The sequence below is a fragment of the Bos indicus x Bos taurus genome, chromosome X (assembly GCF_003369695.1).
Source record: "Bos indicus x Bos taurus breed Angus x Brahman F1 hybrid chromosome X, Bos_hybrid_MaternalHap_v2.0, whole genome shotgun sequence".
In the NCBI taxonomy this organism is placed as follows: Eukaryota; Metazoa; Chordata; class Mammalia; order Artiodactyla; family Bovidae; genus Bos; species Bos indicus x Bos taurus.
In genome coordinates, this window is record NC_040105.1 from 105,850,754 (window position 1) to 105,922,842 (window position 72,089).

The 72,089-nt window shown below is 36.4% G+C and overlaps 1 protein-coding gene and 1 long non-coding RNA gene across 2 annotated transcripts; one reads left to right on the forward strand and one right to left on the reverse strand.

Annotated features, from left to right (window-relative positions):
- Positions 1 to 18,427: 18,427 nt before the first annotated feature.
- Positions 18,428 to 23,068, reverse strand: PABPC5 (poly(A) binding protein cytoplasmic 5). Its single transcript, XM_027534440.1, has 2 exons — positions 22,821 to 23,068; positions 18,428 to 22,271 (listed from the first exon to the last, which is right to left on the reverse strand). Exon 2 carries the CDS (start codon positions 22,129 to 22,131, stop codon positions 20,983 to 20,985), a length of 1,149 nt encoding a protein of 382 aa, XP_027390241.1. The 5' UTR covers positions 22,132 to 22,271; positions 22,821 to 23,068; the 3' UTR covers positions 18,428 to 20,982.
- Positions 23,007 to 26,112, forward strand: LOC113887347. The gene is made up of 2 exons (XR_003509713.1): positions 23,007 to 23,094; positions 25,860 to 26,112. It is a non-coding gene; the product is annotated as an uncharacterized LOC113887347 (long non-coding RNA).
- Positions 26,113 to 72,089: the final 45,977 nt, after the last annotated feature.

Genomic DNA, 72,089 nt, shown 5'->3' on the forward strand with positions numbered 1-72,089 from the left:
CTTGCTTTAGCAGAGCTCAGCTTTTGCCACCAGCTTTGTCCTTGCAGTGTCTGGGTGAGAACAAAGCTTGACTTTTACTCCACTTGACAAACCAGGTGTTCAGCCCAGAGGTCCACTTTTACCTCAGTAGCAATATTCTTGACTTCTGTTGCTGCTGAGAAATTTGACTCCAGTTTAAAAAAAAAAAAAAAAAAGGAACAATGAAAGCCTTCCCTACAACTACTGAGTCCACATGCCACAACTACTGAAGCCTGCACCCTACAGACCATGTGCACCACAACTAGAGAGTAGCCCCTGCTTGCTGCAACTAGAGACAGCCCATGTACATGCAACAAAGACCCAGCACAGCCAAAAAATAAATAAATAAAATTATTAAAAAGAAATAAAAAATAATGAAGACATCTTTAAAAACATTAATACTGACTTGGAATGCAGTGAGTCCCAAAATAATTGTTAATGAAACAGTCTATACTTGAAATCATAAAGTAAATACTTCATTATTTATGGACTCTACTAATTCAGAAGTGTTTTTACCAGTAGTTTTATTTTTACTGTTTTGAATTAGCCTTTTCTCAGTTATACTGTGTATGCCAAATTTGTTTAATTTTATATAGCTGAACCTTTTCAGAAAGAATTGGGCTTCTTCGTATTTGTACATTTCCAGAGATTACACTTATATCCTCATGTAGATATCTTTGGAGGCAAACAGGAGTATAGCCACAGAGTAAACTCAGGCTTCCCTGGGCATCCTTAGTCACACAGAATGATTCAGTATTACTGGGGAAGCTAGAAGTCTGTAGCCACTAAGAACAGGGTTTGGAAACTTTCAGGTTAAATGGTGGTAATCACAAATGGTTTTCTGATCTGGGCATAAATCCAATACCTATAGGTGTAGGAAAAGAAAATATTACTGTATAAACATTAAATTTCAGGGAGGATGATATCATTTTTAGAAGGGCATATATATTTTAAAATTGATTTGAAAATATATGAAATTATTTACATAGTTGCTCATGGTTTCCCTATCAGAACAATTTCAAAGCAGTGGTGCTTTCTAACCCACACCTAATGTTGGGAAACTGAAGATTATTTAACATGTACCTGAAGGTGAAGGAGGAGAGTGAAAAAGTTGGCTTAAAACTTAACATTCAGAAAATGAAGATCATAGCATCTGGTCCCATCACTTCATGGGAACTAGATGGGGAAACAGTGTCAGACTTTATTTTTGGGGGCTCCAAAATCACTGCAGATGGTGACTGAAGCCATGAAATTAAAAGACGCTTACTCCTTGGAAGGAAAGTTATGACCAACCTAGATAGCATATTCAAAAGCAGAGACATTACTTTGCCAACAATGGTCCGTCTAGTCAAGGCTATGGTTTTTCCAGTGGTCACGTATGGATGTGAGAGTTGGACTGTGAAGAAAGCTGAGCACCGAAGAATCAATGCTTTTGAACTGTGGTGTTGGAGAAGACTCTTGAGAGTCCCTTGGACTGCAAGGAGATCCAACCACTCCATTCTAAAAGAGATCAGCCCTGGGATTTCTTTGGAAGGAATGATTCTAAAGCTGAAACTGCAGTACTTTGGCCACCTAATGCGAAGAGTTGACTCATTGGAAAAGACTCTGATGCTGGGAGGGATTGGGGGCAGGAGGAGAAGGGGATGACAGAGGATGAGATGGCCGGATGGCATCACTGACTCGATGGATGTGAGTCTGAGTGAACTCGGGGAGTTGGTGATGGACAGGGAGGCCTGGCATGCTGCCATTCATGGGGTCGCAAAGAGTCAGACATGACTGAGCAACTGAACTGAACTGAACTGAACTGAAAGACGTATAGATTTATATTCACAGATGTAGACTTAATTTTGGAGAAGAAATATACATATATTATTGGTCATCCTCACATTTTTATAAATACTGTTTCCCAGTTGCTAAAAGATGGTAATTATGTCCTCATTCCCTAAATGACTCAAATCTTTTATTCATAGATAAGAGAAAGTGTAACATTTTAGAGTTGTTCAAGGAGTTAAAAGCACTGTGACTGACACCTCAGGTTACAACTTAACACAAAATCTGAGTTTAATTATACACTGTGTTTGTTGTCAATCATACTGGCAGATAAGAGAGAATGAATGGCCTAAAGGGCAAGATTGTACATGTATGGTTGGTGGTAAGAACAACAACCATTATAACCATATTATAACCATTATAACTAAGAGTCTTTTTCTTCTTCTTTTTTTAATATAAAGGGAAACTTGGAGATGTGTTATTCAAAATTAAAAGAAGAAAAAATTGCCAATACTATACAGTTTAGGAATAGACATATACAAAGTAAAAGAAACACCAGATTCCATTTTAACTAACTACTAAACCTTTATTTAAATAGATGAAAAAATTGTCAAATAGTTTTCTTACTTTGCAGCAAATCTAACCATTTGTCTCAGTTCTTTTCATTCCTGAAATTAGATTAATGACATGATTGTTTTATCTATCAATAATTGTTCTGTTGGTTAAGTCATTCATTTTACAAGTGACTACAGATACCTATTGAGGCTTACATCTACAGCATCTGCATTCCCAAGTATCCCTATACTATTTGCCTTTCTGGGGGAATTATATGGAATATTATGTTCCCTTTTGTTACCTGTGAAAAAAATATTTCTTTCAATAATGGTCTTTTCTTAACACTTTTATTCTGTTTCAAATACACATCAAATTTGGTAAACCTTTACATTTTTGTTTCTATACCCTTGCAGTTATGAGTTATTAAATGCTGAAATTATATCAAAAATTCAAAAAATATTGAAGCCCATCTCTACTCCTGTAATGGTTCAATTATTTTAATTACTTTAACTGGACAACTCTGACAATTCTCCATCTACCCAAACATACAAACACACACACACACACACACATATATATATATATATATACACACACACACATGCTCACAGACACACAGGTGTGGGAAAGCTTGCTTCTTTTGTCTAAATGATCAACTGGATATATGTGTAATTTGGTGTTGGATTGCATCCTGCAAGATGCAATCCCTTTACTTTCCCAGCCTCAAGAACTAAGAAGAGCCCAGAGTCAGCCAAGAGACATTAATGGTTTAATAGATAGGGGGATCTTACACATCTGAAGCAAGGTCCTGGAGCAACACCACTGCCATCATGTATGGCAGACAGCAGGCAGGACATGGAGTGGATGGGTGAGGGTGAATTTACCAGTTATAGTGGGTTATAGGTGGGTTCAATGGTTACCAGGGAAACCAGCAAAGGAATAGGTGCCTGACCACTCTTTGATAAGCTATCATAATGGAAATGTTCTTGCCTAAAAGTTAAAAGAATCACTACCTGGGGATAGTATGTAGGTATTCACTGATTAGTCTCTGTGACTGAGAGGGAATGAGAGTCTTGTGAGTAAGGTGTAGGTGAAGAAGGCACTGGTAGAGCAAGGGACATACAGAACACAAGAGAACAGCCATGTTGGGTGGCCTGAGCATGCTTTGGGGCACCACCATAAAAGATAGCAAGATCAAGGTAAATTCGTGAGTTTCAGTTTGACCGGTGCTAATTTCTTTTGAGTCTCTCCCTTCTTTGTGGATGTGCTTCCCAGGTGGCACTAGTGTTAAAGAACCTGCCTTCCAATGCAGGAAACATAAGAGATGAGGGCTGGGTCCCTGGATTGGGAAGATCCCCTGGAGAAGGAAATGGCTGCCCACTCCAGCATTCTTGCCTGAAGAATTCCCAGGAACAGAGGAGCCTAATGTGCTACAGTCCATGGGGTGGCAAAGAGTTAGACACGACTGAAGGAACTTAGCACACACACACTTGTTTCTGGATGTTACCCTACATTTAAAACAATAGAAAACCAACCATTTCATGGTCAGAATAGAATGACATTGAAACATGTAAAATATCATGTAAGAAACGAGTTGCCAGTCCAGGTTCGATGCACGATACTGGATGCTTGAGGCTAGTGCACTGGGATGACCCAGAGGGATGGTATGGGGAGGGAGGAGGGAGGAGGGTTCAGGATGGGGAACACATGTATACCTGTGGTGGATTCATTTTGATATTTGGCAAAACTAATACAATTATGTAAAGTTTAAAAATAAAATAAAATTTAAAAAAAGAATAGAATAGAATGAGTGCTTTCTACTTCAAATTACTAATAGGTACTGCACACCTTCTATGATCTCAGCTTTGTGGTAGCTATAGCTACTTGAAAAAAGCAGATAGAAAAGAGGGGGCCATATTCAAACAAAAGTGAGTTTTTCTAGCATATAGTAGGTAATTTTGCCAATATAATGCCATTCTTTTTTTCTTGCAGATTATGTTTTGGTGTGAGGGTAGGGTGTTGTTACAGCTGTGGTAGAATGAAGATGTGTGAAGCTTATTAAAGAGATATTTAATGAAAATTTTAAAATGGAATTTACTACATATCTATAAGTTTTAAAATAGTAATCACTTGTTCAAAAGCTATGAATGACTTTAAAGACACTAAAGCAAATTGTCAAAATAATTTCAAAAGAATTCTAAAAATTGAACTTAGATTAGCAATTATTGAGACTGCATGTTTTATGAAAAACTTTATTAATTTATTAAAGTTCACTAACATGAATACTTTTTTAAACATTACAGTTTGATAGGTGAAAATGTTATCTCATTAAAATTGCATTTCTTAGCTAGTTGCCATAGCTCTAGTGCCTCAGATGGTAAAGAATCTGCCTGCAATGCAGGAAACTGGAGTTTGATCCCTGGGTTGAGAAGATCCCCTGGAGAAGGAAATACCAATCCACTACAATATTCTTTCCTGGAGAATCCCATGGACAAAGGAGCCTGGTTGCTCCAGTCCATGGGGTTGTGAAGAGTTGGACATGACTGAGTGACTAGCACTAGCTAGTTACCTAGGTCATTATCATGTTTGTTATCCAGTTGTTATTTCTTTAAAAAAAAAAAAAAAAACAAACTTTTTTTCTGCTGACATATTTCCCCTGAAAACTACTTTTGCCCATGTGCTCTTGTGTTGATTTGTGTGATCTCTTTATATAAAAATAAAAATTGTAACTTCTCATCTGGCACAATTGGTGTGAATATTTTCCTGTTTCTAGTTGCCATTTGATTATCACTTGGTTAAAAGGAATATAGGAATAAAACATTAACCTAGACAAAGTTACTGAGCCTTAATTATTATTTATTCCATTATATTTTAAGAATTTTTAAAGTTCATCAATTTTATCCATTATAAAATCACAATTGTCATTAGGTAAAATCTGGAATATTAAAAAATACAAAACAAGAAAAATTACACACTGTCTCAATTTTCAGACAGCTTCATATCCGGTATAAATATTTTGATGAATTTCATTTCAGTATCCTTTTTGTCTTCCATGGGAAAGTTTTTTGTTGCTGCTGTTTCCTTATTAGCAAAATAAATTCTGGTTCACTATAAGATATGACATCATAATATTATATATTGATAATACTCCCTCTCCTGTCATTACTTTCCATCATCATACAATTTATTTATTAAATAAATATTTATTTACTGTGGATGTGTCTGGCAATGAAAGTAAAATCTGATGCTTCAAAGAACAGTATTTTAAAGGAAGCTGAAATGTTAGGTCCATGAATCAAGGAAAATTGGATGTGGTCAAGTTGGAGATGGTAAGAATAAACATTGACATCCTAGGAATCAGCAAACTAAAATGTATGAGAATGGGCAAATTTAATTCACATGACCATTACATCTAATACTGTGGGCAACAATCCCATAGAAGAAACAGAATAGCCCTCATAATCAACCAAAAAAATCCAAAATACAGTACTTGGATACAACCTCAAAAATGACAGAATGATCTTGGTTTGTTTATAAGGAAAGCCATTCAACATCAGAGTAATCCAAGTATATGCCCCTATCACTGATTCTGAAGAAGTTGAAGTTGATCAGTTCTATGAAAACCTTGTGAAGACCTCCTAGTACTAACACCTAATAAAGATGTTCTGTTCATCAGGGACTGGAATGCAAAAGAAGGAAGTCAAGATATGCCTGGAGTAACAGGCAAGTTTGGCCTTGGAGAACAAAAAGAAGCAGGGCAAACATTAACTGATTCTGCCAAAAGAATGTACTAGTCATAGCAAATGCCCTTTTCAAAAACACAAAAGATTACTTTACACATGCTGCTGCTGCTGCTAAGTCGCTTCAGTCATGTCTGACTCTGTGCGACCCAAGAAACAGCAGCCCACCAGGCTCCCCCGTCCCTGGGATTCTCCACGCGAGAACACTGGAGTGGGTTGCCATTTCCTTCCCCAGTACATGAAAGTCAAAAGTGAAAATGAAGTCGCTCAGTCGTGTCCAACTCCTAGCGACCCCATGGACTGCAGCCTACCAGACTCCTCCATCCATGGGATTTGCCAGGCAAGAGTACTGGAGTGGGTGACCATTGCCTTCTCCGGACTTTACACATGGACATCACCAAATGATCAATACTGAAATCAACTGATTCTCTGTAGCCAAAGATGAAGAAACTATACAGTCAGCAAAAACAAGACCTGAAGGTGACTGTGGCTCAGATCATCAGCTTCTCATAGAAAAATTCAGGCTTAAACTAATGAAAACTAGGAAAAACATTAGGCCAGCCAGTTAAATCAAATTAATTTGAGTTAAATCAAATTGATTTGAGTTAAATCAAATTCTCTATGAATTCACAGAAGAGGTAACAAATAAATTCAAGGGACTAGACCTATTCAACAGTGTGCCTGAAGAACTATGGACAGAGGTCTGTAATATTATACAGGAGGTGGCAAACAGAACCATCCCAAAGAAAAAGGAAAGCAAGAAGATAAAGCCTCTGAGGAGGCTTTACAAATAGTGGAAGAACAAAGAGAAGTGAAAAACCAGGAAGAAAGGGAAAGATACATTCAATTAAACACAGAGTTCCAAAAAATAACTAGAAGAGACAGGAATAAATGAACAATGCTTCTTCAATGAACAATGCTTAATAATTGAAAACAACAACAGAAGGAGAAAGATTAGTGATCTCTTCAGGAAAATTAGAAACACCAAGGGAGAATTCTGCCCAAAGATGGGCACAATAAAGGGTAAAAGTGGTAGAGATCTAGTAGACGTTGAAGAAATCAACAAGAAATGGAAAGAATACATTGAAGAACTGTAGAAAAAAGATCTTAATGAACTGGATTACTACAATGGTGGTTAGACACCGAGAGTCAGACATTCTGGAGTGTGAAGTCAAGTGGGCCTTAAGAAGCACTGCTTTTAATAAAGCTAGTGGATGCTATGATTTCAGCAGACCTATTCAAATCCCTAAGGGATGGTGTCATCAAGGTTTTGCATTCATTATGTCAGCAAATCTGGAAGACACAGCAGTGGCCACAGGACTGGAAAAGGTCAATCCTCATGCCAATTCCCAAGAGGGACAGTACCAAAGAATGTGCTAACCATGAAACACGTACACTCATCTCTCATGCTAGTAAGGCCAGGCTTAAAATTTTGCATGCTGTTCTTGAACATTATGCAAACCAAGAACTCCCAGATGTCTAAGCTATATATAGCTTAGAAAAGGAAGAGGAACTAGAGGTCAAATTGGAAACATTTGCTGGATTACAGAGGAAGCAGGGGAATTTCAGAAAAACATCTATATCTTTTCATCAACTACACTAGTCTTTAACTGTGTCGATCATGACAAACTGTGGAAAGCTCTTAGAGAGATGGGAATACCAGACTTTCCTACCTGTCTCCTGAGAAACCTGTATGCAGGTCAAGAAGGAACAGTTAGAACCCTGTATTGGAACAACTGATTGGTTCAAGATCCAGAAAAGAGTATGACAAGGATATATGCTGTCACCCTGTTTGTTTAACCTATATGCTGAGTACATCATGAGAAATGCCAGGCTGGATATGTTACAAGCTGGAATCAAGATAGGTGGGAGAAACATCAACAACCTCAGATATGTGGATGATACCTCTGTACTGGCAGAAAGAGAAGAGGAACTAAAGAGACTTGTGATGAGGGTGAAGGAGGAGAGTGAAAGAACTGGCTAAAACCTAAATATTAAAAAAAAAAAAAAAAAAAAACTAAGATCATGGTATCTGGCCCCATTACTGCATGGCAAATAGAAGGGGAAAAGGTGGAAGCAGTGACAGATTTCCTCTTCTTGGGCTCCAAAATCACTGTGGATGGTGATTGCAGTTGTGAAATCAGAAGATGATTGCTTCTTGGCAGGAAAGCAATGACAAACCTAGAAAGTTTGTTGAAAAGCAGAGACATTACTCTGCTAGCTATGGTCTTCCCAGTGGTCACATATTGGTTTTATGAGCTGGACTGTAAAGAAGACTGAGTGCAGAAGAATTGATGCCTTTTAACTGGTGCTGGAGAAGACTCCTGAAAGTCCCTTGGGCAGCAAGGAGATCAAACCAGTCAATCTTAAGGGAGATCAACCTTGAATATTCACTGAAAGGACTGATGCTAAAGTGGAAGCTCCAGAATTTTGGTCATCTGATGTGAACAGATGACTCATTGAAAAAGTCCCTGATGCTGGGAAAGATTGAGGGCAGAAGAAGAGGGTGCCAGAGTTTGAGATGACTGTATGGCCTCACCAATGCAATGATCATGAACTTGGGCAAACTTCAGGACATGGTGAGGGATAGGGAGGCCAGGCGTGCTACTGTCCGTAAGGTTGCAAAGAGTTGCACACAACTGGGCAATTGAACAATGACAACCCTTTTGTCTTCCATGGGAAAGTTTTATGTTGCTATTGTTTCCTTATTAGCAAAATGAATTATGCTTCATTGTAAGATATGATATCATAATGTTTATATTGATAATACTCTCTTTCCTATCATTACATTCCATTGTCATACAACTTATTTATTAAATAAATATTTATTTACCATTGTTATGTATCAGTCACTCTTCTAGGCACTGGGATACAGCAATGAGCAAAATCCTTGCTAACATGGAGAATATATTGCCGTGGTAGTAGGGTGAAGGACAATGATGCAAATAAGCATAAAGTATGTCAGGTATTTTTAAATGGACTTCCCTAGTGGCTCAATGGTAAAGAATCTGCCTGCAATGCAAGAGATGTGGGTTCAATTTCTGGGTTGGGAAGATGCCCCAGAAGGAGGAAATGGCAACCCACTCCAGTATTCTTGCCTGGGAATCCCATAGACAGGAACCTGGCAAGCTACAGTCCATGGTATCACAAAAGAGTTGGACACAACTAAAAAACAACAGCAAATTTTAAATACTTTGAAGAAAAATAAGATCTTGTAAGTAAGAGGAACAAACAGTTCTATAAGGGAGTAGGGTTTGAAGTTTTATAGAGATGGGTGGGGATAAGTCTTTTTATTTGATGGTATTTTAACTGAGAACTGATTGAGTGGGTAGAATGGACCATGAATATATCTAGGTAAAGACAGTTCCAGACAAAGGGACAAAGCAGGAACAGAGGAATTGAGATGGGAATGTGATTGATATTTCTGAGAATATTGAAGTGATAGTGGAGTGGGATTGACATGAGCGATGGGAAGAGAAGTAAGAGAGACAATCAGTGCGGTAAGGTCTTGGTAAAGACTTTTGTGCTTCAGTGAGTGTGAGATGGACATTGAGAGCAGGGAAATTACATTATCTGACTTATATTTGTCAGGAATCATCCTACCAGTTGTGTGAAAAATAGAGGGTAGAAAAAGAAAGGTAAGAGCAGGGAGCTCTATTAGGAGTCTGTTGAAGTAATCTGAGTGAGAGATGATGGTGGTTTGGACTAAGTTGTTAGCAATAGAAGTGATAATAAGTCATAGATTTTACAGATGTTTTCAAGGCTTATCTATCACAGTCTTCTTGACTGACTGGAGGTTATATGTGAGAAAAATAAGAGAGTCAAGAACAATTCCAAGGCTTTTAGCCTAAAAACTGCAAGAAAGGAGATGTCATTTACGGAGATGGAAAAGATACAAGGAGATGGAAAGGATAAAAGTTCAGCTATAGTGAAATCTTTGTGATTATATTTTTTTAAAACAGTTTTTCTTTATTAAAGACAATCTACATTTTGGTTGTCTGTTTAGGAAAAAATAATAAAAAAGAGGAAAACAAAAATCACCTATAATTTTATAACCAAAGAAAATTATTCAATGTTTTGATGTAATTGTATAGACTTTATATAAATACACACTCACACATATATACATAGTATAAATACATACATGAGCAAATACTGTACATACTGTATATAACATTTTTCCTACTCAAATGGGATGCATTTTTATAACTAGATTTTTTGTATAGTTTCATCTTCCATTTGTTAAGAAATTTTTCCCTATCCAGAAATGTGGAGGGGAAAAAATAACTTCTACTGTGTTCTAGTACTTTTACGGATTATTATTTTGGTTTTGTTTCTAACTTTATTTCATCTTTAACTTATTGAATGATATCAGTTAATAAGGTGCTGTTTTTTCTTTTTCCTTCAGTTATCTTAAGTTGCTGATTTTGAGAAATACTCTCTAGGTTAAAGTCTCTGGTTGTGGTTGTGGTTTAGCTGTCAAGTTGTGTTCAACTCTTGCAACTCCGTGGACTGTGGGATCCTCTGTCCATGGGATTCTCCAGGCAAGACTACTGGAGTGCGTTGCCATTTCCATCTCCAGGGGAACTTCCAGACACAGGGACTGAACTTGGGTCTCCTGTGCTGCAAGCAGTCTCCTTGCATTGCAGGTGGATTCTTTACCAACTGAGACACTAGGAAAGCCCAAAGGCTAAAGTCTCTGGACCAGTGTTTCTAGAACAGGTGTTGGGAAACCTCAATTTTCAGGCCAAATTTGTGCTGCCACTTGTTTTTGTATGGCCTAAAAGGGTTTTTACAGATGAGCACATTTGTAATTGATTTGATGATTGAGAAAATCAACTTTGAACCATAATTTAGCAAAATATAATCCTCCAAATTCTTCTCATTAGGATTGTATTACAAAAAATATTATCATCATGAACACTACATTTTGAATTTTGTCCATTTAAAAATTTGTAGAAATGTGCTTTTTCTTGTTGTATAGGTGCCTAGATAATATCCTTGATGTTACTTATCCTACAAAGGATAAAATATTATCTGGTCCTTTACAGAAAAAGTTTGCTGACTCTTGTTCTAGATCTACAAAATCTTGTTCTTTGTAAGTATGCATAAGGATCACCTGGGAGCTGTGAGATAAATGTATATTTCTGTTGTCTACTACACCTTCATCACTGCTAGCCTCAGTAAGCCAAGGGCAAGTCTCAATCTCTGTTTTAATAAACATTCCAAGTGATTCTTATATGCTCTGGAGCAAAGTTTGAGAAATACAGGGTGCTGACTTGGACCAAGTAAGTTTCAGTGCTGAGCTTTTAACTACATGTGGCCCAGTAACTTACCACTAGCATTCTGGTAAATATCTACTCATTGCAAAGATCTCACTGGAGTGAATTGCTATAGAGATCAAATCTGCCTATGGCTCTCTCCACCTGTCATAATTTGTCCTATCACCTTTCCTTGGAAGACAGCCTTGCTTGGGAACCAAAGGACTGTTTTTGGTGTAAGAGTTTTGTAGTTCTTAATTTGAACCCATATATTAGACAATACATTATTATTCCTGGGTTCCATGCATTTGTTCTTATCTCCCTTTTTATTCCCTCTTTATTATTGTTTATACATATATTTATGTATGTATGCACATATTCATCCATCCATCCACCTATCCATCAATTGATCCAATTTCCCTATGAACACAAGATTTTCACTTTACTAGAACTAGTACTGCCTCCCTCCCCCGTCACCAAGCAAATTTTGAATTTTTGACAGGAATGATCAACCATGTGTGTCATGGTGGTGGTTTAGTCACTAAGTTGTGTTCGGCTCTTGCCACCCCCATGGACTGTATCCTACCAGGCTCCTCTGTCCATCGGATTTCCCAGGCAAGAATACTGGAGTGGGTTGTCATTTGCTTCTCCAAGAGATCTTCCGGACCCAGGGATCAAACCAGAGTCTCTTGCATTGTAGGTGGTCTCCTGCATTGCAGGCAGATTCTTTCCCAACTGAGCCACCAGGGAAGCCCATATTTATGTAATAGTAAATTTATAAATTTACCAATACGCATTGGAAAGAATAAATATTGGGACAGCTGAGCTCAAACACTGAAACATAGGGAGCTTAAAAAAAAAATCAAAACACTATAGCACATTTCAGAGTCATTGTAGTTGGAAGTCAGCAATTATTGCTGGAATATCTTAATAAGAATTCCAGGAAGTCCTGAGCTTTTAGGTACTGTATATGAAATTGACAAAAAGAAGAAATAATTTATCTTCTGAGAGAACTTTAAGCATTTAAATCTGACTATTCTTAATGAAGTTTCCATGGGGCATCACAAGTTTGTATTTTAAAGGCTAAATCTTTCCTCTTTTCTCCACTTTCTTTATATTTCTGGTGCTTCTTTGGGTCTCCACTGATGAGGAACCAGAGAAATGTTTCCTCGCTCTGAGTACTTGTGAAAGATATCCTTGATTTTTTTGCCCTTTTGTATTCAATCTTTCAGAGAAGGCAATGGCATCCCACTCCAGTACTCTTGCCTGGAAAATCCCATGGATGGAGGAGCCTGGAAGGCTGCAGTCCATGGGGTCATTGAGGGTCGGACACAACTGAGCAACTTCACTTTCACTTTTCACTTTCATGCATTGGAGAAGGAAATGGCAACCCACTCCAGTGTTTTTGCCTGGAGAATCCCAGGGACGGGGGAGCCTGGTGGGCTGGCGTCTATGGGGTCATTGAGGGTCGGACACAACTGAGCGACTTCACTTTCACTTTTCACTTTCATGCATTGGAGAAGGAAATGGCAACCCACTCCAGTGTTTTTGCCTGGAGAATCCCAGGGACGGGGGAGCCTGGTGGGCTGCCGTCTATGGGGTCGCACAGAGTCGAACACGACTGAAGCGACTTAGCAGCAGCAGCAGCATCCAATCTACTTTCAAATATTTTTGTGAGAACTCTCTCCCTGAGCACAGTGTGTTTACTAGTATTAATTCAATTTTTTTTCTTTGCATTTCAAAATGTGTGCATGCTAAGTCACTTCAGTCACGTTTGACTCTTCGAGACCCCATGGACTTCCAGGCTCCTCTATCCATGGGGATTCTCCAGGCAAGAATACTGGAGTGAGTTGCCATGCCCTCCTTCAGTGATCTTCCCAATCCAGGGATTCAACCCATGTCTCTTATGTCTCCTGAATTGGCAGGTGGGTTCTTTACCACTAGCACCACTTGAGAAGCCCAGAATACACATTCTCGATTTATCTGAAATTCTTTTTACTGATGAATTCCTAATACTGATCAAAATCATTTAATATAATTTTCTTAATTATTCAATTATCTCTAATTTTTATTTTAGAGATAGATTCCATATTGTTTCAAGTACTAGTAACATTTTCAATTTCATCCAGAAACCTGAAAGATAGCTTTTGTACATTAGGCAAGATAAACAGTTCTATCAAACAGTACTCTAAAAATGTATGATCCAAGAGTAATTAAAATACATTTCTCACAGCCCTAAATTCTTGACCCCGAATTAGAGAAAAAATTTTAAGCATGTTTTCTTGTATTAGAAATCCAGCTTAAATGATCTGTATGGTGAAACTTGCTGTTGAGGAAAGGTTGTGACACTTTTCTGGCTTATATATTATCTTAAAAATAGATTGTATTGAGGTTACACATTTACCTTTGAGCAATAAATTAGATTACATAAGTGCATCTTTCACAATCTAAAGATAAAAATTAGTGAAAATGACCCAATGGTCGAAGAAAATCATTCTGCCTAAAGTGAAACTGTTTTTTTTTTTTTTTTTCCTTGGAGGCTAAAGTAAGAAACATACTTAGTTCATACTTGCTTTTCTTTCCTTCACAGTTTGTTTCACTTATATAAATATGTAATAGAAGTTTCAGAAAATTGTATCTTTCTATATGTTTTTACTCTTTGCTTGAGGTAGTTCACATTATTTTGATGTTGTGGTGTGTCTCCACATAACAACTAGCGGCTGCATACAGATTATGTTCATTGCCTATATTGCCTGTTCAGAGAAGTTGGACAGTTTCTTTTAGCATTATCTCTTGTTATGCTTGGAATGTTGCTTTCATATCTCAAAATTTGTCTTACATTATCAATATATATTTCTAGTTACATTACTCAGTCTTTGGTCATCAGATGCTCTAGCTCATGTATACATTGTCATTATTTAGTTGCTAAGTTGTGTCCAACTCTTTTGCAACCCCATGGACTGTAGAATGGCAGGCTCCTCTCCGTCCATGGGATTCTCCAGGCAAGAATACTGGAGTGCATTGTCATTTTATTCTCCAGGGGATCTTCCCAACCCAGGGATCAAACCCACTTCTCCTGCATTGGCAGGAGGATTCTTTACCATTGAGCCATCAGGGAAGCCCCATATATACATTATGAAACCACAATTCCAAAAAGACCCCACAGCTTCAATATCAGAATCAGCATCATTCTGATATTTACACTTTGTAAAATAACATCTTCAGCTAGATGCATTAATCCATATAAACAATAGATACTTTCCACTATCTACTGTGGCTTGACATGTAAGTCATGAAACTTTATGTCAACAAAACGCTACATTACATATGAGCACATCTAATAGAAGTTTCTGAGGTAATGTTTTGACAAACTATGTAAACCAGAAATATCTTACATAAACTTGAGTGTTCTAACAAGGATGGAGTCGAGATTAGGAAATGAGAGTAAGAGAGTAAAGACAACCAGTATAGCACCAGTAATTAATAAATTCACTTAGAAATGAGATATTCCTGAGGTATAGTATTACTGTAGTTATCAAATCAGTGTTAAGACTAACCATATATAGTGAATGAAAATAATTTATGATGTTTCATGCTAAAGTAGATATCAAACTAGGTAGAATTTTACTTTCTTTACAGTATTCATTTAGATTTATAACATTTAAATTCCTCTGTATCTCTGATACTTCTTTTAATTATTCTTGAGTTAATTCACAAATCTTCCTTTCTAAAAATTCTTCCATGAACAAAGAAATGCATTCTTCATCTTGACTTGCATTGTTTTGTCACTATCCTTGCCATAATGTAATAAAGCTGCCATTTATCCCTTTATTTAGGACCATGAACACATAATATATTTTTGTACAATGAAACCAATAAGGGATATATGCTGAGTTCTTGAAACACTGCAAAATAAAAGCTTGCAAATTCCTCATTGCATTTTTTTTTCTTTTCAGGGATTTAGTCTGTCACAAATCCTGAGAGGTAAGTTAAGAGGTAAGAGGTAAGTTGCTTGCCATTCTATGTAAATTAGTCTTAAATTACTTTTTAAATGCCCTAAATATTGATTTTTCAGAAGCATAATTTACCCTTTTGGAAGTTTCAAATAAACCTCAAAAAGATATTAAATTATTTACTCTACACTATAGAAATCTTCGGAGAAGGCAATGACACCCCATTCCAGTACTCTTGCCTGGAAAATCCCATGGATGGAGGAGCCTGGTGGGCTGCAGTCCATGGAGTCACTAAGAGTCGGACATGACTGAGCGACTTCATTTTCACTTTTCACTTTGATGCATTGGAGAAGGAAATGGCAACCCACTCCAGTGTTCTTGCCTGGAGAATCCCAGGGACAGGGGAGCCTGGTGGGCTGCCGTCTATGGGGTCACACAGAGTCGGACACAACTGAAGTGACTTAGCAGCAGCATAGAAGGCTTACTTATTACACAAAAGGTGCCAACATCTGGTGTTTTTCTTACAATTAGTACTAAAACAAAGAAATTCATTTACTCTGATGACTGAGAGAGTCATGCTATACAGTATCAGCACTCATCCCTTTTTCTTCTAGTCTCTCTAAAGCATTCAATATTTTTTCCACTGAAATAAATTATGTAGGCCTCCAATTTTGATGAGAAATTTAGTGTGAACATTGATCTGCTTTTGTACTAAATGAAAGATCTTTAAAATCAACTTTGATTTTTGAGAGTAAATGTACTTGGATTTGGTTTTTAAGTTTCATAGGAATTACATACTCAGTGTTTCTATGTTGAATTATTTAGGCCTTTCTCATCTCAGATTTCCAGTGGTAGCTAGTTTACTTCAAACTACTGACCATGATCCCCCAGAACAAGTGGAATATATTAACTTTCTTAAAGCTGCAAGAAACCATTGGTTAGGTTAAAATTCATGGGAAGTAATAACACCATAGGCTTCCCTGGTGACCCAGTGGTAAAGAACCCACCACCAATGCAGAAGATGTAGGTGATGTGGGTTCAATCTTGCGTCAGGAAGATACTCTGGAGAGGGAAATAGTAACCCACTCCAGTATTCTTGCCTGGAGAATCCCATGGACAGTGGAACTTGGCAGGCTATGGTCTATAGGGATGCAAAGAGTTGGATACAACTAAAGTGACTTAGCACACATTCATGCACGTGTTATCAGTAGCATTATGTTACAAGTACCAATCTATGTAAGCAATTTGTTCTTAATTATTTCTTCATAGGATAAGATTTTTTTTAAATGGCTTATTCTCTAATAACATTTCTCTTGCCAAATACTGAGAAGAGAATTGGAAGGCAAACAAGTGGAGAGACATAATCCATAGATTATGAACTCAGTAATTCAACAAGTAATCATGGAATGCTAACTATAGTCCAAATATTGTCACAGGTGCTGGGAACACCTTTATCATCTATAATCAGTCATTTATTGATAAATTCCTAACTATTCCCTTACATTAGGCCATTTATTCACAAATAAGATGGTATTCACTCCACTCCTAAATATTCCCTTAAAAAGTATTCTTATTCAACATTTTTTTTCCCTATGGGCTAAAAATATCACTTACACATGTAACATCTTATTTTTCTTCTTAACTATGGATTCAACCAGAAAAGCACCAGGATGCTTGAAACTTCCTGTACAGAAAATCCTTCCCTGGGCTTCCCTGGTGTCTCAATGGTAAAGAATCTGTCTGCCAATTCAGGAGACACGGGTTTGATCCCTGGTCTGGGAAGATCCCACCTGCCACAGAGCAACTAAGCATGTGCACTGCAACTACTGTGCTTGTACTCTAGAGCCTGGGAACCACAACTACTGAGCCCACATCCCCTAGAGCCCAGTGCTTCCCAACAAGAGAAGCTACCACAATAAGAAGCCCAAGCACCACAACTAGAGAGTAGCCCCTGCTTGCTGCAACTAGAGAAAAGCCCCCACAGCAATGAAGACCCAGCAGAGCCAAAAATAAATAAAAACAAACCTTTTAAAAAGCTGGAAGAAAAATATGTGTAATAAGTCATCGGAAAAAAAGAAATCCTCCCCCAAATAACCTCTAATAATGATGCTTGCAATCACAAAAAATATTCTGAATTTCCTTCTCCCTAGGCACATTTGACGGAGAAGGCAATAGCACCCCACTCCAGTACTCTTGCCTGGAAAATCCCATGGACAGAGGAACCTGGTGGGCTGCAGTCCATGGGGTCACTAAGAGTCGGACACGACTGAGCGACTTCACTTTCACTACTCACTTTCATGCATTGGAGAAGGAAATGGCAACCCACTCCAGTGTTCTTGCCTGGAGAATCCCAGGGATGGGGGAGCCTGGTGGGCTGCCATCTCTGGGGTCGCACAGAGTCAGACACGACTGAAGGGACTTAGCAGCAGCAGCAGCAGCAGCAGGCACATTTGAAACCTGTACAAGTGACTATTTTGAAAAGCTAAAAAAAAAATAAAAATAAAAACAAAACAAAACAAAAAACACATTGCATTAAATAGTTCAGTATTAAGTTGATCATTGATAATACAGTTTTATTAATTTTTACTAATTATCTCGGGCTAGAAAATAAATAATAACCTATTTTTTAATGCTTTGTTACTGATTTAAGCTGTTCCGTTCTTTGGCACCTCCTTGGAAGCCTAAACTATTAGAAATGTATTGAATGTAGCTAAAAATGAAAAATACAAAATTGAAAAATTTACCCAGCTGTTTGTGTTTAAATAAAGATTACCTTTCCTTTATATTTTTCAACCCTGCTTTTTATGTCCTGAATTTACAGAGTACTTTTGACTGATCTGCAGAGTCCTAACATGTATGTTTTATCTGTACCTAGCCACAATTACTGCTTTTCTTTATACTGACTAGCTTTTTCAAAACATTAATAATTTAAATACTTAAATATTTTTCCAAAGTGTATAAAATGCTTATATTTGAAGTTTTTAGCTTCTATATATATTTCATGATTCATTCTGAATCAAAGTATTTGCGAAGGTCTTAACACTGACACTTCAGGTTTACAAATTCAAATGAAAACTGGCAATAGGGGAAAGGAATAGAGAGCACATATGGTAAAATAATTATCAATGTATTGATAAGTACTTTAAATTTTATTTGAAGTTTCTTCCTTTTCATATATTTTATGATCACATTGATGTAAACAAGTAGGCTCATAAAATATGAAAAATTATATTCCGTTAGTTTTTTTCTTTTGTCAATTTAAATGAAGAATATATCATTAACACTTTACAAATTTTAGGTACATATATATCAATACGATGTGCATTTTTGTTTTTCTAGTAGATTTATGCTTTTACATGCTATAGATAATTTTTGTCAAGCTCATATAACTCATACTGTTTTTAACCAAGGATTTTCATTACAGCATTGTTTACAAACATAGAAAATATTGAAAAACATATAAATCTCATTTAATAATGAAGTACTTAGATAAGATATAGTACATCCACACAATGGAATACTATGTAGTCACTAATTGATGATACAGATAGATTGGTATTTATTGACATGAACAGATGATTATGTTTTGGCTTAAAATTAAAAGCAAAACAAAACAAAACCATACATATATTTGCTTTTTTTTTTAAAACAGAGTGTGTATACATAGGGGAAAAGGCATGAAAGGATAAGCACACACTTAAAAAGTTAATAGTGGTTGTCTTGGAACTATGGGAATTTTACTTTCTTCTTTGTAAGTTTCTGCATCATTGTACTTTTTTTTTACAAGGAGCATGTATTATGTTTATAATCAATAAAAACCATAATTTCCATTTGAAAATGTTTGATAATGAATATACAAGTAGTCTGTAGATAAACAATTACATGAAAACAAGTTATTCTGATTATTTTATGGGCAAAGAGTTAACAGAAGTGTTAAAAAATTATATATTTATATTGTTTTATGTATGCAAGATTTCTACATACAGAAATAAAAATCAACTGACAATAGAGATAAAATATTTTCTTATGATTGGATTTGTGGTATGAGTCAATGCTATTTTTAAAAAGTAATAATTTAAGTTTTACATAAATTAAGTATTTATTTCTCTAACTCAAAATGGATTTGAACTGGCATATATTAACAGAAAGGCAATTCCAAAGAAAAGGGCTTCCCAGGTGGTGCAGTGGTAAAGAATCTGCTTGCCATTGCAGGAGACACAAGAGACATGGGTTCAATCCCTGGGTCAGGAAGACCCCCTGGAGTAGAAAATGGTGACCCACTCCAGTATCCTTGCCCAGAAAATTCCATGGACAGAGGAGCCTGGTGGGTTACGGTCCACGGGGTCTCAAAGAGTTGAAGATGACTGAGTGACTAAACAGAGCAGCAGCACAATCCAAAGAAAATAAGAAAGTAAGTGTAATACAGATTGAAAGGTAGATGGGTGTGGACAAGAGGGAACTACAAGTGAAACACAGAAAATCCATCATATAGAAGTCACAGGGCAAATAACATAACTGCAACATAGAACAGAATATTTTTTCATAACTTGCAAGTAGCCAGACAAAAAAGAGAATCATACTGGATTAAGAGATCTCATATGATGGAGGTATGCTACTTAATCAAGAGAGAGGACCTTTTCCTTAATTTTGAAACATCTGTGAATATTATCTTGTGAATATATTCAACAGTTTACAAGCGGTAATAACAAGTTTAATAGAAGTTATTCTTCAAAGTAGTTTTCAACATCATTACATGGAGTATTTACCTTTTATACTGATACGACAAAGGCTGAAGGTAATCCTAAAATTAACTATAGACAAAGGCAATTTAGTGTTGTTATTCACCTTTTTTGTTAATTAAACACAATCCAAATATACATACTAAAGAGTTTAGCAAAACGAGCGATAAGAATGCTCCTTAGCCTGTCTTCAAATATTAAATCTCTGAGGAAAGGTTTCTAAGATGAAACTTAGAATTAAAAAAATCAATCTTTAAAGTGTTAATCTTCTAATGTACTGATTGGTAAAGTACCAATATTCTTATTGAAGTTATAAAGTTAATAGTGGAAACTCTCAAAACTTATTCAAATCCACTATGAAGTCTGTGGTATGCCCTCAGTATAATAAAGAAGGGAAAATATAAATAAATAAAAAAAGGAAAAAGCTCACATCTTTAAAAGGGAATATTCATTTTAAATAATAATTTAAAGTCAAATTATGCATAAACATTAACTGGATCACATACACTTTCCCCTGCTCTACTGATTTCTCAAAAAGCAAGTTAGAAGTTTTCACTGTGATAGACTCAGATGTAAGGACCTAATGAAATTTTATTTCATTAGGAGAAATGAAATTTAGTAGTATTAGCGAAATAAGGAAGGACATATGCTCAATTAACTCATGTTGATTAGTTTAGGACAAGTTTGTGGAGGAATAAACTTTATTCTATATACTCCTAAGGATATTATATCGAAAAATAGTACAAAATGACAGTTTTACAATTAGAAATTATGTTCTTCACTAAAATGAACAAGGCTTTCTGGTTTCACTTTTTTTTTTTTTTCCAAAAGAAAGTATTCACTTAAAAAAAACCTGTTAATTGACATAAAATAACCTCTTATCACAAAGTAGCCCAAACTAAGTAGGCACCAGCTTAAGGCTGAAATAAATTGAGCATTCTTATCCTCACCACCTGCGCCTGGCCTGGCCCAGAGTGACTTGCAGAGGCTTGGAGCCCACTATGCGACCATTCATCTCATCTACTGCTTTGGTAGCCTCTTCAAAAGAGGAGAAGCAGATAACACCAAACCCTTTGCCTTGCCCCACCTCCACCATCACTTTGGCCCGACTAATTGACCCAAAGGAAGAAAATTCCTCCTTCAGTTTTTCATCATCAATGGTCTCGTCCAGGTTCTTAATATAGATAGGCACCCCTGGAGGCCGACTTTTTTCTTTTAATCTCAGCCGCTCAAATCTTCTCCTTAACTCAGCAAGACGTTCAATTTTCTTCTGTGCTCGCCCTACATAGAGCACTTTCCCATCGATGGACTTTCCATGCAGATCTAACACAGCCTTTTGGGCAGCCTCATGTGTCTCATATCTCACAAATCCAAAGCCTTTCGATTTCCCACTGGAATCTCTTATTACCTTAACGCTTTCAGTTGGCCCATACTCGCTGAAAAGTTCCTTCAGTTTGTCGTCATCCATGTCATCTCCAAAGTTTTTAACGAAAACATTAGTGAAAGTCGCTTTATCCCTAGTTCTAACTTCAGCAGCCCTCTCTTCCGGAAATTTGAATCGGCCAACATACACCTGGCGGTTGTTGAGCCGCACTCCATTCATGTGCCAGATGGCCCTATTGGCAGCGGCCAGGCTGTCAAAGTGCACATAGGCATAACCCTTAGAGCCATTGTCATCGCATACGACTTTGCAGGAGAGAATGCTCCCAAAAGCTGAAAACAGATAAAAAAGGGCCCTGTTGTCAATGGATTTGTCCAGGTTTTTGATGAATATATTTCCAATTCCAGACTTTCTTAAGCGATCATCTGGCTGAGACCACATTAGACGGAATGGTTTGCCATTAATCAAATCAAAATTCATGGTGTTCAGTGCCCACTCAGCATCCGCAGGAAAGCGGAAGTTAACGTAGCCATAGCCCAGGGGGCTGCGGGTCACCGGGTCACGGCAGATTCGAGTGAAGCGCAGAGGTCCAGCAGGCCTGAACTTTTTATATAACATGTCCTCAGTAACATCTGGGTCCAAGTCACCCACATACAGGGCAGCCTTGAGGTACTTCTTTTTCTTGCCAGCAGGATTAGGCTCCCCACTCCCCATCTCTCTGAGCACAAGGAGAAGGCTCTCTTGGGAGAGAAAAAAAGGCTGCTTTCTCTAAGCTATGGGCCAAACAGCTGTTCACAAACAGAAAAAAGCCAAGGCGAAGAAAGCTAAAAGCAGACTCAGAATCACTGTTGAGGCTGAGAAAAGGAAGTTCAGAAACAGCTGGTCAGCAGGCTCAGAACAAACGCATCAGAGAAAAAAGCACCCCAATAACGAATCTATTCTCCCTAAGGGGGCTTAGAATTTCCACCCATTCAGATCTAAAATCAGTTTCAAAAGCCAGTAGTAGGAAAGAAATGTCCCTTCCCCCGATAAATAGTAAGAAATCACTAAGCAGCAGGCTGGCTTCCCACATCTAGCCTTGTCGACAGAGGCCTCACGACCGATTTTCTGCATAAAAATAGGCCTCAAGCTCCCGTGGGTTTAAAATGATAGCAACAAGGGCAGGGGCCGAACGTGTATTCCTCCGCCGGCTGCCTGGCCGGTCGGTCTCAGGCGGGCTCGCAGCTCACTAAGGCCGCGCTATAGACACTCAGCGTCAGCGAAAGGGCAAACTGGACACTTGGTGCCCTGCGGCCAGGCAGGAAGGCTGCAAGCAGCGAATCGCGCAGAGAAACAGACAGACAGACACACGCGCCGGGGACCGGAGACCGCCCAGATACCCAAGATGCCCACTGGGTACGGACCGAGTGATGCGCGGTGATTTCGGCAGCCTGAGACTCGCGGCGGGTCCGGAGGGACTGACTGGCGGACGCGCACTGGGTCAGCTCAGACGCGAAGCGGTTCCGGACAGATGCGGGGCGGAGTCAGGAGAGAAGGGCAGATGCCCGGCGGGCGGGCAGAGCGCAGACGGATGGACAGGGATTGTTCCCCGCAGGACAGACTGAACCAGGGACTAAAAAGCCTGTAGCTGTGGTGGGGCGAGCCGACGGGCGGGGCGCAAGGAAACCCGGAACCGTGGTAAGGAACTTCCCGCTTCTTCCCGCTTGCTCTCTGCCAAGATGTTAAAAGATAGAGAAATTGAAAAGGTTTCTAGATTTTTTTTCTTAGTTTTGAAAATATATTTATTAATTTAAAATATTACGTTTAGGCTGCTGACCCCAAATTCAAGTCAAAGGAGGTGACGACCTAGGTGGAGAGAACTGTCAAGTTGTTTTATTTATTTATTTATTTTTAACGAGTTCCCTAAATCGTTTCTTCTTAGGAAATAAGATATAGGTTGCCTACTTTCCTGAGTGCATTGGAAAGTCAATTGACAGCTGTTCTGGACTCCCAGTCCAGTGCTAAATGATCACAGGGTCAAATAAAACACATGCCCATTTTGTAATTGGCTTTTATTCTTACTCCATTAAACTTCAGCATAATGGTAGCATTATCCCGAGGTAATAGTCAAAGTTCCTTTTTGCTGCTCCAGTAATACTGCTGCTGCTGCTAAATCGCTTCAGTCGTGTCCGACTCTGTGCGACCCCACAGACGGCAGCCCACGAGGCTCCACCGTCCCTGGGATTCTCCAGGCAAGAACACTGGAGTGGGTTGCCATTTCCTTCTCCAATGCATGAAAGTGAAAAGTGAAAGTGAAGTCACACAGTAAGTGTCCGACTCTTCGTGACCCCATGGAGTAGAGCCTACCAGGCTCCTCCGTCCATGGGATTTTCCAGGCCAGAGTACTGGAGTGGGTTGCCATTGCCTTCTCCGTCCAGTAATACTAAGGTTTTAATAATTGGAAAGCCATAAAATGACTTTTAATGGTACTTAGTGAGCGGCTCAGCTGGTAAAAAATCCGCCTGCAATGAGGGAGACCTGGGTTTGATCCCTGGGTTGGGAAGATCCTCTGAATAAAGGAAAGGTTACTCACTCCTGTATTCTGGCCTGGAGAATTCCATGGACTATCCATGGGATCACAAAGAGTCTGACACGACTGAGCAGACTTTCACTTTCAGTGCCAGAAAACGTTGAGGATGTGCTGCCTCCATAATCATGAATTACAAAATCTTAAAGAGATAAAAGCTGTAATAATTAATGTTCACAGGTGAAATAAACACATAAATATATAATCACTTTACATAATTTGTAATTTCAACTTGAATTGTCAACTTTAAACCATTGTAGGGAACAATGCTATAAGATTAGACTCAACTCAGAGCTTTCCCAAGATCTTTCTTTAGAGTTTGCAGCAAACTGTTTTGGGAGAAGACTGTTACCTTATCTTCAGAAAATCGCCAATGTCTGTAATGCACAACTCAACCAGCCCATTCCTTAAGACTTCCCCTCAAAAAGAAAATCCAAACAAAACATGTCACTACAGTTAGACTGGAAAGGATCCTGGGAAAAAATTATGCAAGAGAAGGTGTGTGTATGTGCTCAGTGGTTAAGTCCTGGCTGACTCTTTGCGACCCCATGGACTGTAGCCCTCCAGGATCCTCTGTCCATAGGATTTTCCAGGCAAGAATATTGCAGTCAGTTGCCATTTCCTCCTCTAGGGGATCTTCACCCCAAACGGTGTTGTAGTAAGAAGACATTCCTAGAATAAAAGGCTAAATTCATGTGTTGTTTCATTTTTTACAGTTTCTATTAGACAGTATAGTTGACGGAAGATGACAGTTTTCCCTTATTATTTACTCAAATATTTTGTAATTTTCTTTACTGAGCTCTTGCTTGCTTTCTAGGATTCTTGCTTAGCTAAGACATGGAGACTGTGAGAGAAAAACAAATACAAATTAAAAAAAGTTATAGAGATCAGATCAGATCAGTTGCTCAGTCATGTCCGACTCTTTGCGACCCCATGAATCACAGCACTCCAGGCCTCCCTGTCCATCACCAACTCCCGGAGTTCACTGAGACTCACGTCCATCAAATCAGTGATGCCATCCAGCCATCTCATCCTCTGTCGTCCCCGTCCCGTCCTGCCCCCAATCCTTCCCAGAATCAGAGTATTTTCCAATGAGTCAACTTTTCGCATGAGATGGCCAAAGTACTGGAGTTTCAGCTTTAGCATCATTCCTTCCAAAGAAATCCCAGAGCTGATCTCCTTCAGAATGGACTGGTTGGATCTCCTTGCAGTCCAAGGGACTCTCAAGAGTCTTCTCCAACACCACAGTTCAAAAGCATCAAATCTTTGGCACTCAGCCTTCTTCACAGTCCAACTCTCACATCCATACATGACCACAGAAAAAACCATAGCCCTGATTAGACGGACCTTTGTTGGGAAAGTAATGTCTCTGCTTTTGAATATACTATCTAGGTTGGTCATAACTTTCCTTCCAAGGAGTAAGCGTCTTTTAATTTCATGGCTGCAGTCACCATCTGTAGTGATTTTGGAGCCCAGAAAAATAAAGTCTGACACTGTTTCCACTGTTTCCCCATCTATTTCCCATGAAGTGGTGGGACCGGCTGCCATGATCTTCGTTTTCTGAATGTTGATCTTTAAGCCAACTTTTTCACTCTCCAAGAGATAGACTAATATAAAAACTGGTCTTAAAATAGTACCACATTGACCAACACGCAGAAACACTTGTGAACACGTGCTTACTTTATTGTCCTTAGAACATAAACTTTATAAACATCTTTCCTCATAATCTTAATTAACAATGGGCTAGAATTTGTTTTTATTTTTCGGATTTAAAGCTATTACTTTAAAACATGTAAAAATGTAAAAAATTTTAACTGTAAAAAATGTAAAAACTGTAAAAAATGAAACAACACATGAATTTACCCTTTTATTCTAGGAATGTCTTCTTACTACAACACGCTTTGGGGTGAAGATCCCCTGGAGGAGGAAATGGCAACTGACTGCAATATTCTTGCCTGGAAAATCCTATGGACAGAGGATCCTGGAGGGCTACAGTCCATGGGATCTCAAAGAGTCAGCCAGGACTTAACCACTGAGCACATTAAAACAACAACATAAAGCCAAGAGAATAATTCCCAAAGTATTATCACTAAAATAAAATCAATATTTTATTTATGTAATGATCTAAATGCTGTCCCTATTCCAATTCATTTGTATGTATTTTCTCTAATATTATAGATGAAATGGAGTTGTTGAAAATAATTATTTTCAAAATCACCTCTTCTCTATACTTAACAGCCATTTGGGGGTCATTACAATATAAACATTTTAAACTAGGGCTTCCCAGGTGGCACTAGTAGTAAAGAACCTGCTTGCCAGTGCAGGAGATATAAGAGATGGTCGGTTTGATCCCTAGGTTGGGAAGGAAATGGCTAACCCACTCCAGTATTCTTATCTGGAGAATCCCATGGACAAAGGAGCCTGGCGGGCTCCAGTGCATAGGGTCGCAGAGTCAGACATGACTGAAGTGACTTAGCACAAAATAAAAAACTATATTGAACATTTTGTCAGATCAAAAATCGGAAATTTAGAACTGTTGTGAAATAAATGAATTTTAATAGAGTTCCCTCTGCAAAGCAGAGGTTTATGGGGGAAAGGGAATAATTTTCATCTATAATGTATTTAATCATTTTAATATTTATATTGAAAACTGTCTCTGGAATAACAATCAGATGTAGGGCGTTTCTCTGACATTTTTATTATATGTGAAAGGCGAGTTTATAGTCTACATAAACCTGATCTGTATGTTAAATCCATTAAAAATCCCTGCCCAGATTCCTAAGGCAGTTGATTGAGTATATCTGAGTCTTTCTAAATCTGAGAAATATTTTTCATGAGGAAGGACTCCTGGACAACTGGCATTCTAAATACATCCCACCACATTGTTATGTACAGTTGGTAGTAATGTGTCAGCATGAGTGGAAAAAGAGAGTTGGAAATTTATATTTTTCAGCCTTATCTTAGCAGGCACTTGATCCTGTGTTTCCCATTAAAAGTCTGACTTGTGCAAGTTGCTGGGATTTCACAATGAAAATAAACTACCTGCTCTCTTGAATGAAGTCTGGGATGACTGAAAAAATATGATAAAGTAAAACCTTTTTTAAATAGAACTTCTCATTTTTTTAGACAAAGAAAGGAAAATTGCAAAAAAAAAAAAAAAAGGCATTAAGAATGCAGTATCAGCAGGCATTTCTACAATAAGTTTTAGAGCCAGTAGTAGTTCTTTTACTCTATTTCCAAATATTTTATCCTGATCCATGAATATTTATGCTCTGGATGATAATCCTGAAGGCCCTTTGATAATACTTTTTATCATAGAAAGATTAAACTGTGTTTATTAGAATGTACTTATTAAAGTGAGAAAGTAAATAAAACTGGCAAAGTTTCAACAGAATTTACAATGAGACAGGATTTATGCTAAATTGTAAATAAATCAGAATATCACATTCCTCAATATTTAACCAAAACTTCAGTATTTTAAATTATAGTGCTATAGTTTAGATATTTATTCAAATGCTGTGGCTATAATTCATACATTTATGACTCTAGGTAGTTTATTGGAAATTAAGATCCTTCTAAATAAAATAATTGTATATAAAACTCTGAATAGACTGGATTTTGAATGAATGCCTAGTAATTGCATAAATTTACATTGTAGTATCCCATGGGTTCATTTTAAACTAATAGGATCCAATTAAAAGAGCACTGTAAGTAGACACCTAACTAAACCTAAATATATGTTAAGTTGTTTAAGTTGTTAAATAAGCAAAGTGATAAAATATAGCCTTGTCATACTTCTTTCTTAATTTTGAACCAGTCTCTTGTTCCATGACTGGTTCTAACTGTTGCTTCTTGACACACATACAGGTTTCTCAGGAGACAGGATTTTGTTTAATGTTTTTTAAAAATATATTGAACATATATTTATTTAATCTGTTATTAAATAAACATTTTAGTATGCTTTTAATACTCAGATTTATTCACAGTTGAATGCATGATTTTTTAAAATTCAACAGGGATTTATTTAATGAGAGAAATGGAAAAAAAAAAAACTGTTAAACTTTCAGATGTATAAGCTGGGTTTTGAAGAGGCAAAGGAATCAGAGATCAAGTTGCCAACTTTGTTGGATCATGCAGAAAGGAAGGGAGTTTGAGAAAAACATCTGTTATACTCCTGCTTCATTGACTACACTAAAGCTTTTGACTGTGTGGATCACAACAAACTGTGGAAAATTCTTAAAGAGATGGGAATATCAGACCACCTGACCTGTCTCCTGAGAAACCTGTATGCATGTCAAGAAGCAACAGTTAGAACCAGATATGGAACAAGTGACTGGTTCAAAATTGGGAAAGGAGCATGACAAGGCTATATTTTGTCACTTTGCTTATTTAAATTCTGTGCAGAGATGGGCTTTCCCAGTAGTGCTAGTGGTTAAGAACCCGCCTGCCAATGAGGGAGACATAAAAGATGTGGGTTTGACCCCTGGGTCAGGAAGATTGCCTGGAGGAGGACATGGCAACACGCTCCAGTATTCATGCCTAGAGAACCCATGGACAGAGGAGCCTGAGGGACAGAGGACATTCCACAGTGTTGCACAGAGTTGGACACGACTGAAGTGACTTAGCATGCACACATGCACAGTACATCATGTGAAGTGATGCGCTGGATGAATCACAAACTGGAATCAAAATTGCTGAGTGAAATAACAACCTCAGATATGCAGATAACACTACTCTAATGGCAGAAAGTGAAGAGGAACTAAAGAGCCTCTTGATGAAAGTGAAAGAGGAGAGTGATAAAGTTGGCTTGAAACTCAACATTCAGAAAACTAAGATCACGGCATCTGGTCCCATCACTTCATGGCACATAGAAGGGGGAAGAGTGGAGGCAGTGACAGGTTTTATTTTCTAGAGCTCCAAAATCACTGCAGATGGTGACTGCAGCCATGAAATTAAAAGATGATTGCTCCTTTTAAGGAAAACTATGACAATTCTAGACGGTGTATTAAAAAGCAGAGGCATCACTTTGCTGACAAAGGTGTGTAGAGTCAAAGCTATGGTTTTTCCAGTAGTCATGTACGGATGTGAAAGTTGGACCAGAAGGCTGTTCACCGAAGTATTGATGCTTTTGAATTGTGTTCTGGAGAAGAAGACTACTGAGAGTCCCTTGGACTTAAAGAAAAACAAACGTCAATCCTAAAGGAAATCAACCCTGAATATTCATTGGAAGGACTGTTGGTAAAGCTGGATCTCCAATATTTTTGCCACCTGATTGGAAGAATTGACTCATTGGAAAAGATCCTGATGCTGGGAAAGATTGAAGGCAAAGGGAGAAGGAAGTGGTAGAGCATGAGATGGCTAGATAGCATCACTGACTCAATAGACATAAATTTGAGTAAACTCCAGGAGATAGTGGAGGACAGAGGAGGCTGCCAAGTTATAGTCCACACACAAATCCCACATTCTTTGATTAAAATCTTGAGATACAGTTATTTCACTTGACCTAGAACAATCAATAAAATAATTTTTAAAATGTAAATTTTAAGCTTTATTTTTATTTTCCTTATTAATTGTGGGAAAATACACATCAAATTTGTTATCCTAATGATTTTTAAGTGAATAATTCAGTGGCCTTACATTCACATTGCCATGCAAACTACATCACTATCGACCTCCAGAACACTTCACCATGCCAGACTGAAACACTGTACCCATTAATCCATACTTTTGGATGACACAAAATATGTTAAGCTATTTTTGGATCTTGGGCATTAAAGCTGCTTTTAGTTATTTTATTGTTTCAGCACAGTGCTATAATAAACATCCTTATTCACCTATTTTCATATATTATTACTCATTTCGATTAACTAGATTCTCAGCAGTGGGGATCATACAGTTAAATGGTATGCATATTATTAAATATATACTGTCAGACTTATGTAAAAAATCTTGATGCAATTTACTTATTTTACCAATAACATAGAAATTTAGAAGAAATGGATAATTCCTAGCAAAATGTACTCAATAGCTCAGTCGTGTCTGACTCTTTGTGACCCCATGGGCTGTAGGCCACCAGGCTCCTCTGTCCATGGGGTTATCCCATCAAGAATCCTGGAGTGGGTTGCCATTTCCTCCTCCAGGTGGTCTTCCCAATCCAGGGATCAAACCTGCTTTTCCTGCAGTTCCTGCATTGGCAGATGGATTGTTTACCACTGAACCTTCTGGGAAGCCCTCTAACAAAATAGGAATTACCAAATTTGATTCAAAGGAAAAGTGGTAGAACAATTGCCATAGAACAGATTAGAGAATGATTATACATATGCTATGAAAAAACAAACAAACAAACAAAAAACAGGCACCGGCGATTTTATAGTCAAGTACTATTATAAAATCTTTAAAAAAAATACATGTAGTGCTAATGCTATTCAAACTATTCTCAACTGTTAAATCTTGCTAATTCACTTTAATAAAATTGTCTCCAAGAGAGACATTTCATAAACCTAGCTCATGTTTTCAAACCAGAATAAAGGTATAAATTGATGCTCAGTCTATTTGCTGATAAGACTTGGATATATATTGTCTCAGATGTGTGTATGTGTGGGTGTGGGAGTACGCAAATTACAGGAGCTGGGTTAAGTGTTACATAATAAGGATTCAGAAGGGGATACATGATGGGAAGAAAATTAAAGACTGGTTTCAAATATCAAAACAAGATAAAACTTATTTCAGATACTGACCATCATATCTTGCATTTTTTTCCTTTCCTTTAGGACAATCTGTTCAGAAATGTGAAACATGGAGAACAGCTCTTCACAGATAACATAAACTGAACGTTTATATAAGCAGATGATTAAGGAAAATTCTCTGCTTGCTTTTCCTGGCATAATAGTTCAAATGTAAAACAATACCTTATTGTTTAATGTTTATCAATGAGAGGATCATAGCACTTCTATCTTTTAAAACATTTCCTGTCCAAATCCCTGTCTTGTGGATACAGACACACTAAGTACTCAGATTATTTCTGTGAAAGTTGTTGTATCCTGTTTGTTCATCCATATTTATCATCATAATAAGTAACAGAAACTGTATGCCCATTTTGTTCTGAAATCAATCATTATCTTCATGCTTTGATACATATAACAGAGTTATATTAAGTAGAGATTAGATTTATAAGGTGAAGTACCTTTATTTTCCATTTGGTTTTTAATTCCTTAGTACTTCTTCACCACAATTTCAAATTTCAAATACACTCTTAAAGATAAACTTCTTTCATTATAGAATTTCTTTCTATGTAATTCTTCTTTTGGAGTGAAATGGTATAACAGAAATATTAATGCATTCATTAAAAATTTGTGACTATTTCCATAATTTTTAAATTAAAATTATACATTTAATTCTTTACTGTGTCCTTTACATTTAATTCCTGTGCAATATCAGAGAGCCTAAATGACAAGACTAGTATCTGATGGTGTAAAAACTTGCAGAAACTCACAAGGATTAAAGTAAACTAATTCTTCTGATCTGGAGAGAAGATACACTTTCTAATTACTTTGATTTTCCTCAATAAAGAGTCATCAGTAATGCTCACTTTTTGATTGCAGTGTAATCAAAATAATTATTCACTGACTTAGAGCAGCACCTAAGCTCTAGCACATTTCCTTTAGAAATACAGACCTCTTTTGAATATTTAAATTTGGATTAAAGGGATAAACCTACCACAAAATTTCAAAGGATATAAGGGGTCCTGGGATTGTAACTGTTAACTAAAGAATCCTGCTTGTGACCCCAATTATTATCTGTTGTTTATTTTTGTAATATATTTAAGTCTTAATACTAGACTTTGACTGCTGAAACATTCTTAAAACTGATTTACTAATTTGACTGAAAAATCATTCATTAATAATGAGAGGAAATTTGTCTTGGTTAATTTATTTACCTATTTGTGGCTCCAGTAACATTGAAATGACCTTTAGAATGTTTGGATACATTATTCATCAATTTAAATGAGCTCTCTGTTTCACTTTGACTGCTAGACATTTTGTGTTTGCTTCAACTCTCTCCATTCCCCACTCACCAAGACATTTATTTTTCTTCACATAACTGTTTCAAGAAGTTATCCAATTTTCAAGACATTTGATATATGATGGTATCAAGATACATTTTAAGGTTTATTTGTGGTATATCCATTTGCTTAAATAAAATGTAATTTTTGAGGGTCCCTATGTGCCAGACACTTTGGCACTGGTAATAGAATGTTGAATAAGATACAGGTGGTCTTTGTTATACATTAGAATTCTTACATTCCAGAGGGGAAATATCATAGACAAATAAAAAAGAAACAATTTATGACAAGATCCATATGGGAAATGCTCAATTGAGTGTTGTGATAGTAGTTAATAGTGGGACACAGACTAGCACAGACTATTTTAAAATAAAAGGGACCTTCATAAGCTTTTTCAAATGAGCATCTATTTAACAAACATAAAAGATTTAAGTGAAAATTATGTTGATAGATATAACGAGAAATTATTACACTGAATGAGGTCTGTAGGTCCTAGATAAGAAATCATTTCGCCTTTCCAGAATAGCAGTTGAGTGAGAAAGGATGTAGCTATATTGAAAACAGTATATGTTTGGAATTAATTTTTGTTCTTAGTATAGTTTACTAGCCATGGAAAGTATAGGTCAAGCATTAAATAAGCCACCTCTATTAGACTTTTCCACAACTGAGTTCTTATAAAGGTTGCAGACAAGATAGAAGAAAACAATAATTATATGAATAATTGCCACAAGGAAATAGGAATGAAAATCTTTAAAATTACTTTATGATATCTATTTATTCATTTTCATAGATGGTGTTTTTGAAATTTTTCTTCTGTAAATTTTGTATGACTCTTCCTCCCTCTTTCCCTCCTCCTTTCTCTTTTTCCTTCATTGCATTAATCATGCTAGACTGGTGATTCCTGATTTAGGACATAAAGATAAAGGTATTAAGTATGTGTCTTTGCATTACTGCATTATTACATCTAGTCTAATTGTAAGTATTGTATTGTATGTAAGTTACTACATGCGGAAAGATAAATGGAGGTGTAAAAACAAAAAGCAAAACAAAACAAAAGAAGAGGCCTAGAGAATAACCACTTTTGAACTTAATTGCTTCTACTTGGGCAGCCTCACAAAGATCTAAAAAGAAAATAGCATCTACCACTTATTCATTTTCCATTTCTTTCCATTTCTTATTCTCTTTTTCTCTCTGCCTTTAAAAACACTTCTTCAAGACCTAGCTTAATTAGTCTTTCAAGATTGTATATTCCATTTTTGTCCCATTTAAATACTTTCCTATACTAATATATGGGTCCTTAGACTTCTTTTCTGGATGAAGTATATGATCCTGGGGAATAACTTCTAAATTTTATACTGAAAAAAATCACTTTTCTCTTCTTGTTCAGTTGAATTGAATTGAAATGACCTAGACCGAAGTGAACTGAAAAGATTTATACAGGGTCAATACATATTAAGGTGTGTGCCCTCTTACAGACAAGAGAGACAAAACGAATGCATTATGCAACTGAGCCTGGACCTGGTTTCATCATATTTGTAAACAAAGTATTATAGGCAGCTACTACTAATCACTAGATTTGGCATGTAAGATAAGCCTATATGGGATCCCAGATACCTTAAATATATTATTAATTATTTTTTCCTTTAGAAAGTTCATAGTTTACATTAGGGTTTACCCTTGGTGGTGTACATGTAGTGGGTTTGGCAAATATGTAATTCTACTTATCTACCATTACAATTTCATTCAAAATAGTTTCATTGTCTTAAAAATCTTCTGTGCTTTGCCTGTATATCCTGTTGCCTTCCATAAACCCTGAAAATCACTGGTTTTACTACTATCTTCATATTTTTGCATTTATCAGAATGCCATATAGACTAAATCATATAGAATGTAGCCTTTTCAGACAGTCTTCTTTAACTTAGTAATATATGTATACACTGAAGGTTCTTCCACATCTTTCTATGTCTTGAAAGCTCATTTCTTTCTATAGTGCTGACAATAATAGTCCATTGTCCAGACGTACCACAGTTTACTTATCCAAATACTGATGGACATCTTGGTTGTTCCAAGTTTTGAAAATAATGAATAAAGCAAATATAAACATCTGTGTGCAAGTTTTTGTGTGGATGTAAATTTTCATTTTGTTTGGATATATGTCAAGGAATACAGTTGCTGAATCCTATGCTAACAATATGTTTCATTTTGTAAGAAACTGCCAAACTGTCTTCCAAAGCTGCTTTGCCATTTTTCATTCCCATCAAAAGTGAATGATAGTTCCTGTTGCTCCACATCCTTGTCATCATTTGAATTTTCACCATTCTAATTGGTGTATAGTGGTATCCCAATGTTATTTTAAATTGCAATTCTCAAATGATATTTTATGTTGAGCATATTTTTATGCATATTTGTTATCTGTATGTCATCTTTGGTGAAGCATCTGTTCAGTTTTTGCCCATTTTTTCCTTAAAACAATTTTACTGTGAAAGTACACTTAGTATGACATCTACTCTTTTAACACACTTTTAAGCTTACAATATTTTATAATTGACCACAATGTTATACAGCAGATCTCTAGAGCTTATTCTTGCTAAACTGAAATTTTATGCTTGTTGATAAGTAACTATCCATTTCTCTCTCTTTCTGACCTGTGGAAACCATTATTCTATTCTTGAATTTTAGGAATTGGGTTATTTTTAGCTACTTCATATAAATGGAATAATTAAATATTTATCTTTCCACGATTGTCTTATTTCACTTAGCATAATGTCCTCAAGATTCATTCATGTTGCCATATATTGCAAATTTCCTTCTTTTTCTTAAAGGCTGTATAGTATGCCATTCTATGTATCTACAACATTTTTTTTAAATCTACTTATCTGTTGATGGACTAGGTTTTTATACATATTGGTTATTGTGAATAATATAAGTCCCTTGGACAGAAAAGAGATCAAACCAGTCAATCCTAAAGAAAATCAACCCTGATTATTCATTGGAAGGACTGATGAATGAATAAGCTGAAGCTGCAATACTTTGGCCACCTGATGCAAAAAGCCAAATCATTGAAAAAGACCCTGATGCTGGGAAAGATTGAAGGCAGGGAGAGAAGGGATTTAACAGAGGATGAGATGGTTGGATAGCATCACTGATTTCAATGGACATGAGTTTGAGCAAACTCTGGGAGATTATGAAGGATAGGGAAGACGGTGTGCTGCAATTCATGGGGTCGCAAAGAGTCAGACATGACTGAGTGACTGAACAACAATAATTTCCTCACACAGTTCACAACCACCATTGTCCAAAAGTGAGCAAACAATAAATGCTGGAGAAAGCGTGGGAAAAAAGGAACCCTTCTATGCTGTCAGTGTAAAGGTCAATCAGTAACAGACACTATGGAGAGCAATGTTCAGGTTTTTTTAAGAAATGATAGTGAGTGCAATTAGAACACTCCCTAACAACATACACAGAAACAAACTCCAAATAGATTAAATTCTAAATAAAAGTATATGAACAAGCTTTGACATAAAATAAAGCAAGTTCTTTTTTGACCCACCTCTTAGAATAATGAAAAATAAAACAAACATAAATAAATGGAACCTAATTTTCCTTAAAAGCCCCGGCACAGCAGAAGAAACCATAAACATAACAAAAAGGCAACCCTCAGAATGGAACTATATTTGCAAACAAAGACACCCACGAGGAATTTATCTCTAAATCATGCAGACAGCTTATGCACCTCAATATCAAAGAAACAGCCCTATCAAACAGGGGCACCAAAATGTAAATTAACATTTTTCCATTTGCAGAAGTGGAGAAGTTTGGGAAAGATTGAGGGCAGGAGGAGAAGGGGTCACAGAGGATGAGATGATTGGATGGCATCACCAATCGACACAATGGACATGAGTTTTATCAAACTCCAGGAGACAGTGAAGGACAGGGAAGCCTGGTATGCTACAGTTCATGGGGTCACAGAGTTGAACATGGCTTAGCTATTGAACAACAACAATTATGAATAGTGCTCAGTGAACATGGGGATGCTATGCCTTTCAGATGAGAGAAAATATCTCCTAACCATATATCTGATAAGGGATTAGTCTCCAAAATACATAAAAAATATATTTTTACTATCCTACAACTGCGTAGTAAAAACAAAACTAATGACCCAATTAAGAAGTGCACAATAGACTTGAATAGATAATTCTCAAAAAAAAAAAAAAATATGAACGGCTAACAGGTACATAGAAAAATGCTCAACACTGCTAATCTTTAAAGAAATGTAGATCAAAAACATAAGATATCACCTCACACTTGTCAAGATGGCTATTATCAAAAAACAAAGCACAATTGTTGAATGAATGTGGAGAAATTGGAACACTTACACACTGTTGGTGGAAAAGCAAAATATAAAATGTATGGAGGTTCCTCAAAAAATTAAAAACAGAACTACCATATGGTCCAGCAATTCCACTTCTGGGTATTTATCCAGAATAATTGAAAATCTTTTTCCATTTTTAACTGTTTTTTTTTTTTTTTAATTTCTTGAGTTTTAAGAATTCTTTATATATTTGGGATAATAATTCTTTATCAGAGACATCCTTTACAAATATTTTTCCCCAGTCTGTGGCTTGTCTTCTCATTCTTTTCAGTGTCTCATAGAGAGCACTTTTTAAAAACATTTTATTAAATTTCCAGTTAATAATTATTTTCTTGAAGAATGTTGATATATGGCAAAACCAATACAATATTGTAAAGTTAAAAAATAAAATAAAAAAAAGAAAAGAAAAAACTAAATAAAATATAAAGGGATAAAAAAAAAAAGAATCACATCTTTGTCAAGGCTATCTAGATTTTCACCTATGTTATCTCTAGGAGTTTTATAGTTTTGTTTTATAGTTTTGCATTTTCCATTCATGTCTATGATCCATTATGGATTAATTTTTATGAAGGATATAAGTTCTGTGTCTAGCACCATTTGTTGAAAATACTATCCTTGTCTGTGCTCTTTTGTCAAAGGTCAGTTGACTATATCTGTGTGTGTCTGTGTCTGAGCTCTCTATTCTGTTCCATTGATCTATTTGTCTAATCGATACTATTTGACACTGTCTTGATTGCTATAGATTTAATGTAAGTTTTGAAGTTGGGGTAATATCAGCATTCTAGCTTTGTTCATCTCCTTCAATATCTTATAATATTAAATGTTCCCATTCATGAACATGAAGTATCTCTCCATTTATGTAGTTTTTGATTACTTTCATCAGAGTGTTATAGACTTCCTCTTCCAGATCTTGCACATAGTTTGTCAGATTTATACCTAAGTAAAGTAAATGAAATACTTAGATATAAATCTGACAAACTATGATTTTTAATCTTGAATTCTAATTGTTCATCCCTTGTATATAAGAAAGAAATTGACTTTTGTGCATTCATCTTGTATCCTGCAATCTTGCTTAATCACTAGTTAGATCCAGGAGTTGTTTTTGTTTTTGTTTTTGACAGTTCTTTAATGTCATCTATGAACATAGTTGAATTTCTTCCTTCCCACTTTACATATGTTATATTTTCTTTTCCTATTGCATTATCTAGGGTTTTGGGTATGATAATGCGTAGTAGAGCAGTGTTATGGGACATTCTTGTCTTGTTCCTGGTATTAATGGTGAAGAACATAGTTCCTCATCAATAACTATGTTACCTGTTGGTTTTTGTGAATACTCTTTATTAAGTTGAGGAAGTTCCTCTGTATTCTTAGTTTGTTGAGAGTTATTTTTTTAACATGAATAGCTTTAGATTTCATCAAGTGACTTTTCTGTATTTATTGATATAGTTAATGTGATTTTTCTTCTTTAGTCAGTTGATGTGATGGGTTGCATTAATTGATTTTCAAATGTTGAACCAGGATTACATACTTGGAATTGTATACTTCTCTTCATACAATGTTAGATTTAATTTGCTAATGTTTTGTTGAGGATTTTGCTTTTATGATCATTAGAGACATTGGTTTATACTTTTCATTTGTTGCAATGCCTGTACCTCATTTTAGTATTAGGATGATGCTGGCCTTATAGTATGTTATGACATGCTTCCTCTGTTTCTATTTTCTGGAAGAAATAGCAGAAATTTGGATAAACTTCTTTAAATATTGGTAAAAGTCACCAGCGAACCCATCTGGGAATGGTGCTGTCTGTTGTGGAAGGTTATTAATTATTTATTCAATATTTTAAATACACATACACAATAGCTTATTCAAACTATTTCTTCCTAAAATAGTTTTGACTGATTGTGTCTGTCAAGGAATTAGTGCATTTCATCTATGTTATCAAATTTGTGAGCATAGAGTTGTTCAAAGTATTTTTATTATCCTTTTAATATTCATGGTATCAATACCTTCTTGCATTTCTGATGTTAGTAAATTATGTCTTCTCTATTTTTCCTAGTTACTGAATTTTGAGCTAGAGTTTTATGAATTTTATTGATCTTTTGAAAGAATGGCTTTTGATCCCATTGATATTTGTTTACTGATTTATTTCAATCATTGATTTCTAATCTAATCTCTATTATTTGTTTTATTCTACTTTGTTGTTATTGTTTAGTCGATAAGAAGTGTCCATACTTTTGTGACCCCATGGATTATAGTCTGCCAGGCTCCTCTATCCATGGGATTTCCCAGGCAAGAATATTGGAGTGGGTTGCCATTTCTTTCTCCAGGGGATCTTCCTGACCCAGAGATTGAACCCAGGTTTCTTGCATTGCAAGCAGACTCTTGACCATCTGAGCCAACAGGGAACCCCATCTGAAGAGAAGTTCAATGTAATTCTTTTATTGACTTTCTCTAAGTAAGGTGTACCCCTGCACCCTGGCTTCTTTCAAGTGTTTTTTTTTTTTTTTTTCCCATTGTTTTTCATTTTCTAGTTTGAATAAAATATACCTAGGTATAGATTCCTTAGTATTTGTCCTGCTTGGTGTTCTCTTAGCATTATTTTTAAAATAAATGGCCTACTAAAAGGATACTATTTCACTTATGCTGGTAATTTAGTATTTCAACATTGAATTTCATCTTTTGATATACCTTTATAAACCCATTCTCACAGCTTTAAATTACATTTGTATAATTTATTTAATTTTTAATCACCAATTACTTGTAAGATTTCTGTGATATATGAAGAAGAGAACTCTTTTACCCTTTTTCATTGAATTAATGTTTCATTTTAAACCGCCATCTCTTTTGAAATGTATAACTACATAATAGTATATGAGAAGCCAAATAATATACAAATATACAATCTGTTTTTATTCAATCTAGCTATAATGTGCTTTATTGCAATAAAAATATAGCTCTGAATTTCATGGAGTTATTTAATTCTTTTTAGATGTCACTCAGGATTTTAAATGAAAAAGAATGAAAATACCAAGTATCAGTGCTGATATAAGCTAACTGGAATAATCATATACTACTCAAAGGTTAAAAATTTGCATACTTTGGAAGCATATTGGGTAGAGCCTACGTAAACTGAACTTGTACTTAATGCTGTAACCAAGAAATGTCAATTCTAGTTATGTACTTAATTGTAAAATAGACAAATGTTCATCAAAAACAGGTACGAAAATAATCATGGTGGTATGATATATAATGGCCCTACCCAGGACTGGCGAACTGTGGTCAGCAGGTCAAATTTTGCCTGCCATCTATTTTGGTAAATAAAATTCTATTGGAACACAGTCATGTTCATTCTCATCCATATCTGCTTCCTCACTGCAGTGGCAGAGTTGTGTAGCTGCCATATAAACCATATATCTAAAGCCAAACAGTTTTACTGTCTGGCCTTCTACATAAAATTTTTTTCAACTTCTAGCCCAAACTATAAATAACCAAATGTGGATCAATATAATGGAAAAATAGTACCCCGTTTTACAGTGGATCTTTATATAGCAGCAGTTTTAAACTTAGCATGCATCACAATCCTGAGGGCAATTTAACATAAATTGCTTGTCACCACTCCCCAGAATTTCTAATTCAAAAGTTCTTGGGTTCAACCCAAGAAGTTGCATGACTAACAAGTTCTCAGGTGATCCTGATTCTGCTGATCTAGAAGCCACACATTGAAAATACTGTTATAAAGTAATGAATATGAGTAAATTACTTCAGTAAGCAACAACATGGATGAATTTCACAAACATAATGCTTGACAAAAGAAGCTAGACACAAGAGTACATATTTATTGTTCCATTAATATAAAGTTATAAAACAGGCAGTAGAAATCAAGGTACAGACTGGTTTAAATAGTGACTAGAACAGGGAGCAATGGGGATTCCTAGAGTGTTATTTTTTTCTTGATATTGGTGGTGGTTACACATTTCTGCTCACTTTATGAAATTTCATAAAGCTAAATATTCACAATTTGTGTAATACGCTTAAATAAGTTTTGTAATAAAATTATAATTTCAGTATTCTTTAAATTACAAAAAAAAAAAAAACAATACTGCCACAGTTGATAACAATGTCAAACAAGAAACACTATAAAATGTACAAAAGAGAAAACCAATAACTCAGACTTAACCAATAATGGTTTAACTTTCCCAAATATCAAGAAGCAAAGAGGGTGGATACTGGGCCTTCTAGAACTGCTGCAACTTCTATAGAATGTCCTCAGTCTCCTATCTTTCTGTTCAGTCATCCTTAGTATATAGTTTCTATATTCAAAGTTACAAAATGGGGAATTTCCCTGATGGTCTAGTGGTTAAGAAGTCACCTTGCAATGCAAGGAAGGTAGGTTTCATCACTGGTTGAGGAACTAAGATCTCACATCCATACATCCCACATCATGAGGCAGCTAAGCCCAAAGGCTGCAACAAAGATCTGCATGCTGCAACCAAGACCCAAAGCAGCCAAATTTAAAAATAAGTTGCAAAGTGGATGCTCCTATTCAAATCATATCATTCACATTCCATTGAAGAAGAATAAAAAGTGATAAAGATTAAAACATTGACATCTTACAAGAAATGCCAAATCTCCCCCTAAAACTTTTTTATATATTCATAATTTTGTCACATGATCACTCCTAGATGCAAAAAAAAAGCTTCATAAATGAAGTAATTAAGCTTTTTTTGATACCTTAAGAATACTATTAATAAGAAAGAAGTGGATGTTTTGTAAGCAGTTAACAGTCTTTCATATTGTAGGTGACTAAAGTTACAAAGTATCCCATAATCACAAAATGGATGTTTTCAACACATTTAAAATGGAATTTATCTTTTCAATATTGTTTTAAACTGAACTTGAACTATTTTTATGTATGATATACATCTTCCTATTATAAATGTCCCCAAATCTTTTTTGTTAATTTAAAAATATATATTTATTTTTAATTGGAGGATAATTGCATTACAATATTGTGTTGGTTTCTGCCATATGTCATCATAAATAAGCCATAGTATACATGTATCCTCTGCCTCTTGAACCTCTCTCTCCCTTCCCAGACCATCCAACCCCTCTAGGTTGTCACAGAGCACCAGATTGGAACTCTCTGGGTTATAAAGTAAATTTCCACTGACTATCTAGTTTTACATATGGTAATGTAAATGTTTCGATGTTACTCTCTGAATTTGTCCCATCTTCTCCTTTCCCACACTGTATCCTCAAGTCTGTTCTCTATGTCTCCATCTCTGTCTGCATCTCCATTGCTGCCCTGCAGATAGGTTCACCAGTATCATCTTTCTGTTTCCATATATATATGTTAATATACCATATTTGTCTTTCTCTTTCTAACTTATCTAACTCTATATAATAGGCTCTATGTTCATCCATCTTATTAGAACTGAGTCAAATGCATTCCTTTTTATGGCTGAGTAATATTCTATTATACATATGTACCACAAATTTTTTATCCATTCATCTGCCAATGGATATCTACAATGCTTCCGAGTCCTAACTATTGTAAAGAGTGCTGATATGAATATTGGATTTCATGTGTCTTTTTCAATTACATTTTTCTCAAGGTGCATGCCCAGTAGTGGGATTTTGGGGTCATATGATAGCTATATTCAAAGTTTTTGAAGGAACCTCCATACTGTTCTCCATAGTGGCTATATCAATTTGCATTCCCACCAAGAGTGCAAGCAGATTCCCTTTTTTCCATATCCTCTTCAGCATTTCTTGTTTGTATACATTTTTATGATAACCATTCTGACAGGTATGAGGTGATGTCTCATTGTAGTTTTTTTTTTTAATTAATTCATTCTAATTAGAGGCTAATTACTTTACAATATTGTGGTGGTTTTTGCCATACATTAACATGAATCAGCCATGGCTGCACATGTGTCCCACCATCCTAAACCCCCCTCCCACCTTCCTACCCACCACATCACTCTGGGTTGTCCCAGAGCTTTGCTTTGCATTTTTCTAATAATGAGTGATATTGAGCATTCTTTCATGTGTTTATTAGCCACTTGTATGTCTTCTTTGGAGAAATTTCTGTTTAGGTCATCTGCCCAATTTTTTATTGGGTTGTATGTTTTTCTGTTATTGAGGTACATGAGCTGTTTATATATTTTGGAGGTTAATCCTTTGTCAGTTGCTTCATATCCTATTATTTTTTTCCCATTGTGAGGGTTGTCTTTTCACCTTGTTTATAGTTTCCTTTGCTGTGAAAAAGCTTTTAAGCCTAATTAGGTCTCATTTGTTTATTTTTATTTGCTTTACTGTAGGAGGTGGATCATGAGGATTTTGCTGTGATTTATGTCAAAGAGTGTTCACCTATGGTTTCCTTCTAAGAGTTTTATAGTTTCTGATTTTACATTTAGGTCTTTAATCCATTTTGAGCTTATTTTGTGTATGGTGTTAGAAAGTGTTCTAATTTCATTATTTTACAGCTGTATAGTTTAACCAGCATCACTTATTGCAGAGGCAGCTTTAGTCTACTGTGTATCCTTGCTTCCTTTTTCAAAAATAAGGTGCATGGATTTACCTCTGGGCTTTCTTTGTCCATTCATCTATATTTCAGTTTTTGTACTAGTACCATACTGTCTTGATGACTGTATATTTGTATTATAGTCTGAAGTCAAGCAGATTGATTTCTCCAGCTCCTTTCTTTTTTCTCTAGGTTGCTTTGGCTATTCAGATCTTGTATGTTTCCATAAAAATTGTGAAACTGTTTGTTCTAATTCTGTGAAAAAACTATTGGTAGCCTGATAGGGATTGCATTGAATCTGTAGATTGCTTTGGGTAGTATAGTCATTTTCACAATATTGACTTTTCCAATCCAAGAACAAGATATATCTCTCCATCTGATTTTGTGTCATCTTTGATTTGTTTCATCAGTTTATTATAGTTTTCTCTATAAAGTTATTTTGTCTCCTTAAGTTTGTTCCTAGGTATTTTATTCTTTTTGTTGCCATGATGAATGGGATTATTGCCTTAATTTCTCTTTCTGATTTTTCATTGTCAGTGTAAAAGAATACAATAAGTTTCTGTGTATTAATTTTATTTCCTGCAACTTCGCTATATTCATTGATAAGCTCTAGTAATTTTCTGGTGGTATTGCTAGGGTTTTCTATGTATAGTATTATGTCATTTGCTCTAGTAATTTTCTGGTGACATCGTTAGGGTTATCCATGTATAGTATCATGTCATCTGCAAACAGTGATAGTTCTGGATTCCATTCATTTATTTTTCTTCTCTGATTGCTGTATCCAGAAATTCTAAAACTATGTTGAATAATAGTGGCAAGAATGGGCACCTTTGTCTTATTACTCATCTCAGAGGAAATACTTTTAGTTTTTCACTATTGAGAATAATGTTTGCTGTGAGTTTGTCATCTGACCTTTATTATGCTTAGTTACATCCCTTTTATGTCTACTTTCTGGAGAGTTATTTTTTCCATAAATGGATGTTGAATTTTGTCAAAAGCTTTCCCTGCATCTATTGAGGTGATCATATGATATTTACCTTTCAATTTGTTTGTATGGTGTATCATATCGATTGCTTTGTGTACATATAAGGATCATTGCATCCCTGGGATGAAGCTCACTTGATCATAACATTTCATTCTTTTAATGTGTTGTTGGATTCTGTCTGCTAGAATTTTGTTGAGGATTTTTGCTTCTATGTTCATCAGTGATATTGGCCTGTAATTTTCTTTTTCTGTGACATTTTCATCTGATTTTGGTATCAGGGTGATGGTGACCCCATAGAATGAGTTTGGGAGTTTTCCTTCCTGTGCAATTTTCTGGAAGAGTTTGAACAGCATAGATGTACCTCTTCTCTAAACTTTTGGTAGAATTTACCTATGAGACCATCTGGCCCTAGGCTTTTGTTTGTTAGAAGATTTTTGGTTACATTTTCAGTTTCTGTGCTTGTGATTCGTCTGTTTATAATTTCTATTCTTGGTTCAGTTTTGGAAGTTTGTACTTTTCTACGAATTTGCTGTATTCTTCAAGATTGACCATTTTATTGCCATATAATTGCTCACTGTAGTCTCGTGTGATCCTTTGTATTTCTTTTTTTTTTTAATTTTTTCCTCATTGATTTATTTTTATTTATTTTTTTACTTTACAATATTGTATTGGTTTTGCCATACATCAACATGAATCTGCCACAGGTATACACATGTTCCCCATCCTGAACCCCCTTCCTTCCTCCCTCCCCGTACCATCACTCTGGGTCATCTCAGTGCACCAGCCCCAAGCATCCAGTATCATGCATCGAACCTGGACTGGCAACTCGTTTCATATATGATATTATACATGTTTCAATGCCATTCTCCCAAATCATCCCACCCTCGCCCTCTCCCACAGAGTCAAAATTTCTGTGTTGTCTGTTGTAACTTTTTTTTTTTCATTTCTAATTTCATTAACTTGGGTCTTTTCCCTTTATTTTTCATGAGTCTGGCAAATAGTTTGCCAATTTTTTTTTATCTTCTCAAATAATCAACTTTTAGTTTTATTGATCTTTGTTATTGTCTCCTTCATTTCTTTTTCATTTATTTCTGCTCTTATGTTTATGATTTCGTTCCTTCTACAAACTTTGAGGATTTTTCTTCTTCTTTTTCTGGTCACTTTAGGTGTAAGGTTAGGTTGTTTATTCAATGTTTTTCTTATTTCTTGAGGTAGACTTGTATTGGTATGAAATTCCCTCTTAGCACTGCTTTTAGTGCACCCCATAGATTTTGAGTTGTTGTGTTTTCATTGTATTTTCTTTCTAGGTGTATTTGGTTTCCTTTTGGATTTATTCAGTGATCTATTGTTTATTCAGAAGCTTATTGCTTAGTCTCCATGTGACTGTTTGTTTTTGTAGATTTTCCCCAGTAAATTGTATCTATTCTTATAGCATTGTATTCAGAAAAGATGCTTGAAATGATTTCAATTTTTCTATGTCCACCAAACCTTGATTTGTGACTCAAGATACTATCTACCCTGGAGAAAGTTCCATGTTCACTTGAGAAAAAAGTGAAATCTGCTATTTTGGATGAAATGCCCTATAGATATCAATTGAGTGCACCTGGCCCAATATATCATTTAAAGCTTGTGTTTCCTTATTAATTTTCTATCTGTCCATTAGTGTGAGTAGAGTATTAAAGTCCCCTACTATTATCGTGTTACTGTTTACTTGCATTTTGATTATTGTTACTATTTGACTTATTTACTTTGGTGCTTCTATGTTGGGTGCATATATATTTATAATTGTTATTTTTCTTTTTAGATTGATCCCTTGATTACCATGTAGTGTCTTTCCTTGTCTCTTGTAATGGTCTTTATTTTAAAGTCTATTTTATCTGATGAGTATTTTTACTCCCACTTTCTTTTGATTTCCATTTGCATGGTATAACTTTTTCCAACCCCTCACTTTCAGTGTGTATGTGTCCTTAGATCTGAGGTAGGTCTCTTGAAGAGAGCATATATTGGGTTCTTATTTTTGTATCCATTCAGCCAACCTGTGCTCTTTGTGTGGAGTTTTAGGCCATTTACATTTAATGTAATTATTGATAAGTATGATCCTATGACTATTCACCTTATTGTGTTTAATTTGTTTTCATAGGCCTTATCTTTCTCTAGTGTTCCCTGTTGAGTGAAGTTCCTTTAGCATTTTTTGTAAAGCTGTTTTGATGATGCTGAATCTTCTTAAATTTTTCTTGTTTGTAGGGTTTTTTTATTTCTCCTTCAAATCTGAATGAGATCCTTGCTGGATAGAATAATCTTGAATGTAGTGTTTTTTTTTTTTTTTTCCCTTTTATCACTTTAAGTGCATACTGCTACTCCCTTCTGGTTTGTAAAGTTTCTATTGAAAGATCAGCTGGTAGCCTTATGGGGATCCCCTCATACGTTATTTGTTGCTCTTCCCTTCCTGCTTTGAATATTTGTTCTTTGGAATTAATTTTTGTTAGTTTGATTAATATGTGTCTTGGCATGCTTCTCCTGGGGTTTATCCTGTATGGAAATCTCTGGGCTTCCTGGATTTGGATGGTTATTTCCTTTTCCACATTAGGAAAATTTATGACTACAATCTCTTCAAATATTTCTCATACCCTTTCTTTCCTTCTTCTTGGAGCCATATTATTCTAATATTGTCCCAGAGGTCTTTGAAACTGTCCTCATTTTATTTCATTCTTTTTTCCTTTATTCTACTCTGGCTCTGTTATTTCCACCATTCTATGTTCCAGCTCATTTATCTGTCCTTCTGCCTCAGATAGTCTGATATTGGCTCCCTCTAGTGTATTTTTTAGTTCAGTTCAGTTCAGTTGCTCAGTCATGTCTGACTCTCACAACCATATGGATTGCAGCACACGAGGTTTCCCTGTCCATCACCAACTCCGTGAGCTTGCTCAAACTCATGTCCATCAAGTCCGTGATGCCATCCAACCGGCTCATCCTCTCTCATTCCCTTCTCCTCCTGCCTTCAATCTTTCCCAGCATCAGGGTCTTTTCCAAAGACTCAGTTCTCATTAAATGGCCAAAGTATTGGAATGTATTTTCAATCTCGGTTATTTTGTTGTACATTGCTGATCATCTGTTCATTAATTCTTCTAGGTCCTTGTTAACCTTTCTTGTATCTTCTCAGTATGTGCTTCCATTATATTTATCTGTGCCTCCATTTTACTTCCAAGATATTGGATCATTTTTACTATCAGTAATCAGAACTCCTTTTCAGGTGGACTGCTTATTTCATTTGTTTGTTCTTGTGAGCTTTTAATATGTTCCTTCATCTGCTGCATGTTACTCTTTCATTTTGTTTAATTTACCGTGTTTTAGGGTCTCCTTTCTTCAGGCTGGAGGGTCATAGTTTCTCTTAATTGTTTAGTTTGCCCCCCGTGGGTGGGATTGGACCAATGCCTTGTGAAGGTTTCCCAATTGGGAGGACTTGTGCCTATTCTCTGTTGGATGGAGCTGTATATTGTCTCTTTAATGGGCTGTGCCATGTCCAGTGGTGTCTTTTGGGTATCTCTGGGCCTTGTATGGCTTTGGGCAGTCTTTCTACTAATGGGAGTGGTTGTGTTTCTGTTTTGCTAATGGTTTGACTTGAGACATCTGCCACTGGATGTTTCTGGCCTTTGGGTGGATCTTGGCCTTAATGTTGAGATAGAAGCCCTTGGGAGGCTTTAATTTTTCATCAATTAATATTCCATGGGATTGGGAGTTCTCTAATGATCCAAAGTCCTGGACTCCAGTTTCCTACCTCGGGAGTTCAGGTTCAACCCCTTACTGTAGCACCAAGACTTGACAGGCCTGACAAAACTCTAAGACTAATGGTGAAAGCAGCACTAATTAGCCAGGAACATCTGAAAAATTTGCACACTTACAAAGAGAAAAGAAGAGAGAAAAAAAGAGGCAAAAAAAAAATAAAAAGAAGAGTCAAAAAAGAAGAGAGCAATCATGACTGTAAAAAATAAAAAAATAAATTTATTTAAATATGACATTTTAAAAATGGAGAAAATAGCTTATTAAAATAAAAATTAAAGGAATAATAAAGAAAGAAAATGAGAACAATATGAAAAAGGAAAGAAAAGAGGAAAAAATAGAAAAAGTAAGAGAAACAGGAAAAAAAAGAAAAAAATGTTTACAGAGTGCTAGTTCCATCTCTGGCACCCTAGGAGGCCCTCCAATGCTGGACTGTTCTCTGCACTTGCTGTTGGGAATTTATTGAGGTAAGGCATAAGACTATTTGGAAAGCTGGCTGACTGAGAAGATAGCAGCCTAGTGTCTCAGAGTAACCATCTTGTCAGAGTCTGGAAGCCAGGTCCTTTTAGAGAGCTAGAGAGAGAGGCAATAGAGGGACTCAAATCAAAGGACAGAACAGAAAGTGAGAGGCAGTGGGGAAGTAAAGTGAAAGAGAGGGAGAGGTGGTAGGCAAGCACGTTAGTTTAAAGTCTGGCAGAGGTGTAGGGTTCTTTATGAGAAGCCATTATTTGTGATTATGATAACAAAAGCACTGAAAAGCAAGTCAAAGAAACACTTTCCAACACGGAGTCAGAATTGGTTTCTTCTCTGCAACAGGGACACATCAGACTCTAATCTGTCCCTACTCTTGCATGTACTTGCCTCCAATGTACATAGTTGCCAGAGCTAGTGAGTTTTCTTTTGTGGGAAATCTTATCATCCTTTTATACATTCCATAGACACAGAGTATACCTAATTGATTGTGTGGATTTAATCCGGATCTTGTAAAGCTGGAAGAAAGATTTTTGATCCTTGTCCTTAGCCACTCTGTCGATGGAATTCAGTTGTGGTTTTATCTCTTCTTTGCATGTAGGTCATCCACAGGAGTTTGCTACTGAGGCTGCCCTGGAAGACTTGGGTCTGCCCCAGTGATGTGGAGGTGGCACAGTTGCTTGGATTGTGGGGATCCTGGCAACAAAAGGTATACAGGGGTGCTGGCGGCCACAGGCACAAGAGATATGCCAGTAGGTATTAGGTTTTTTTTTTTTTTTTTCCCTAGCCTCTGGCAGTTCTTCCTCATTGAGGACTGAACGTGAAGGTGGCATAGTTGTTTGGATCATGGGGAACCTCATGGAGCAAGGTGTGCAGGGATGCCAGCAACCATGGACACATGAGACAAGGCGCTATTAGAGTCTTTTTATAGCTTCTGGCAACTGTATTCAAAAGGTTTCCCTGGCTGGGGTCTTTCTTTATTGCTTGGCACAGCAGATGCTCAAAAAATCCCCCTGGTTGGGGTCTTTCTCTATTGTCCAGCACAGCAGGTGCTCAAATGGTCACCCTGTCTGAAATACTTCTCTATTGCTCAGTGCATCAGGCACTCAAAAAGCCACCCTCTCTTGGGACTTTCTCTATTGGTCAGCTGCCAGCGCCCACTTGTGGGGAGAGTGAGGCTATTGTGATGGCTCCACCCACTGTGCATGACTCAGTGGTATCATCCCACCTCCATGGCTGCCTGGATTTCCTTCAAGGGCATTTCCTGCTGCAATCTCCTCCCTCATGTTCCCTCAGGCTGTCTCCCCAGAATCAACAGCAATCCTTGCCCTGGGATTGCTTTCCAATCCCTGTACTCCAGCTCACACCCATGGCAAATACTGAAGGACCCTCCTCCCTATCCAGGGTGGGTAAGACTCTGTGCGTCTCACTCCATTCAGACCATCATAGATCAGCTGCTGTACTCTCCAACAGTCTCTGATGCCTCCCCTCTATCCCAAATTTGTATTATGATGTAGGGATCTCTCCTCTGCTTCAGTTCCTTCATCCCCTAGGTGGAGGTCAAGTTGCATTCACTGTCTTCTCGTTTTTCCTTCCTTCCTTCATCCTATCGAGATTTGTGTGGATATATATAATCCTTTCTGGTCTTCAGGGATTCCTATTAGCTCTCAGCTGGTGCTATGTGAGATCCTCTGCATTTGAAGAAATATTCCTGATACATTCATGTCCACCTACTCCTCCACTATCTTGTCATTTTGTCCCAAACTCGAAAAATAGCTTTCTTCATTTCTTTTATTTCCTAGGGTAAATCTTGAACTAGACACATGTGAGATGATTCATGGTGTGTAGCCAAGCTCTAAATGACTTATAGATTGTTATTAAACACAGAAAATAGGTTCTCATTTTATATGTCAGCTCTTATCACTGTGTATGATCTCATTACTTGTGTCATGAATGACAGTTTTTTTGTTTGTTTTTAGTATTGTGATTTGTTACTGTAGGTTTTTTCAAACATTGTGTTCAATCATTCATTCATCTCTTCATTCTTTCACTCTTCCATTTACTCATCTGGCAAATATTTATTGCATTCCCTTTAAGTGACATGTATTGTACCAGTAATGATACTGCAATGAATAAGACAGAAAGAGTCTATGCCCTCTTAGAAATGAAAAATTGTCAGAGAAAATAGAAACTGAAAAAGTTTTTGCAAGATATATCATGAAGTATTGTGAGTGTGTTATAGGGAAATCAAAGTTTGGCTTATTATCAAAAGTTTGCATGAAGTGATATTTAATCTGAAACATTAAAAAGAAAGGAGTTAGCTAGGCTAAGTTAGTTAAAAGTGGGAGTGAACATTTCTCCATATTGAAGGATTATCTTGTGAAAATGTTTGAGTGAAAAAGTTCATTGCATGTTCAATGGACTGAATAAGCAAGATAGTATAATGACCAGATTTATGTTTAATTAAGGCCTATGTAGAGACTGAATTGTAGATAGCAAACATATATAGAAAGAGACTGATGAGAAGAATTTTTAGTAGTCAACATTAAAGATAGTAACTATTTGAACTAGGATGTCAGTTAGTAGAAGTGGAGAGAAGTGAATGAATTCCAGAGAAAGAATTAGGTCAGAAATGTGTAGGATGAATCATCTTAGGTTTCTGGTACTAGCAACTGAGTGGCTGGTAATTCCATTTAGTATAAGAAAAGTGGATTTGAAATGAAAAATGTTAAGTTCAGTTTTAGATATATTGAATTAGTATGTCTGTGAGACATTCAAATAGAAATGTTAAATAAGAAGCTAGATGAATAGATGTGAAGTTAGAGGAGAGTTATAGGGATTTTCAGCATCTAGATGCTAAAATTAAAATCAAAGTTGATGGTACCAACTAATAGGAGAAGTTACAAAGAAAATATAAAAAATCTTAGAAGAGTTCACAAATAAATAAAATGATGCCATTAAAGAATAACTTACACATAGTAGGAACTCAATATGTTTAGATTTATTCAAATTGAAAACCAATTTCATATGGAATTCATATATTTCAATAATATATTATTATTTCAGACTTATTATGAGTGAGAAACATTTTTCCATTTTATATCTGAAATAATTGTTCACACTTCCTTCTGGATCACATTTTGTACCTCAACTTTAACACTTGCTAAGATTGGAGCTCCAGAAAAACATCTACTTCTGCTTCATTGACTATGTTAAAACTTTTGACTGTGTGGACCACAACAAACTGTGGACAATTATTCAAGATATGAGCGTACCAGACTACCTTATTTGTCTCCTGAGAAACCTGTGTGCAGGTCAATAAGCAATAGTTAGAATCAGACATGGAACGACAGAATGGTTCAAAATTGGAAAAGGAGTATGTCAAGGCTGTATATTGTCATCCTCCTTAGTTAGCTTATATGCAGAATACATCTTGAGAAATGCCAGGCTATATGAATCATAAGCTAGAATCAAGATTGTTGGGAGAAATATCAATGTCAGGTATGCATATGACACCATTCTAATGACAAAAAATGAAGAGGAACTAAAGAGCCTCTTGATGAGGAGGAAAGAGTAGAGTGAAAAAGCTGGACTAAAACTGAGCATTCAAAAAACTAAGATCATGGCATGTGGTTCCATCACTTCATGGCAAATAGAAGGGGAAAAAGTGGAAACAGTGACAGATTTTTATTTTCTTGGGCTCCAAAATCACTGTGGGTGGTGACTGAAGCTATGAAATTAAAAGGCTCTTGCTCCTTGGAATAAAGCTATGAAAAACCTAGACAGTGTATTAAAAAGCAAACACATCACTTTACTGAAAAAATGTCAGTATAGTCAAAGGTATGGTTTTTCCAGTAGTCATGTATATAGGGCTTCCTTAGTGGCTCAGATGGTAAAGAATCTGATTCCAATGTGGGAGACCCCAGTTCAATCCCTGGGTCAAGAAGATCCCCTGGAGAAGGGAATGGCAACCCACTCCAGTATTCTTGCCTAGAGAAGCCCATGGACAGTGGAACCTGGTGGGTTACAGTCCATGAGTTGACAAAGAGTCAGACACAACTGAGTGACTAACACTCAGGTGTTTATGTGAGAGTTGATCCATAAAGAAGTCTGAGTGCCAAAGAATTGATGCTTTCAAATTGTGGAGGTAGAGAAGATTCTTGAGAGTCTCTTAGACTGCAAGGAGATCAAACCAATGAATCCTAAAGGAAATCAACCCCGAATATTCAGTGGAAAGACTGTTGCTGAGTCTGAAACACCAGTTCTTTTGCCATCTGATGTGAAGAGCCCCTGATTCTGTAAAGATTAAAGGCAAACGGAGAAGGGGACAGGAAAGGATGCGATGGTTAGATAGCATCACTGACTCAATGAACATGAAGTGGAGCAACCTTTGGGAGATAGTTGAAGTCAGAGGAGCCCAGTGTGCTACAGTCCATGAGGTCTCAAGGAGTTGGACACAACTTAGCAACTGAACAACAATAAGAAAAATAGTTCTAGAAACAAAGAGGGGTGGTGAGATAGGTCCTGAAGAGAATCAGCAATTTCTTCCAAGGCAGTTACCTCAGGGTAAGCCATTGCAGTTTCTCTAGTCTCAGCAAGTTAATCTACTCAGACAGAGTTGGAGAGAGGCTGCTTATACAGGCAAAGAAGACTAATCAGATTTTAGAGTTCCAATAACCCGGTATCATCAGAATCTTCCTATAAAGACTTTTTCTAATTTTCAGGCTCCCATTTTTTCTCAATCAATACCCTCATTTTAGCTGCAGACACCTGCAATTTGAGAATTTAATTTATACTGTGATTTGGCCATACAGAGAACAAGAGCCTGGGTTTGGTTTCTTTTAGGGCAGATATTAAAATTTCCAGGTCATTTATACAACACTTAAGCTCAGAATTATAATTCTTGAGCTCAGGCTTTCCTTTTCCCACTTTGTCTAGTTCGGTTAGGAACAACTGTCCAATCTCATTACACTTATTATTTTGAAAAAACAAAACAAACAAACAAACAAAAACAAAGTATCAAAGACAAGGTCACTCAGAACCTTGTTTTTTATAAATATTCAATGAGGAACATTCTATGATGGTATTTTTAATTCTCAACAGATATTTGAATCTACACAGAAATCCAATATTTCCTTTTCATCATCACACTATAAATTATCAGTTCTCTACAATTTACTTTTAAAATCAAATCATATTAGAAAAGCAATTCTAGAAACCCCACAATCAATTCAGAAAATTGATCCTTAAGATTCTGTTCCTCTAGAACCACTTGTGATATCAAAATCTGTATTAGAGTTCCCTGGAGAAACAAAACCAAAAAGATGTAGGGTGTGTGTGTGTGTGTGTGTGTGTGTGTGTGTGTGTGTGTGTGTTGACAGAGAGAAAGAGAAACAGGGACAGAGACAGAGAGATTTTTAATTAATTGCCTGACATAACCATGGAAGCTGTAAATTCTGAATTCTACAGGGCAAGTTGGCAGATTAGAGACCCAGGGAAGAGTTGTTGATTTTGCAGCTCAAGTCTAAAAACAGTCTGGAGGCAGAATCCTCTTTCCTTTGGGAGATATCAGTTTTTTTTTGTTTTTTTGTTTTTTTCCTGTGTAAGGCTTTCAACTGAGTGAATGTGGTCCACCCACATTATGGAGATAAATCTTCCTTACTAAAATGTACTGATTTAAATATTAATCTCACCAAAAATACCCTCACTGCAACATTTAAACTTGTATTTGAGGAAAAATTTGGATTCTGCAGCTTAGTCAAGTTGACATAAAATTAACAATCACAGAAATGAAAAAAAAGTTTCATAATTTCTGATTCTGATCCTATTTATTTGCTTACTCTGAAGCACACCAATTTTTGAAATATTGCCTCATATCAAATAAATTGATATTTATTAAATGTCTACTGATAAAGTTTAGACCATATATTGACTCTCAGTTATAGTACAGGGACATTATGGTGCTAAGTGGACCAGGGTACAATACAAGCTTATGTTGAAAATATTGATGCATGTTAAAAAATGAATTTTAGACAGTCCTGGGTGTTTATTGGAAGGACTGATGTTGAAGCTGAAACTCCAATACTTTGGCCAACTGATGCAAAGAGCTGATTCATTTGAAAAGACCCTGATGCTGGGAAAGATTGAGGGAAGGAGGACAAGGGGATGACAGAGGATGAGATGGTTGGATGGCATCACTGACTCAATGGACATGGGTTTGGGTAGACTCCGGTAGTCGGTGATGGACAGGGAGGTCTGGCGTGCTGTGGTTCATGGGATAGCAAAGAGACGGACACAACTGAGCAACTGAACTGAAGAGTTATCTTGACATTTTTCTAGATTTTCTAGTGTTTAAAACTATATTGTTCAAATTTGCCTGGGGAGAGGGTTAAAGAATTTAAAATTAAAACTTCAATAAACTTCAATTAAAGTGATTTTTGTTTTAAAGTTCCAAGTACAATGTTCTATCACTTAAGTTTCACTGAGTCCCAATTTTCTTTTCTTTTCTTTTCTTTTTTTTGTAAAATGGCAATGGTCATGAGACAAGGCTTCAAGTTTTGCATTATTTATACTCTCAAAAGATCATTTTCTCTATAGAAAATTGTAATGCAATCCAGGGTCTTTTAGAAAATAACTGAAGAGTGTGCCTACTTACAATATACAAATCATATCTGCATCTTGACCTTTTGAATTCTAATGTAGTTGATAAACAATTCTTTTGAAGCACCACAGGCAACTTGTCTTCATGTTTTATGTGACTATTGATAATTTATATGGTATATATTAACTTTAAGGTGCTTTTTCATTAGCATTTTTCTATGTGATTGACATTACCACACTGGTAAGTATATCACAGTGTCTAGAATGGTTGTCCTTAATCATAGACTTTTGCCTTATTTCCATTTCATTCACAGTTACAGACTTCCACAAAAAGTTATAATGACACAAAAAACAGAATTTTATATATATATATATATATATATATATATTAATGTTTGAATGTTTATTAACTTAGATTTTAAAGATGACTGTACTAGATCTGGAAACATTGAATTAATGGGGATAATTGCAACAAGGCTCAAGGAAATATCAAAATGTTATCATTATTTATCAATTTCTACAAAAGTCTACAGATCTCCCAACCTGCTTATGACTACTCTGTAATATATTTCTTAAGTGTTGAAAACTGTTGTTGTAAGACAGACTGACTGACTCTATCACCCACATAGTTAGAAAATAACATTTCAAAAAAGTTGAAAACAATACCTGGTTAGTTTGCTTTCCATCTATGGTGGAGGAGTCTGAGCAGGGCTTAGCTGCGTTATGGCTCAGCGTCTCATAAGATTGCAATCAACATGTTGGTTAGGCTGGAATTTGGTATCAACTTGCACTTTCATCTAGTTGTTCCTATGGTTGTAGCACTGAGATTCCTAATTTCTTCCTGGCTCTCAGCCAACTCTCAGAGGCCATTCACCTGCCCTAGCCACATCAGTTCAGTTCATTTGCTCAGTCGTGTCCGACTCCATGCAACTCCATGGACTTCAGAATGCCAGGCTTCTCTGTCCATTACTAACTCCCAGAGCTTGCTCAAACTCATGTCCGTTAAGTCAGTTATGCCATTCTACCATCTCATCCTCTGCTGTCCCCTTCTCCTGCTGTCTTCAGTCTTTCAAAGCATCAGGGTCTTTTCCCATGAATCAGTGCCTCACATCAGGTGGCCAAAGTATTGGAGATTCAGCTTCAGCTTCAGTCCTTCCAATGAATATTCAGGACTGATTTCCTTTACGATTGACTGGTTTCATCTCCTTGCAGCCAAGGGACTCTCAAGAGTCTTCGCCAACACCACAGTTCAAAAGTTTCAATTCTTTGGTGCTCAGCTTCCGTTATGGTCCAACTCCCACTTCCATACCTGACTACTGGAAAAACTGTAGCTTTGGCTAGATGGACCTTTGTTGGCAGAGTACTATCTCTGCTTTTTAATATGCTGTCTAGGTTTGTCATAGCTTTTCTTCTCAGGAGCAAGTGTCTTTTAATTTCATGGCTGCAATCATCATCTGCAGTGATTTTGGAGACCAAGAAAGTCTCTCATTGTTTTCATTGTTTCCCCATCTTTTTGCCATGAAGTGATAGGACTGGATGTCATGATCTTAGTTTTTTGAATGTTGAGTTTTAAGCCAGCTTTTTCACTCTTTTCTTTCACTTTTCATCAAGAGTCTTTTTAGTTCCTCTTCACTTTCTGCCATAGGGTGATGCCATCTGCATATCTGTGATTATTAATATTTCTCCCTGCAATCTTGATTCCAGCTTGTGCTTCATCCAGCCTGGCATTTCACATGATGTATTCTAAATATATATTAAATTTGCAGAGTACCTGTTTAGCCACATAGACATGACAAAGATTTGTTAGCTTACTTTTAAAGGTCAGCAACAGAATCTTTCACTTTAATCTTATAAAATGGAATCTCTTATAATGTAACCTTATCAAGGAATTGAAATCCCATCACATTTGCCATATTCTATTGGTAGAAGCATGTCACAGACTCCGTGTACATTTCAGAGGAAAGGAACATAGAAAACTGTGACTCCTTACATGTCACCTTTGTGTGACACCTTTCTTCCCATAACATATTCTTGTCTTCAACATTATAATGGTTACGCTGCTGCTACTGCTAGTTTGCTTCAGTCGTGTCTGACTCTGTGCGACCCCATAGACGGCAGCCCACCAGGCTCCACAGTCCCTGGGATTCTCCAGGCAAGAACACTGGAGTGGGTTGCCATTTCCTTCTCCAATGCATGAAAGTGAAAAGTGAAAGTGAAGTCACTAAGTCGTGTCTTACTCTTCACGACCCCATGGACTGCAGCCCACCAGGCTCCTCCATCCGTGGGATTTTCCAGGCAAGAGTACTGAAGTGGGGTGCCATCGCCTTCTCTGATAATGGTTATAGTGGATTATAAAAAATATATAGGCATGATAACTGCAAACACACAATTTGTAGTGACGCTACAATTTCCTAGAAGGCAATTTTAATGTACTGCTACATTTACACTTTTGGATTACAGAATCATTGGTAAGTTAAAATTCTTAAAATATTTGTGCAAAAGTAAACTAAATTCATAGACATCCTCTGATTAGATATACCGTGCATCATCTGTTCTCATGTTTCCAAAGTGGTGTTTCTTTTCATGCATATTTTATTGCCCATCACTATCCAAAATAAGGATTTTGATTCATAGTAGTCATTTAGATTTTAGCAACAGGAAAAAGAAGTGGAAGCTTCACTGAAATGTAGATTGCATTCAGTTTACAGAGAAGCTTCCTCTTAAAATGGCCAGTGCAGTATAAGTCACAGAAACTCAGCAAGTGAGGGGCACATGGATGGACAGCAGCAGCCATTTATTTGCAGAGAGAAAGACTGAACCCTGAGATTTGCCTTGTCAGACTATTTGATATGCTTTTCACAAAGCTTAAAGATGTTTGTTCTTTTGCATGCCAAGTGAATTGCTGCACAATGGTCTGATGTGAACTGCATGGTTTGAAATTGGTTTTTCTACCATCTAAATTCTGCCTCTGATTAAAAATATCATGGAAGAATAAAATTCTTTGTTGCATTTTAATATATAATGTACTTTGTTGTCTCTATTAATCAATATATACTCCCAATTATGAATTCAGTTCAGTCACTCAGTTGTGTCCGACTCTTTGCAAACCCAAGAACTGCAGCACACCAGGCATCCCTGTCCATCACCAACTCCCAGAGTTCACCCAAACTCATGTCCATTCAGTCGGTGATGCCATCCAGCCATCTCATCCTCTGTTGTCCCCTTCTTCTCCTACTTCCAATCCGTCCCAGCATCAGAGTCTTTTCCAATGAGTCAACACTTCACATGAGGTGGCCAAAATATTGGACTTTCAGCTTTAGCATCAGTCCTTTCAAAGAACACACAGGACTGATCTCCATTAGAATGGACTGGTTGGATCTCCTTGAAGTCCAAGGGACTCTCAAGAGTCTTCTCCAACACCACAGTTCAAAAGCATCAATTCTTCAGTGCTCAGCTTTCTTCACAGTCCAACTCTCACATCTATACATGACCACTGGAAAAACCGTAGCCTTGACTAGACCAACCTTTGTTGGCAAAGTAATGTCTCTGCTTTTGAATATGCTGTCTAGGTTGGTCATAACTTTCCTTTCAAGGACTAAGCGTCTTTTAATTTCATGGCTGCAATCACCATCTACAGTGATTTTGGAGCCCCCCAAAATAAAGTCTGACACTGTTTCCAACTGTTTCCCCATCTATTTCCCATGAAGTGATGGGACCAGATGCCATGATCTTTGTTTTCTGAATGTTGAGCTTTAAGCCAACATTTTCACTCTCCTCTTTCACTTTCATCAAGAGGCTTTTTAGTTCCTCTTCACTTTCTGCCATAAGGGTGGTGTCATCTGCATATCTGAGGTCATTGATATTTCTCCCAGCAATCTTGATTCCAGCTTGTGCTTCTTCCAGCCCAGCGTTTCTCATGATGCACTCTGCATATCAGTTAAATAAGCAGGGTGACAATATACAGCCTTGACGTACTCCTTTTCCTATTTGGAACCAGTCTGTTTTTCCATGTCCAGTTCTAACTGTTGCTTCCTGACCTGCATACAGATTTCTCAAGAGGCAGGTCAGGTGGTCTGGTATTCCCATCTCTTTCAGAATTTTCCACAGTTTATTGTGATCTACACAGTCAAAGGCTTTGGCATAGTCAATAAAGCAGAAATAGATGTTTTTCTGGAACTCTCTTGCTCTTTCCAAGATCCAGCAGATGTTGGTAATTTGATCTCTTGTCCCTCTGCCTTTTCTAAAACCAGCTTGAACATCTGGAAGTTCACAGTTTTTGTATTGCTGAAGCCTGGCTTGGAGAATTTTGAACATTACTTTACTAGTGTGTGAGATGAATGCAATTGTGTGGTAGTTTGAGCATTCTTTGGCATTGCCTTTCTTTGGGATTGGAATGAAAACTGACCTTTTCCAGTCCTGTGGCCACTGCTGAGTTTTCCAAATTTGCTGGCATATTGAGTGCAGCACTTTCACAGCATCATCTTCCAGGATTTGAAATGGCTTCTCTAATTATGTGCAAATTAACTTTTCAGTTCAGTTGAATTCAGCCTCTCAGCGGTGCCCCATGCGACCCCATGAACCGCAGCACTCAAGGCCTCCAGTTCTATCACCAACTCCCAGAGTTTACCCAGACTCATGTCCATTGAGTCTGTGATGCCATCTAACCTTCTCATCTTCTGTCCTCCCCTTTTCCCCCTGCCTTCAATCTTTCCCAACATCAGGGTCTTTTCAAATGAGTCAGCTCTTCGCATCAGGTGGCCAAAATGTTGGAGTTTCAGCTTCAGTATCAGTCCTTCCAATGAACACTCAGGACTGATTTCCTTTAGGATGTCTGGTTAGATTCCCTGCAGTCCAAGGGACTCTCAAGAGTATTCTCCACATCACAGTTCAAAAGTATCAATTCTTCAGTGCTCAGCTTTCTTTATAGTCAAACTCTCACATCCATACATGACTACTTGAAAAACCATAGCCTTAAATAGATGGACCTTTGTTGACAAAGCAATGTCTTCGATTTTAATATGCTGTCTAGGTTGGTCATAACTTTCCTTCCAAGGAGTAAGCATCTTTTAATTTCATGGCTGTAATTACAATCTGCAGTGATTTTGGAGCCCCCAAAAATAAAGTCTGACACTGTTTCCTCTCTTTCCCCATCTATCTGCCTTGAAATGATGGGACCAGATGCCATGATCTTAGTTTTTTGGATGTTGAGTTTAAGCCAACTATTTCACTCTCCTCTTTCACTTTCATCAAGAGTTCTGCTTCACTTTCTGCCATAAGAGTGATGTCATCTGCATATCTGAGGTTATTGATATTTCTCCTGGTAATCTTGACTCCAGCTTGTGCTTCCTCCAGCTCGGCATTCTTCATGATGTATTCTGCATATATGTTAAATAAGCAGGGTGACAATATACAGCCTTGACGTACTCCTTTTCCTCTTTGGAGCCAGTCTGTTGTTCCATGTCCAGTTCTAACAGTTGCTTCCTGACCTGTATACAGGTTTCTCAAGAATCAGGTCAGGTGGTCTGGTATTCCCTTCTCTTTAAGAATTTTCCAAAAAATTTTGAATTTTTCACAGAATTCTGAATTCCACAGAAATTAAGAATTTAAATTAGCTTTTATTAAAGTGTAAAATGTTTTTCCATTTTTGTTTGTTGTCAAGTCTATAATCATCATTTAGACAGCAGACCTATATTTCTCATCCAGAGTTCTTTTTTTTCTTTCTTGTTTCAATGGGAATATTTTAAAACATTTTAAAATATTTTAAAATTTTGTGACTGAACAACAGCAAATTTTAAATAGTCATATTTCCAGTACTTAAGAAACATAAGACAAGTATGAAAATATCTACAATGAATAGAAAATTAGAAACAATAACCTAGCAAATTTGAAAAAGTACATATTATAAATTATAAAAATGAAAGATAAAATAATGTATTTGAGGGTAATGCCAGCAGAATGGCAAACTAGAAAGCTCCAGTACATTGTTTCCCAAAGGAAACATAAAATAAACCACTACAGACTGATTTAAATAACTTTATAGGAGCTTTAGGCTTCCCTGGTGGCTCAGTGGTAAAAAAAAAAAAAAAAATTCCCTGCCAATGCAAGAGACATTGGTTTGATACCTGAACTGGGAAGATCCCCTGGAGAAGGAAATGGTAATCCACTCCAGCATTCTTGCCTGGAGAATCTCATGTACAGAGGAGCCTGGCAGTCTGAGTCCATGGGGTCTCAAATAGCTAGACATCACTTAGCAACTAAACAGCAACTAATAGGAGCTCTAGAAAAGTCAAAGATCTGCAGCAAACCATGTGAATACTCAATCAAGCAAGATACAACATTCGAAATAGTAGAAAATTTCCTTGCACTTTAATTCATCCATACCCCACGCCCTCCTCAGCATGGTATGGCTATGATACATAAGAAGTGGTCCAACCTTGGTTCTCTCCCTATGGTTGAAAAAAAAAAAAAAGAGTGGAGATTGCTTGCAATTTTCTGCCATCTCTGAGTGAAGCAATTTAGCATGCACACACAGACGGCAAGTGAAGGGATGGAAAAATATACTCTATATATATTGTAACCAGAAGAGAGTAGGGATATTTATAGCTAATAAAATAGACTTTAAGCCAAAAACTGCTACAAGATACAAGGAAGGTTATCACATAATGATAAAATGGTCAACTAATAGGAAGACAAAATATAACTAAATATCAAATATCAAAGCACCTAAATATAAAAAGCAAACACTGATGGATCTGAAGGGAGAAATAGCAATACAATTACAGTGGGAAACTTCAATTTCCCACTCAAAATAATAGTTAGAAAACCAAACTGGAGTGGGTAGATTTTGTCTTCTCCAGGGGATCTTCCCAAACCAGGGATCAAACCCACGTCTCCCACATTGCAGGCAGATTCTTTACCAGCTGAGTCATAAGGGAAGCCCAAGAATACTGGAATGGGTAGCCCATCTCTTCTTCAGTGAATCTTCCTGACCCAGGAATATAACTGGGGTCTCCTGCATTGCAGGCAGACTGTTTACCAACTGAGCTACCAGGGAAGCCCTCAATTATGAAACAATGAATTTGAACAACACCATAGACCAAATGAACCTAACAGATATATTTAGAACATTCCTTTCACCAGCAGCGGGATACACATTCTTCTCAACCACACTCAAAACCTTCTCTAGGATAGATCTTGTGGTATGTCACAAAACAACTCTTAACAAATTTAAGAAGCTTAAAATCATACCAAGTATCTTATCTGACCACAATGGAATGAAACAGAAGGAAACTTGAAAAATCACAAATATGTAAAAATTAAACAACACACTCTTGAAAAACCAAGTAAAAAGAGACAAAGAAGGACAATATATAATGAAAAAAGTATCAATTCACAAAAAGAAATAACAGTTATAAATATATGTCCACCAAACAACAGAGCTCCAATTTATATAAAGGAAGCATCAACAGAAATGAAGGGAGAAATAAACAGCTTCACATTAGTAGTAGAAAAGTTCAAATCTCCACTTTCAATAGTGAGTATAACAACCAGACAGATGATCAATAAGGAAATAGATGGCTTATATATGAACATGACTAATTGAACTTACAATAATTATAGAGATGATTTCACTCAACAATAATAAAACACATATTTTCTCAAGTACACATATAACATATCCAAGGACAAACTGTGCATTAGTTCACAAAACAAGTGCTTATCAATTTAAAAGGTTGAAATTATACAAAGTGTTTTTTGTTAATCACAGTGGAACAAAACAAAATCAACAGTAGAAGAAAAACTGGGAAATTCACAATTCTGTTGAAATTAAACAGCATGCTTTCAAATAATAGTGAGTCAAAGAAAAACATCACAAAAGAAATTAGAAAATATCTGGATATAAATGAAAATTAAAACACAACATACCCAAAATTATGGGATACAGCAGAAGCAGTCATATGAAAGATATTATAGCTATAAATGCTTACATTAAAAAAGAAGAAAGGACTCAACTCAGCAACTTAACTTTACACCTTAAGGACCTAGAAAAGAGGGATCATGCTAAACCTCTACTCAGTAAAAAGTAGGAAATAGAGTGAAGAGCAGAGATAATTCACTTTCCAAAATACTGCATTAAGTTTATCTTGATTACTGAGACTTTTAGTATCTCCTTAAATTTTGTGCCAAAGGCCTCACTCACTCTAGTCATGTTCCCACTGTAAAGTGAGTAACTGGACATGGGGACCTCTATTAAGCCCATATGCCTGTTTGCCAGCAAAGAGCAGGATCAGGAGAATAAAAACCTCTACCTTATGTCTATATCCAAGCCTCACATTAGAGCATCAGTTTTGAATCTAAATCACATCCAGAAACCTAGTTCAAGGGAGTCTTGGAAATGTATGTTTTTATTTTCTGATATCTGCAGAACATGAATGTAGACTAGAGGAAAGGTAGATTGGATAATGACTTCCAATATACTATATATTAGCCCCTTCCCCAAATCTCTTTTTCTGTCCAAATTCACCTTCCTTTTTCTATACAATGTCGAGGTTTTTTTTACCTTTCTGTTTTTTATTTATTTTTTAACCAGTTAAAATATTTTTGTAGTGTCTTTCAATTTATTCCATTATCTCTAATACTTTGATGCTCTTCATCCTGTTTGTAGTATCTGTTAACTTTGTCATTATAGATAGTATCCTCTGAACTTAAAAATATTTTTAATGTTTTAGTGTGAATCATTTTTTTTCCCTGTGGTAGACATATGTTCTCTGTATTATGTTAAATATTGCTTCTTCTTGTTGTATTCCCTGGGAGGCAGACTGTGAAACAGAACTTTCATATAGAATTTTTTTGGGGGTGTGCTGCCAGTATTAATATTACAACACAGTTGTAACAGATGACTCAGCAGATCCTGTAAGGAATGCTGAAGATTGTCCCATTGTAACAAAAGAGCTTAACCTTTATAAACATTATCATTTTGACCAGGCTTTGGAGGCAGACTACCTTGAGAAGAAAGTGCACCTCTGGGCAAGTTGGCTTTTTTCAGAAGAGGTAATCCCCATAGGAGCTGACAGCTAAAGGCTGTCACTTAGGCTTCACTCCATACAAATGGGGGAAAAAAGTTCTTCATTTTTCAGGGGATCTGGGTGGCCTATCAAGACACTCACCACAATTGTTAAAGAGTTTTTGTATTTGCTTCTAGTAGGTGTGCCCTCAGAGGTTCCAGGTACATTTATGGCCTCAGGATTTCTGCACCATATAAGTGGTGTAAATCAGAATTCATATGCCTATTTGGTATCTTAAACATTATTTTTTAATGGAATCTATTTTTTTCACAGAAATTTTAGGTAGAGAAATAAATTCCTTACAGATTTTGTGGGCCAGTGGGCACAGTCTTTCCAATTTCCTTTCATTGAAGGGTTAGCCTTTCCAAAAGTCTCAGCTTTATGTTATTTCAAAAATAATTCCCTGCTTTACCTTGATCCAAGAACAGATCTCTTATCTCCATATGGATTTAAGCTCTCTTCCCCTATGTCTATACTGTATTCAGTAGGGCACCTCTAGATCACCAGTCAGATTGTTAATCTATCTTAGATTTTTTTTTTTTCTGGCACCTGGGAATTATGTATATGTGTATACTCACTCATATCTGACTCTTTGTGACTCCATGAATTGCAGTCAGACAGGCTCCTCTGTCCATGGAGTTTACTGCAGCTCACTGGCTCCTCTGTAGATGGAATTTTCCAGACAAGAATACTGGAGTGGGTTGCCATTTCCTACTCCAGGGGATCTTCCTGACCCAGGGATCGAACCCACATCTCCCATGTCTCCTGCATTAGCAGGTAGATTCCTTACCACTGGGCCACCTGGGAAGCCCTTGGTTTGAATATGTACATATATTTAAACATTTTGGTTATGTTGAATGTAACATGTATATGCATGTTTGATATTCAAAAACTTTCACATTAGCTCTGTCCACTCTATATTTTGAAACGAAAACTCCAAAACCCTTCCATATTTCTATAATGGTATATCAACTTTTCTTCCTCTTTATTGCTAACATAGCCATTCAGACAATTTAATTATGTGCTTAGACATCCAATGTGAATATTAGAATATCAATTAATTGTTTATGTTAGGGTTTAGTTAATTTTGAAATCTTTTATAAAGAGCCTCAATATTCCTAACTAAATAAAAAATATATTTGTATCTGATCATTTAAAATATTGAGATGATACTTAAGGAGTTTCTTGACCTAATTTAATACAAAGACCAATTTATGCACTAAAATAGAAAAATTATTTGCAGGAATACACAATAAACTATTACTTGGTACATTTTATATAAAATTTCAGTAATAGAAAATATATTTAATTTATAAATTTCTATATTTAGACTCTTCAATACACAGTTAAAATAAGAGGACAATTGAACTCAGAAAGCATCATCATCTCTCTGATGCACTAAATGCTGCATGATCTAGGCATTTGAAGTCTAAGCAAACAATAATGATGGAGATGGATACTGGGATATTAGCAATTGGGTTTGTAAATAAATTTTTGACTTTCTATACCCTCCAGTCATTCTATTTGTATAGACAACTCAGAGTTGATTTTTTTGAGAGTGCATGTTTTAGCTATGACTGACATAAATAAATTGTAAACATCACAGTTTAAAGTTTTATGTAATAATAAGAATATTTTATATATATATATATATTATTATTATATATGTCCTGCATTTTGAGGCTGAAACTCCAATACTTTGGCCACCTGATGCAAAAAGCTGACTCATTTGAAAAGACCCTGATGCTGGGAAAGATTGAAGGCAGGAGGACAAGGGGACGACAGAGGATGAGATGGTTGGATGGCATCACCAACTCAACGGATATGAGTTTGGGTAAACTCTAGGAGTTGGTGATGGACAGGGAGGCCTGGCATGCTGCAGTCCATGGGGTCACAAAGAGTCAGACACTTCTGAGCGACTGAACTGAAGTGAACTGATACTCCACTTTAATGAAATTTATCTCAAGTAACAATTTCTTAGCAGAAGAAAGCATACTGCTGCTGCTAAGTCACTTCAGTCATGTCCAGCTCTGTGCGACCCCATAGACTGCAGTCCACCAGGCTCCCCTGTCCCTGGGATTCTCCAGGCAAGAACACTGGAGTGGGTTGCCATTTTCTTCTCCAATGCATGAAAGCGAAAAGTGAAAGTGAAGTCGCTCAGTCGTGTCCGACTCTTAGCGACCCCATGGACTGCAGCCTCCCAGGCTCCTCTATCCATGGGATTTTCCAGGCAAGAGTACTGGAGTGGGGTGCTATTGCCTTCCCCGGAAGAAAGCATAAATCTACTTTAAAAAATTACATATTGCATAACATTTTTTATATTCAAAATATGTATATTTTACATAGTATAAATATTTAGGCACTATTTATCTATGGAGAAAAATCTGTAATATATGTTTTAAATCACCTTTTTAACTTTCCCCAACCTCTCTTCTGTTTTTTTTTTTTTTTTTTTTCATTGACAATTTTCTGCTCACAAAGGGAATGTTTATGCAGGTAAATAATAAAAAATGTGTGTCCCTATGGTTCACATTAAATCATTGATTTAAATCATTAAAATAAATAATGTCTCTCAGAAGTACAGGCACAAAATATGCTATTAAAATGCTAAGACAGCATAAAGGTTAGTGAATACAAATCAATGTGCAAATGCTATAACCATCATATTCCAGAAATTGATGTAAAGTATATGTGAAGCTGGTCCAGATTTTTGTTGGGGAAAATAAGTTCCTTTATGTGCTGATACTCTACCACTATCAAGACATTTTTAGGTCCAGAGTATTCTTTCTATATTAATGAAGTGGCAACTAGATTTTCAAAAGGAAGATATTTTTCCTAAGACCATGAGCAGTTATATGGCTAAGAAAGATCTTATTCAGTGACCTGGAAATTGGTACTGTTGAAGACAAAATGGACAATGAATGTGAGTGGATATAGTTCTAAAGATACTTTTAAAGTCAATGTCCAAAGCTATACTGCTTTTCTTTTCCTAGAATTCTTCTCCTCTTCCTGTATTACTTATGTCAATAAAAGAATATTCTTCCCTTTTATAACAAATTAGAATACCTTTCTTTCATTCATTCTGATATCTAATATTTGAATAAATCATATTGATTCTATATGTCTAGTTAATTTCTCAAACCTATAGCTTCTTCTTCATCTCCACCATCTTTACCTTTTAGTTAATCCAATAATTCTCTCCCATTTCCTACCAAGACTAGTTTGATATTTTCCCACATTGATTTGTCTCTAGTTTGTATTTTTTTTTTTTTCCTTTTGAGATCAGGAATTGTGTTTTGCTATATTGTATCCCAAATAGTGTTTCACATATAATATATATCCTCCTTTAAAAAAAAAAAAAAGTAGTTTTACTGGGCTATATTTCACATGCCATAAAAATTCATTCTTTTAAACTTACACTTCAGTGGTTTTTCATATATTTAAAGATTTATGTGATCATAAGCTTTATCTAATCCTAGAATACTTTCATCATCCCCAAAAGAAAACCCATAACCATTAGCAGTCTTTCTCCAGCTCCTCTTCATCTTAGCCACTGTGCAACCACTAATCAATTTGCTTTATGTCTTTAGGATTTGCCTAGATGAATATTTCATATAAATGTAATTGTATATTAGTGGGCTTCTGGAACTATTTTTTTTTTCACTTAGTGTAATTTTTTTTCAAAGTTTATCCATGCTAAACAACATGTCAGTACTTTATTCCCTTTTTATTTATGAATACTATTGCATTGTATAGTTAAACCACTTTTGTTTACCCATTCAGCCATTTGTGGACTTTTGGGTGGCTTCTTCTTTTGTCTAGTAAGAATAATGCTGCTATAAACATTCATGTTGCCCACTTTTGTGTTTCTATTTTTTTATGTTTCTATTTCTTTGTGTATATCTAGGAGTGAAACTTCTAGGTCATATGACAGCATTATTTTTGACTTTATAAAGACCATCCAGAATGCTTTCCAAAATGGCTACACAATTTTATATTTTCATCAGGAGCATATGATGGTTCCAATTTCTCCAAATCCTTGCTAATATTTCCTATGGTCCTTTTTTTTTTTTTTTTGGCAATTCTAGAGTGAGTAACAGTGTCTTGCATTTTTGACTTGCATTTCCCTAATTAGAGAAATATTTTTAAAATGTTAGTTGAAAGAATGAATGAATGATAAACTGCAGTTTGATTATATATTGTTGTTGTTGTTCAGTCATGAAGTCATGTCTGACTCTTTGTGACCTCATGGACTGCAACATGCCAGGCTTCCCTGTCCTTCACTATCCCCTGGAGTTTGCTCAAATTCACATCCATTGATCAACGATACTATTTAACCATTGTACTGGAGCTTCAGCTTCAGCATCAGTCACTCCAATGAATATTCAGGGTTGATTCCTTCAGTATTGACTGCTTTGATCTTGCAGTCCATGGGATTCTCAAGCGTCTTCTCCAATGTCACAATTTGAAAGCATCAATTCTTCTGTGCTTAGCATTCTTTATGGTCCAACTCCCACATCTGAGCATAACTACTGGAAAACCATAGCTTTGACTACACAGATCTTTGTTGGCAAAGTGATGTCTCTGCTTTTTAATATGTTGTCTAGTGTTATCATAGCTTTCCTTCCAAGAAGCAAGCATTTTTAATTTCATGGCTGCAGTTACAGTCTACAGTTATTTTGGAGCTCAAGAAAATAAAATTTGTCACTGTTTCCACTTTTTCTCCTTCCATTTGTAATAAAGTTATTACCTATATGTCCATGTATAATGTTATTATATATATCACTTTAAAGAGAAAAATCATAACTACATTTTTATAACTTATTTTCAATGTTTTAGATAGAGTTAAAATTTCATTATGATTGGCATCTATTCTGTTTATTTTCTAATGTCATTTGCTTCACAGTGGATTTCTCAAATGTACTTAAAGGAGCAAATCTAAAAGAAATAGCTGTACTACCTAAATTTTGAGTAAAAAAAAAAAAAAAAAAAAACCTATATGCCTATATAGCAATTCTTTGTATGCACATTTTCTCCATTCTTCACTGGCAATAATTTAAGTTTAAAATGGGCTTCCCCCATGGCTCACCAGTAAAGAATCAGCCTGCAATACAGGAGACACAGGAGACATGGCCTTGATCCCTAAGTTAGGAAGGTCCCCTGAGGAGGAAGTGGTAACCCACTCCAGTATTCTTGCCTGCAAAATCCCATGGACAGAGGAGCCCGGCAGGCTAGAGTCCAAAGGGTTGCAAAGAGTGGGACATGACTGAGCAAATGAGTGAGTGAGATGCTATAGGTTACAAGTTGAAAATAAAATAAAAGTATTAAACTGAATTATTTTAATTTCTGTTTAGTATATTTAACATTTACTTTACCATATTAAATTGGCATATTTTAAAACTCAAGAAATAACTTCAACCCAAGAAAGAAAAAATGACAACTCTCCCACTCACTGGAGTTTGAAAGGTATTTTTAAAATGTAACAAAATAGTGTGATCCCACAAATAACAATAAAAAGTATCACTGGTAATATATAGGCCTTATCATGAGCTTCAAAGCATGAAAGTGAGAGTGAAAGTGAAAGTTGCTCAGTAGTGTCTGACTCTTTGAGACCCCATGGATTATACAGTCTATGGAATTATCTAGGCCAGAATACTGGAGTGTGTAGCGTTTCTCTTCTCCAGGGGATCTTCCCAACCCAGGGATTGAACACAGGTCTCCCACATTGCAGGCAGATTTTTTACCAGCTGAGCCACAAGGGAAGATCCCTTCAAATCCTAGAAGGTATTTTTATTTCATATGAATCTTTTTAAACTATGGATCTTAAGTCTTTACATTAAAATAAAGGAAATACTGTTCACCTGCTGAATCTTTAGCTAGAACTTGTCTTTGGAAAAATTGACAGTGGTGTAAGTAAAAAAAGTATATAAATCAATACAAATCAAAACCACAATGAGATACCATCTCACACTGGTCAGAATGGCTGCTATCAAAATGTCTACAAATAATAAATGCTGGAGAGGGTGTGGAGAAATGGGAACCCTCTTACACTGTTGGTGGGAATGCAAAATAGTACAGACACTATGGAGAACAGTGCGGAGATTCCTTAAAAAATTGGAAATAGACCTGCCATATGACCCAGCAATCACTCAGCTGGGCATACACCCCAAGGAAACCAGAACTGACCACAGTGTTCATTGTAGCACTGTTTACAATAGCTAGGACCTGGAAGCAACCAAGATGTTCATCAGCAGACCAATGGATAAGGAAGTTGTGGTACATATACACAGTGGAATACTACTCAGCTATTAAAAAGAACACATTTGAGTCAGTTCTAATGAGGTGGATGAAACTATAGCCTATTATACAGAGTGAAGTAAGTCAGAACGAGAAACACCAATATAGTATATTAACACTTATATATGGAATTTAGAAAGACAGTAATGACGACCTTATATGCAAGACAGCAAAAGAGACACAGATGTAAAGAACAGACTTTTGGACTATGTTGGAGAAGGCAAAGGTGAAACAATTTGAGAGAATAGCATTGAAACATGTATATTAAAATATGTAAAATAGATGACTAGTGCAAGTTCAATGCATGAAGTAGGGCAGTCAAAGCTGATGATCTGGGACAACTCAGAGGGATGGGTGCTGAGGGAGGTGGGAGGGGTCTCAGGAATGGGAGACACATGCACACCCTTGGTTGATTCATGTTGATGTATGGCAAAAACAACCACAATATTGTAAAGTAATTAGTCTCCAATTAAAATAAAAATTAAAAAAATAATAAAATAAAATTTTAAAAAATATATATAAATCAAAGATATAGTTGAACGAGTTTTTGTTGTTGTTCAGTTGCTCAGTTCTGTCTGACTCTTTGCAATCCCATGAGCTGCTGCATGCCAGGCTTCCCTGCTCTTCACCATCTCCCAGAGTTTGCTCAAACTCGTGTCCACTGAGTCAGTGATGCTATCCAACCACCTCATGCTCTGTTGTCCTCTTCTCTTCCTGACCTCAATTGTTCCCAGCATTACTGTCTTTTCCTGTGAGTTGTCTTTTTGCATCAGGTGGCCAAAGTATTGGAGCTTCAGCTTCAAAATCAGTCCTTTCAATGAATATTCAGGACTGATTTCCCTTAAGATTGACCGGTTTGATCTCTTTGTAGTCTAAGGGGCTGTCAAGAGTCTTATCTAGCACCACAGTTTGAAAGCATCAATTCTTAGATACTCAGCCTTCTTTATCATCTAACACTCACATCCATACATGAATACTGTAAAACCATAGCTTTGACTATACGGACCTTTGCTGGCAAAGTGATGACTCAGCTTTTTAATACACTGTCTAAGTTTGTCATAGGAGCAAGTGTCTTCCAAGGAGCAAGTGTCTTTTAAGTTCATGGCTATAGTCACCATCTGCAGTGATTTTAGGACCCCCCAAAATTTCCATTTTTCCCCATCTATTTGTCATGAAGTGATGAGACAAGATGCCACGATGTTAGTTTTTTGAATGTTGAGTTTTAAGCCAGATTTTTCATTCTACTCTTTTACTCTCATCAAGAGATTCTTTAGTTCCTCTTACTTTCTGCCATAAGGGTGGTGTCATCTACATATCGGAGGTTGTTGATATTTCTCCCAGAAATCTTGATTCCAGCTTGAGCTTCATCCAGCCTGGCATTTCACATGATGTACTCTTCATATAATTTAAATAAGCAGGGTGACAATATACAGCCTTGACGTAGTCTTTTTCCAGCTTTGAACCAGTCTGTTGTTCCATGTCCAGTTCTAACTGTTGCTTCCTGACCTGCATACAGATTTCTCAGGAGGCAGGTAAGGTTTTCTGGTGTTCCCATCCTTTTAAGAATTTTCCAGTTTGTTGTGATTTACAGAGTCAAAGACTTGAGCACAGTCAGTGAAGGGGAAGTAGATGTTTTTCTGGAATTCCCTTGCTTTTTCTGTGATCCAACAGATGTTGGCAATTTGATCTCTGGTTCCTCTGACTTTTCAAACTCCAGCTTGTACATCTGGAAGTTCTCAGTTCATGTACTGTTGAAGCCTAGCTTGAAGGATTTTGAGCATTACCTTGCTAGCATGTGAAATGAGCGCAATTGTGTGGTAATTTGAATATTCTTTGTCATTGTCCTTCTTTGGGATGGAATGAAAACTGACCTTTCCAGTCCTGTGGCCACTGCTGAGTGCCACTGCAGCACTTTAATAAAATCATCTTTTAGGAATTGAAATAGCTCAGC

Excerpts from the sequence above, each read along its gene's own strand:
- PABPC5 (XM_027534440.1), bottom strand. The coding sequence starts at position 22,131 with ATGGGGAGTGGGGAGCCTAATCCTGCTGGCAAGAAAAAGAAGTACCTC.